The sequence below is a fragment of the Talpa occidentalis genome, unplaced genomic scaffold, assembly GCF_014898055.3.
Source record: "Talpa occidentalis isolate TD23 unplaced genomic scaffold, MPIMG_talOcc4v2.1 talOcc4.14, whole genome shotgun sequence".
Taxonomy (NCBI): domain Eukaryota; kingdom Metazoa; phylum Chordata; class Mammalia; order Eulipotyphla; family Talpidae; genus Talpa; species Talpa occidentalis.
This window is the reverse complement of record NW_023601433.1, coordinates 26954573-27013924: the sequence shown is the minus strand read 5'-3', so window position 1 is coordinate 27013924 and position 59352 is coordinate 26954573. Positions and strand designations below refer to the sequence as shown.

Genomic DNA, 59352 nt, shown 5'->3' with positions numbered 1-59352 from the left:
AAAAAAATACCAAACTCTACACACACACACACACACACACACACACACACACAGTCCAACATATTCAATCCCTTTGCATAGGCAGAAGAACATAACACCTCCCAGGTCCCTATCCTGTGCACTAGAACTTTATACCCAAGGACAGGGTCAGTGTCCCCCATATAGACATCATGGGGTGACCCAACAGAACTAGAGCACAGCTGCCTCATGCTTGTCCATACACTGTGAGGTGAGGTGTGTTATTGCATCCCCATTGTAACCACCTCATTGTGAGCAGGTGTCCCTCGTCCTGCAGAATCTGTATCCCTCTCCTATATGAGACCGACCTAGTGTGTGTCCTCTGTTCCCTGCACAGAGTTAATAAAGCAGCTTGGGAGGGCAGGTGAGGCCTGAGGAGGATCAGGCTGGGCTGGTGTTACTGAGGTGAGGGGAGCTGGGGCACAGGTAGCAGAGTCACCTGATTATGATCCTTCCCAGTCAGTCCACAGCACACAGAGGGCAGCAGAGACTCTAAGGGATCCATGAGCACACCAGAGTTTTGCTGGCTGGAGACCCAGGACCTGCAGAGAGAGAAGTTGCAGCAGCACTCCAGGGGGCTCATCCAGGAAGCAGCTTAGGGCCCTCCCCCCCGAGACAGGAGACATTGGGCTTGTCTCATGTCCTGATGGGAGGCGAAGGAGGAAACCTCATCACCTGTCAGAGATTTGTCACCTGTCAAGGTAAGAGAGAAGGATGGAGCCAGAAATGGTCAATTGCAGGGGAGGGTCAGGGTCCTTGTGGGCCATTAGTCCTGCCCACCTGATTGATCGCTGAGTGTTTGGTGGTGTAGCCTTCACCTGCAGTGTCCCCAAGGAGAGGGAGGGTGTGACCATGGAGAAGACAGTGTCGTGGGTTGAATTGGGTGGTTAAGATTTCTGGTTTTCCTGGTCTTTATAAGTTGGGGTCATCTGGAGACAGGCACCATAAGGGAGATGCCATAGAAGAAGGCAGTACACCAGCAGAAGCTGAAATGAGGCGCGGACCAGATTCATTTCATGGTCTCAAAAATCTGAAAGAGAACAGAAAACCATCCCTGCCAATGCCTTGATCAGATATTATCCTCAGAAATGAGTCAATGCATCTCTCTTATCAGCCCCTGGTATGTGGTTCTCTGTCACTGCAGCCCTAGAACTTACCCCAACCCCCCAAGATCTCTGCTCTCAGGTTGTTAGCAGTCACTCCTTCCAGGACCCTCTGTGTGGTGGCAGCAAGGCACAGAGTGGTTCTCTATGATCTAGGAAGACGGGTAAAGGAGAGTCCTGGAGCCCTCAGTGGCTTTTTCAGGCTTTCATTGAACTTTTTACACCATTTGTAGTGCAGCACACAGGTACACAGCAGGCAGGGTGCCGGGGGCCAGGAAGCTGGCAGGCATCCCAGCCCCCTGTGAGTCTTCACTCTTTCTGGGCTTTCTGGCCTTCTTTGGCAGGCTCTTCTCTGCTACTCTCTGCTTCTCTGCTGCTGCTGCTGCTGCTGTTGCTGTTTTGTCTTCTTATTCTACTACTCATTCTCTCTGGCATCCCCGTGATGCCACCCTTATAATCCCAGTCTCTCAGCCCACGTGTACCCACTTATGCATGACCACACCCTTCTCCAGGTGCTCACCATCAGGCATGCGTGTAGGACAGCAGGGATCTATCATTAATGCTAATGTTGGGAGGGTGGAAAATCCTGATAATTTTCACTCACCCTATACTCTGTCTCTGTCATCACCAGCCCTGGGGCTGAACCTGCTGCCATGTTCTCCCCTCCCCTCAGTGTCTGACCCTCCTCCTAGGGACCTATCTCCAGTGCCCAGGCAGCAAACCATCCTCTGGTGCCAGTGTAGGGTAAGGAAAAATGTCAGGCTTTTTCTGCCCTCCCGCTAGCAGGATAGATGATGGATCCTTGCGGTCCTGAATGCATGCCTGATGGCGGGCACCTGGAGCAGGGTGTGGGCATAGGTAGATGGGATTCACCTGGGCTGAGACAGGGCTTTTAAGAGCAGCATCACGGGGACACCAGATGAAGCCGAGAAGAAGCCAAGAATGAACGGAAGCTGAGAGTAGAAGAGAAGCAGAGAATGCCAGAGAGCACAGATAGAGTAAGGATTTGCTGGGGGCTGAGAGGACTGCCAGTCTCCCGGCCCCCCAGCACCCCTGCTTGCCATATGCCTGGCAAATCTAAATAAAAGGCCTGCAAAACCCACCGAAGACTCTCTAGGACTCCTTTACCTGGTCTGCTGGATCAGAAATCCTGCTGTAGGGTAAAGAAAAATGTCAGGCTTTTCTGCCCTTCCGTCATCAGGAGAGATGATGGATCCTTGTGGTCCTGAATGCATGCCTGATGGCGGGCACCTGGAATAGGGTGTGGGCGTAGGTAGATGGGATTCACCTGGGCTGAGACGGGGCTTTTAAGGGCGGCATCACAGGGACGCCAGTATAAGCCGAAAGAGAAACTGAGAGAGAAGCAAGAGAAGCAGATGCTGAGAGAAGGCCAGAGAGCCGAGATAGAATGAAGACTTGCTGGGGGCTGGGAGGCCTGCCAGCCTTCTGGCCCCCCAGCACCCTTACCTGCTCTGTACCGGGTTGTAGGGGCAGGAATGACCACAGTGCAGGTTTTCGGATCCAGCAGACCGGGTAAAGGAGGACTCAGAGTCCTCAGTAGGTTTTTTGCAGGTCTTTTATTGGGATTACCATGTGTACGGCAGGCAGGGGTGCTGGGGGGCCGGGAGGCTGGCAGCTCTCCCAGCCCCCAGCAAGTCTTCACTCTATCTGGGCTCTCCGGGGTTCTCTGCTTCTCTCTCGGCTTCTGCTATTTCTTTCTTGGCTTCTCTTTCGGCTTCTGCTGCTGCTGGCATCCCCGTGAGGCCGTCCTTAAAAAGCACAGTCTTAGCCCAGGTGAATCCCATCTATCTATGCCCACACCCTACTCCAGGTGCCCGCCATCAGGCATGCATTCAGGACCGCAAGGATCCATCATCTATCCTGATGGCAGGAGGGAAGAAAAGTCTGACATTTTTCCTTACCCTATACGGATAAATCTCAATAAAAAGACCTGCAAAAAGCTACTAAGGACTCTGATTCCTCCTTTACCCAGTCTGCTGGATCCTAGAAAACCTGCTCAGTGTCCAGTCCTGCCCCTACACCTGCACTGTGTCCTTCCTGTCCCTACAGCCAGAATACTATGTTCCAGGCTTGCTCCTTCTGGGGTCACAGTGGGGAGCAATGCCCATGGTCCAGGGTCCTCTCCCGTCCCATAGAACATTCTGCCATTCCCATGGGAGTTGTGTGAAGCATCATCACTAGTTCCCAGGGTCCTGTACATAGTCTCAACCTCACAGAAGTGAGTCTCCATGTGACTGAGGTGTCAGAGAGATGACCTGTGCTGAAGAATTGGCAGGGGGGACAGGTCCTGTGAGAATATTTAGTAAAGTGTCTCACTGGGTCTTTATCTTGTCGATGGATCCATGGAAATGGATAATTTTGTGTTAATGAGGTGATCACTTGTCCAGGGATGATGAGTGAGGGGAGATGACATAATCCATGGGTGTGAGGGGGAGACAGGAATTTGGTATGGGAAGTGGCCTCTTTGATGTAAGACCCTAGCCTATTCTGCCTGCTGGTTTCACTAAGCATTACCTCCCCTCCCCCTGCCATAATTTCATTATTATAAGTGGCTTCCTTGTTTTCTTCATTTTCTATACTGAAGGTCTTCTAAGTTCTTAGATTTGCTCATTTATTGTTTCTACAAAGTTCTGAATTTTTAGATATTTTTTTCTTCAAAGAATAGTTCCAGCTACATCTCCCACCCACAACTCTTCTCTCCTTATACCTCCAATTATGCACACTCAGCTGAATCACATTTATAACTCTGAGAACCTGGTAATTTATTGCATTTTCTGCTTTATTTTGAGCATTTTCTACTGGTGTGTCATCAATTTCTCTGTCTTTTCATTTATAACATCTAATGCTGTTACCACTGCCATTGTATTATTGAATCTCAGATACTGAACTTTTATTTCTAGGAATTCAGTTTGGATCCTTTCAAATGAAACTTTTATGTCCCCACTTCACATTCTCCCTCTCTCCATCCCCTCATGAATATGGAATATAATCCAATAATGACCTTCTATGATGCTCTCCAAATTCTATCATCTGGGCAACTTCAGGGCCAGTCTGTGTAAGTGACAGTTGCATGTGTTAGAGCTAATATGCCCTGATTCTTTGCAGGACATGTTAATAGACACCAGGTGTGGTGAATTTCCTTGTTAGGTCCTGGGTGCTTTGAATTCCCTCTGTGCTTTTGTTTGAGATTTTTTTAATTCAGTAAAGCAGCTCTGACACAGGAAATTCTTTCTACTTGCCTTTACATTTTCTAGGTGGCACCAGAGCAGTCTTTGGTTTGGGTGGATCCCAACATTAGGCAAATTCTCTAATTAGTAAAACTGACTTAGGGGTGTTGCCCTATACTGGGGAACAGCTCCTGTTCACACACTAAGGAAATCCAAGGGATTTTGTGGGTGTGAGCTCTGAGGGCATCATTCTATCGTCTTTGGGTGATTCTTCCTCCTCCTCTTACAGTTTCCTTCTACACTTGTCTCACCAGGGCTCTTAGGAACCTTTCCAAACTCCAGAGTAGTCTCTGAGCTGTTCTCTGGCCTCTCAGGCCCATTTGACACAGAGTCCATGTTGCCAGGTTTTGGGTGATGGGCTGGAAGGAATGCGGCAGGTACTGCAGACACCCCCAAATGTGGTTGTAACTGAGCAGCTGGGAGACCCTGCAGGGACCTCCTGACAGAGGTGGGTTCTGGGACCTGGCATCAGGGCATCATTGGCGCCAAGTCTCTCAGAGAGGAGGCATCAGCTGGGAAGGAACTTCTCTCAGTCCATGGCTTCCAAGAGGGTGCAGCTGTGAGCTGCCAGGAGCCTTGAGCGGTGGGTGTGTGTTTGTGGGGTGTGTGTGTGTGTGCGTGTTTGTGCGCGTGCACTTGCGTGCGCATATCAGGACCTAAAAGGGTCTAGGTTCATTCTTCAGTGTCCAGTTCATTGGTTGTCTCTAATCTAATTTCAGAGGAGCACTGGAGCAAAAGACTTCAGCAAGTAAAGTGAACTGTGAGGTTCGGGGGATTCATTCAGAACATTTGGCGAAAGCTCCCATTCACCACACTAAGGAAATCCAAGGACTGTGACAACTTGTTATATACATATCACAAGGTGTGATAGATGTCCTGTGCACATCTAGGCATCAAATCTTTTTTTTTTTAAGATTTTTTTTAATATTTATTTATACAAGCACTGGGTACAGTCAGAAGCGCGGGAGGGTGAGAGGATTCACCAGAGCCAGAGCGGGGAACAGAACATGCAGACGGACAGGCCAGCAGGAGAATCGAACCGGAGCTGCAGAGGCTGTAGGCAGCTTCACAGCCCAGTGCTCAACCGCTGCGCCACCAGAGGAGGCCCTAGGCATCAAAACTTATTCACACTTTGCTTCTGCCTCTTCTCTATAAAAGTCTTTCCTCAGTTCGCTTTGGGGGAGTGTCTTGATTTTAATTTTGTGCTAATCATTCAAATGAAATTATTCTCACAAACTGAGTATTTCTTAACTGACACAATTTATCTTTTAACACACTGGACAATTGTTAGTCTCTTTGTCCTCTCGGTTCCTCCACTCAGACACTTGAAAGGGAGCCTGACCCTGCGCCCTAATTCACTGTTGACACACAGGCTGCGGATCTTGCCTGGGAATTGGGGAAAAGGAGCCTGGAGACACAGATCTGGGTTCCGGTCAGAGCTGCTCATGGCTGTGTCTCCATCCCCCTGGGGCTGCAGGAGAGTTGAGCCAACAGAGAAGGGGTTTGTGTCTCACTTCCCCATGGCCCCGTGTCACTGTGGATGAGCACTGCTGCTGTCCCACACCCCACAGTAATAGTCGGCCTCATCCTCGGCCTGGGTCCCGCTGATGGTCAGGGTGGCCGTGTTCCCAGAGTTGGAGCCGGAGAACCGGTCAGGGATCCCTGAGGGCCGCTTGTTGTTATCATAAATAACAGTCACAGGGGCCTGGCCTGGCTTCTGTTGCAACCAGTCAGCATATTTACCACCAATATTGTTTCCCTGACACGTCATCCTGGCCGTCTCTCCCAGAGACACCGACACTGAGGAAGGCTGAGTCAGCTCATAGGAGACCACAGAGCCTGCAAGGGAGAAACAGAGATGGGGGTTTAATATGTAGGACCCATGCGCAGAGGACCTCCCCTTGCCTGGTTTGGATTCAGATCCATTAGTGTCTATTCCCCTGAGTGCCCCTTCCCTCAGTGTCCCATAAGCCAGGCTGATACATGGCAATTTTGAGACGTGAATAAACACCACCCTTCCCCTAATCTCGATGACTCAGACCATAAGGCTCACACCAAACGATGGGCATAGCGAAGGCTAACCACCCACGCCCCCTTCCTGCACAGGGTCATGAGCTTCCTGGCCCACAGGCAGCCCTTGCTGAGCTCAGAGTCAGGGCTAGGCTGGTCCCTGAGCCTTGGGGCTGGGATGCAGTGAGTCTGGGTTCAGACCTGTGCAATGAGCCAGGAGGCCCAGGAGGAGAGTGGTCCAGGCCATGGTGGTGTCCCTCATCCTGCTCCCTGAAGATGAAGCTGGGCAGGTTCCCCCCAGGCCTGTCTTTATCCCCTTGCTGGAGAGAGCTGCTGGGTATGCAAATCAGCCAGGCCCAGGCTGCTGCTTGGGGAGGTTTGTGGTTTCAGAGAAGACTCAGCCCCCAGGGACACGGGGAAGGAAGGGGTATTTTTAAGAGTCCCCACCCTCAGCTTTGGGATCCTTCTTCTCTGCTTGTCTCACGCTCTGGTTGAATCTCCTCCCTAGACTCTGTCCTGACCTCTGAGCTGGGCAGCTCCTCCCCAGGTAGCACTCAGTGTGGAGTCTATCTGTGTTTTCTGAGGGTGCAATTAGGGGGCTTAGTGGAGGCAGGTCCCACCCCAGGGAGCAGTACCTGAGCAGCAGAAAAGAATAAACCTTCTTCCTTGCACAAGACACATGGAGTCATTGAGGTTATATATTTTCCTCAGGATTGTGTCCTGAGGCCAGTGATAGGAGCTGTGCCTCAGTATCCCCTGTGTGCTAAGTTCAGACAGGTATCACGTGCTCCCAGGAAATGCTTGGTGACATCTGTGCAAGCTCAAGAGCAATTGAAATGAATGTTCACTCTAATTGTGTTTACTTGCCTGTGAAAATGTATTAAGTGATAAAACATCTCAGTTCATAATCAAGGGAACAAAAGTGCATTGAACAACAACTTGATGCCACGTTCTCATCCAGGAATATGGAGCAGTTTGTTTGGCAGGACAGGGACAACTCAAAGCAAAGGGAGGGAGGGAGACTATGTGATCACAGAAAAGTCAGGGGTGAGGACAGTGACATCATTTTATCTGGACTGGGCTGTGTGTGTGTTTGGGGGTCCAGGACTGATGTGTCTGAACCTGTGTCAGTGAAACCAGCAATTCTGCAAGATTCAATCAGAAGTCCATGGAGTCTGAATTGGTGCATGATTGTCAAGGAAGACACTACAGGAAAATACCACCTGTTTACTCTGGTATTCGCTCATGGTTACCAACCTTCCTGTCCCAATCTCCAGGGTGCTTTAAAAATCCTGACACATAGGGCTCTTTCCTGCCTCCTGGTGGCCACTCTGCACTGGCTACAGGAGACACAGGAGAATCAGGAGTTAGATGAGGATTCAGAAGCAGCATCTCAGGTGGTGACTCCCTGATCATGAGATGCTGACCCAGGGGTGAAATATTCTTGCATAGTTGGTACAAAGTTTTCAGATCACCCATGAAAATCTGAGCACGTCCATTTAGAGGAGGGAGGTTCAGGGCCCACCTGAGACACACCTGCAAGAACTATCCTTTCACAGGTTTGGCACTGGGGAGAACAGGATTCAGGGAATGGCTCTTCATGGTGCCAGCTGTGTGTGCAGTGCCATATGGGGCCTCAGTGGTGACTGCACCCCAGACAGACAGGTGAACCTCCCCAGCAAGTGTTTGTTGTTGCTTTTTTTCTATTTATTTTTAATTTTCTTACATTGTTATTGATTTTTGCACAGTATTTGATTTCTCCCCTCAAGTGTAGTCCCATAAATATCCCACCACCACATACCTGTGAATTGTCACCATGATCCCATGTGCTCTTCCCACTGTTTGATCCCTTTTCCTCCCACTCTTCTGCTTTAAGCCTCAGATCTCTAGTTGCCTACATTTTTCCCATGTTTTCTTCTGAAACCATTTTTTATAGATTCAGGTAGTATATTCAGGTCTTTTTCCCATTTCGTGTTGGTTTTTGTACATGGAATGAGGCAGTAGTCTAGTTTCATTCTCTTACATGTAGCAGTCCAGTTTTACCAGCTCTATTTATTGAAGAGTTTATCCTTGTTCCAGGACATATTCCCTGTTCCTTTGCCATAGATTAGTTAACCATAAACATGTGGCTTTATGTCTGGGTTTTCAATTTGATTCCATTGGTCTGAGTGTCTGTTTTTATTTCATGCTTTTTGTATTATTGTGCCTTTGCAGCATAATTTGAAGTCTGGGAAAATAATACTTCCTTCTTCCTTTTCTTAGTCAGGAGATCTTTGGCTATTTGAGTCTTTTGTGATTATATATGATTTTCATCAATATTTGTTCTATTTCTTTGAAGAATGCAATGGAGATTTTTATTGGAATGGCATTGAATCTGTAAATTGCTTTTGGTAGTGACACCATTTTCATAATAATTCTGCTGATCCAAGAGCAGGGAATACCTTTCTATTTCTTTGTGTCTTCTTCCATTTTATTAATCAAAATTTTGTAGTTTTCTTTGTATAGGTCTATACCCTCCATTGTGAGGTTTAGTCCTAGGTTTTTAAGTTTTTTTGGTACTGGTCTGAATGGGATGGTTTTATTTACTTCTTTAGATGTATTGTTTACATGGAAGAAGGCTACTGACCTTTGTGTGTTGGTTTTGTAACCTAATTTACTAAACTTGTTTATCATTTTAATTAGTTTTCCTATAGAGTGTTTAGGGTTCTCTCTATATTAACATCTCATCTGTAAATAGTGAGAGTTTTACTTCCTGTTTCCCTGTTAGAATTCCTTCTACATCTTTCTCTCACATAAATGCTCTAGCTAGGACTTCTAGTATATATTGAAAAGCAGTGGTGAGAGTCCATCCAACAAGTACTTGTGAACCCCACTTCAGTCTTGCACACATTGCTTCTGGGCTATGTGGCATGAACATGACACTGTCCATGCTCTCAGGAGATTTCATAGTGTGGATGGAGCAGAATAGTAGACAGAGCTGGTTTTCACACTCAGCAGATGGTCCTCATGAATTTCCCTATGTGTAGCTCCATCTATGTCCCAAGCTAGACACTGTTCACCGGTTCCTATAGAATGCATCAACCACATGGCCAGTTCTGGCAGAATTGTTATAAGCATAACTTGACTGGGATTTTTCTATTGAACTTTACCTTGAATTAGAGAGAAATACTGGATTTATACAGAAAGTGTCCTCTTGAATGATAATGTGATAGCTGGAGCTACAGCAGCCACTCTGAGGTCCTATGTTAAAAAAGGACAGCAAGCCCTCCATAGTGGGGCTGCAGAACCAGAGTCTAAGAAGATCTGGCTTCTCATGGAAACGGTGGGTATATGGACAACAATCATCTCACTCCAGTGTTATTACAGGGAAAAAAACCTCTTGTCTGTTCATGCCTCGGGTTGTATTGTATTGACGTTGCATATGAAAGAGATGTCATTTCCTGACCATTGGAAAAATGATTCACAAAAATTAATCAATTAATAAAAATAATAGGAGGAAGACATTTTCAGTTAATTAATTAACAAATGGCAAGTGCTGGGTGGTGACAGGTTACAGAAGATTTTTCTGGAGAGGAGACTTTGGAGCTGCTGTCAGAATAGAAAGATGGCATAAGTAGTTGGAAGTATCTTCAAAGAAATTTGATTCATTTCCCTGTGCCGATGAAAGTATGGTCATTTATGGTTGGACACTTAGACACCAAAACTTATCTAACTCCCTGTCTTTATATTTCCTCTCTTCACAAAAGGGGCCCTGAGCTCGGCTCTTGGCCACACCCCTGCACCTGCACAGCCAGCATGCAGGGGGGACGTGCTCCCTTCAATGTGATGGAGAGAAACTGGGCAGCATCTGGGACTGGGGTGTTGGGACGGGGAGTCCTGTGTAGACTTGCTGGTCTGAGGCAGCAGAACCCAAATGCCACCAATGGGCGGGAGCAGGGGCCAATCTTGTGGGTTCCAGGGTGGAAGAGTCTTCTCAGGCTACAGGAGCTCAGCATGAGGTCAGACAGCCCAAGCACGTGCTCCTATGACTGACCTTCAGCTAAATCCAAACAGGTGGGAACAAAGCACCCATACACAAAACCAAAATTAATTGGAAAATATCTCTCTCTCTCTGGACTGATATGTGTCTGACTAAAGAAACTGCCAGGAATGTTACCTTTCTCAGTCCTAGCTTTCCTCCTTTCTTCCTTCACCTCCATAAAACTTATCTTAGCCCCAGGATTGGGCAGACAGATTTGAACCTTGAGTCCTCTGTGTCCTTGCCTGTCAGCTCATAATAAACTCCTTCTATTGTCAAATGTCAGTCATAATATTGGCTTCTATATATGTTGGATTGGAGACTATTGGTCTGTAACAGGGAAAGTTCTGGCTTTTCTGAGGATGAAAGCTGGTGAGACACTCAGATAACTATGATTCAAAGTCACTTCAGTTCCACTGTGACAGATTCTTATAGTTCTTTGCAGCAATGATCATTGTGTCTTCCCAGGGGAATCTGCAGGTGACACATCAGGTTCTCTGGCAGCAGAACAGCATAGAGGTCCTCTAGCACCAGCCTTGTTTTACACAAGTGGGTTCAGACCAGCCCCCTGGCCACTTCTGTAGGGAACTGGGGCCTGAAGTTGGGATGTCACCTTTCCCTCTCCTCTGCACCATCTTGCAGCCAGGTGTGGACAAAAAAGCTGCCTGTGCATCAGACCTGGGCCATCTCTCTGAGGTCCAACAGTAACACAGAGGAAGGAATGTGTACCTGACAGAAGAGGGCAGGGTTGAGAGAGAGTGAGAAATACTCCCAAGATCACCTTTGGAGGTAGTGAGAATAGTAAATTCTGGGAAGTTGAAGGCTCAAAATAGCACCCTTTTCTGAGTGTAACGGAATCAGATGAATGAGGAATGGAAATGGGAACATGTCCAAGCCTGAGGCCCTCTGATGAAGGGGCTGTGGGGACCCTGCAGCACTGGGGCAGCTCAGGTGCCCAGGGGGCAGTTAGCTCCCTGCTGACTTTGGGTGGATCAGACACCCCCGGATATATTAATCCAAGTTAGAAAAACTACCGTGGCCCTTTCATGATGTTGACCCTAGAAGCTCTGAATTCTTGCTTAGATTCCCAGAGATTTGGTATAAAAACATCTTGTAAATTACCTGCCTATTTCCCGCAGCTGATAAGAGGATGAAGATCTAATAATCTACTGTCAGTGTCAGCGAAATTCTGAGCCATGGCTGATCCCTCCCTCCCCATGTGCTGAACTTCCCACCAATTAGACTTTAGTTCCAGTGTTTGTCCAGAGAATACTTGCAGGAAGTTTCTTTTTTTCTTATTAAAAATGTCCACATTTGCATTTGTTGATTATCCAAGTGACTTAAGGTAAAGTTTCTAAAGCAGCAGCTACACTGACATGAACAAACGAAGCCCGTGGTGCAGTTTAACTCAGGGCCCGGAAAAGTGTTTCACTGGAGATTGAATCAGGTCCCAGCGGCCTTGACATCACATCAGATCACCTGGGTGAAGAGCCTCATAGCTGTATAGACCAATAGTTGAAGAAGGAAAAAAAAAAGGTGATTTTTTGAAACAAAATGTAAAAAATGAATTTCTCTCTCTCTGGGAAATGTTTTCTTCAATTTTTCACAAATGTGTAAATGCATATCTCCTTTTACTTCTAGCAGTTTTATTTTTTTTTTAAGATTTATTTATTTATTTATACAAGCACTGGGTACAGTCAGAAGCGTGGGAGGGTGAGAGAATTCACCAGAGCCAGAGCGGGGAGCAGAGCAGGCAGAGGGACCTAAGTACACTGCTGAGGGGAGCAGCGGACAGCAGGAGAGGTCTGCGCCATGTGGGACCCTCCTCTGGTGGCCGGGGAGCAGCCGGGGATCAAACCAGCACTACAGAGGCTGCGGGCAGCTTCGCAACCCAGCGCTCAACCGCTGTGCCACCGGGGAAGCCTTCAAATACTTTTGATTTATCAATTAAAGTGTATATAATCCTACAGTTTGCGATATCTTTACTGAGCCATGCACTCATCTCTACAGTTAACATTACAAAAAGTTAACACTGCAAAAAGTTAACACTAAAAAGAAACCTAACCCCTCCTCCATTTCCTATCTGTAATACCCTAGTCTTAACCACTTCTTTCATCACATAGCATTTCCTAGCTGCAGTTCCACTGGAGTATGGAGCAGGATTTCATTCCACTTCATGGCTGAGTAATATTCTATGTTATGGACATACAACAAAGTTGACCCTTTCATTCATTGATGGATATTTGGTTTATTTCCATCATTTGACCATTAGGAATAATAATTTTGCAATGAACATTCTTGTACACCTTTTCTATGGGTATATATTTTCATTTTTCCTGGGTTTACACCATGAACAGAATTACTGGATCCTTTGATATCTTTAGAATTAGTGTTTTGAGTACTTAACAGATTGTTTATCATGATGGCTGTGCCGTTGACACTCTGATAGTGTAAAATGTTTGAATTCTTCTGCATTCATGTTACCACTTGTTATTTTCTGACTTTTCAGTTATCCACGCTAGTGTGTACAAAATAGGATCTGAATTCCATTTCTTTTTTTAATATTGTCAAAGCATATTTTATTAGGAAACAGAAAGAGAAAAATAAACAAGTGCATAGTCACAGGCAGGCAGGAGAACTGCTGAAATAGCATTTTCTTAATGATGAATAATGGTGCAGACATCACAAGCTTATGGCTATTTTTATATTTCCCCCAAAAGTGATCTCGTTAGATTCTCGGCTTCTATAACTTCATCATTATTATTGTCACCATTGTAAGTTTTATCAATATTGTCATGAATCTTATGTGAAATGTGTAATGTGCCTATAATTTCTCATTTTAGGTTGTCTTTTCATTTCCTATGTATTATTTGTTGAAGGATAAAAGTTTTACATTTTAAGAAAGTCACTCCCCTCCTGCCTACCTTCCAACATGAAGGGCAATGGTCTTCATCTGCCTCCCTTGTACATCCCTTCGGTCACTTCTTCAGTCTATCTCTGTCTTTCTATCTGAGGCCACTGTGTCATTTTATTCCAAATGATAAACCCTGCAAGCACAGGGTAGGTGTGCATGTGTGTGATGCATGTGGGGCTTTGACATATGTCCCCACAGTCCTCTGCCTCCATCTCCTACAGGGAAGGCCTGTAGGAAACCCCCCACCATAGGAGCCCTTGACTGGCCTTATTTGGGACACAGTTACTGTAAATTCTCAGTCACAACTGGTCACTGGAGTGGGGAGGGTAGAACAGTCTATGAGCCCCACAACTCTGCCATCCTTGTGTCAGAGGTCACTGCAGAACTGAGCCCAGATGTCCATCTCAGTTCCTGCTCTGCTCCCTGTCCACCCCTCCCAAGATACCAAGACCACTCTCATCCAGCCACTTCAGAGTCACCCTGGCCCAGGCAGCTACCAGACCCCCTCAGAGCTGTGCCCTTGTGGGACCAATCAACAGGGGTCCAGGGCTGATCCCCTCTGACCCAGTTCAGGTAGGTACCTGGACGAGGGTCACTCAGTCACTATATCTACTGTGGAGAATCAACGATTCCAGTGACCTGTTCCCCACACAAATCAAGTGCCATTGAGATGGTCTCCCCACGAGGTTGAGACACGGTAACGATACATATCATTATGTATCCCACATAATCATCCCACATCATCATCCACTTTCCCCTTCCCTGCTGCTGGGCTCCCAGTGATGTGTCCTGCTCAGTTCCTAGAAAGGCCTTGGGCAGATGTGGAGCCATTTTGGGCACCACAAGCTGAGAATTACCACAGAAGAGACCCCAGTGTGCCCCTATTTGTCCTGCTGCAGACCTCCTCACAGGCACCTCAGTGCCCAACTGGACCCCAGTCTGCACCCTCCATGGGGTAAGAATTTTCTTTCCATCCTCCCCTGAGGATGAATGTTTTCTGCTGAAACTCATTCCTGACAGGAATCTTGCTCCCTCCACAGGGACCAGGAAGCAGGACACTCCCTGCAGATAATTCTGTGAGCAGAGCCTGTTCTGTGGGATCAGGGTGGTGACCCCTGCGGACATGGTCATCGGCCCTGCCACTCTCTCAGGGTCAGGATCCTTCCTGTCTCTCCCATCATCACCCCAGACCTGAGGGGAGGACATGGATGCTGTGTTTTCACAACTACCTTCATGACCTGTGTCCCTCTCCATCCTGCTATCTGGGGAGGAGGTCACAGGGTTTGAAGGAGAAGAGTAAAGATCTCAGGGTCCTGCATTGGATGGGGAGTAGCTCCCCCAGAGTCCTGTGGGAAAGAGGGGAGGTGGGAGAGAGGTTTTGGCCTCACTTCTCCTTTGTCTGTGTCACTGTGGCTTAACCTACTTGGCCACTGATTGTATGCCTCTCACCACAGTAATAATCAGCCTCATCTCTGGCTGGATGTTGGAGATGGTCAAGTAGTGGTCAGCCCCTGAGTTGGAGCCTGAGAAGCAATTGGAGATCCCATCTCCCTTGACATGGCTTCCATCACTCTTCACATACATCAGATATCACGGGGCCCTCCCTGGCAGCTGTTGATACCATTAAATGGTGTAGGAGCTGTGCTCCCTGCTCAGGGAGCAGGTGAGCTTGGCTGAGGCTCCCAGGGAGGCAGATGCAAAAGGGGCCTGGGTCAGCACAGGCACAGCACAAAGACCTGGAAAAGAAAATGCAAGAACCATGCTGAATGACACACCTCATGACTATTCTTGGAGGGGCACATGCTGGGGGCCCAGATGACTGGGCTGCTCTGACCTGATTAGACCATGTGGGGCAGGAGGTAGAAGGACACCCAGGCCATGGTGGAGGCTTCCAGGAGCTCTGGCCTGAGGCTGCCCAGCTGCACTGGACTCTCCAGGCTCCTGTCTTATCCTCCCTGCCTGCAGCTCCAGGAGGCGGGGCAGCCAATGCAAATCTCTCTCCAGTCCCCTGGGTGTGTGTCTCTCAGTCTTGTCTGAGCCCTGAGCCTAAGGGCCTCAAGCTGGTGATTTCCTGAGTTAAGAGGAAGGTCCAGGTGTGAGTTTCATTGTGGGAGCTGATTTTACAGCTCAAGTGTCTTCAGAGGGAACATCAGTCATGACCAGTGCACTTGAGCACAGCCCAGTGTCTTGGACTAATTAGGTCTCCAAAATAGACCCACAGCGCCCCCTGGTGCCAGGATGAATGTCATCCTGCATGTGCTGACAGTCACCAGCATGACTGCTTCTGACCCTGATGGAGACCAGGCCCTGGGTGAGTGTGACATGGGCCCCTCACCAGACACTCGGAATAACCCACTGCAGCCTCTCTTCCCATTTACTAAATGGGGAAACAGGGAGAGGGCAAGTGATTTCTCAAAATAATGAAGACAGTGATGATGGATTAGAATTCCCAACCTCAGATCACTTTATTCACCCCTGCTGCCCTGCCTTCACTGGGCCTCATGTCTTCCCCTTTCCCTGATCCCAGGTCTCCCGGGCCCCTCCTGTCAGGACCCAACTTCTGTATTCAGGGGTCTGTCCTCCCTGCATCTATGCAGTGAACACTCAGATGCTCACAGGGCTGGAATCTGATTCCCTGTCAAATCCGAGTCTCTCTGTACACCCTCCAACTGCTCCCTCTGGGACAGAAAACACACACTCTGTGGGTGGGACTTGGGGACCTGAGATGCCTGGTCAGGCTCCAGGTGTCAGGCTCTTTTCCTGACAAGTTAGAACCAGGACTCCTTTTCCCACTTGGTGGTGGTTACCCAAGGTGAAGGGGCACAGGAGTGAAGGAATGCATCAAGGAGGGCAATTTGACAGTCATGAATATACTCTACCACTTGGTGATGGATGCAGTGTGGGGCATAGATTTATCAAATTGTGACATCATACCTGAAAAATCATATGCTATTGTAAACCTGTGGTAAATCACAAAATTTTTAAAAACAGGGGAAAATAATCTTTTTGTAAATCGTATTCAGTGCTAGAATATTTCCTATAAAAGTAAATATATGAACTCAACAATAAATGGATCAATAACTCAGAAAAATATAATAAAGATAATTGGAGGTAAGGCAGGGTCACATGCCTTAGTCCTGCTCCCCAATAATAGTGTCAAGCAGCACCCTCCAGCCTTTCCACCCTGATGCCTCCCTGCCTTCCACTTCACCCCTCAGAGTCTCCCCCTTGGAGCGCTGCTGGTCACTCCTACAGGCCAGTTCTCAAACCTTTCTTTCTGGGTCTCATTACAACACGGATGGTAACTCATTTGTACTAAGGAAGAATTGATCTTCATGAAAGTAATTATGCTTGTGAATTTTGTAGAGGAAAGCAAGTCATCAAAGTTCAATAAAATATGACTCATGATCAGCCTTGCCTTCTAGATCTATATAAAAATATAAATTTATGATATAAATAATTTTATAGAAAGTTCTTCCCACTGAAATGGATAATTGTTCCAATATTTATTTAAAAATTCACATGAACTCTTATCATCCATTATAACAACAACAATAATAAATTTGTTTGAAGGATCAGATTCATCTTTAAATTTTTTTTGTATTTATTATCTTTTCTTTAAGAAAAAAGTAGTATAGATACATAAAATTCCCTTGCTTCTGAGTGACAGTATATTCTGGGTTTGGGTGGAAAGTGGGGCTGCCATTCCTGCCCATGAGGTTTCGGGGTCATGGAACCTTCCAGTGACACCTGGTGACTGTGAGTGTAACTGCAGAGACAGTTACCCTGAGGAAGTCTCATCATCTAAACATTTCTGTCCAATATGGTGGCCACAAACCACATGTAGTTGTTGAGTATATGTGGTTAGTTCCTGTAGAGACGTGCTTTAGATCTGAAGATTTTGAAACCCACCAGATTTCAAAGTTGTAGTATAAAATGAGGGGATGGGTAACTTTGGATGTTTCATGGGGAAACAATTTTAATTATATTCTTTCTCTTCTCCTCTCTTTATTGCACACTAATTGTATTAAAGTTCACTTTTTTAAAAAAAAAAAAAAGTCTGTTTTTTTTAAAAAAGATTTATTTATTTATGCATACAAGAAATGGGATACAGGCCAAAGGTGTGGGGGGTGAAAGCATGCACCAGAGACAGAGTGGGGAACAGAACAGGCAAACTGACTGAAATACACTGCTGAGGGGAGAAGCAGGAGAGTCAGGAGAGGTCTGCTGCACCATGTGGGCAGCTCCCAGGCTGGAGATCGAACTCGAGCTGTCGTGGCTGTGGATTGCCTCATAGGTTGCATCTTAACCCCTTATGCCACCAGGAAGACCCTAAAGTTCACCTCTATTGAAGGTCTTACACACTAAAAATCCCAAAAAACATAATGATGTTTTAGAGTTAATCCAAGTTGAAGATCCAGTAACTCCTATTATATCTTGGTTTTCCAACTGAGTGGCTACAGTTCCCACTCTAAGGGTGAGCCAGGAGAATGGGGATCACAAGGCTTTTCAAGAATGCCAGGGCTCCCTTCATAAATTCATTTCTCCAAGTATTTTGAAAAGTATGTCTTCTGTACTGTCCCATATGGGTGAGTAGATCTGAAATAACAAATTCACTTTAACATTCCAGTCCCCTAAAACTTGAAGTCCCTTCCTCTATACAAACTAAGACAGAATTGATGTTTCTAATTCACTCACTGTGGGCCACATTTTTTGGTCCATGGTTTAGCCAACCAAACTAACTGTTGAAGCTCTTTTTAACACCCCAACTGCATGTAACAGAAATGCACCATAATTTTTATCTGTGAGCCACTGTCAAGAAATTCAGCCTGATCCAACTTTGTGTCTCCCCCTAATATTATCCCACACCCTTAGTATGGTTTCCACACAAGTTTTTGGAATTTTTTGTCTGTATTAATTAGAAAAATTAAGTAGTTTTTTTGAAGTATGGCTAAGCCCCTTGTGGATACACTCTGTACCTCACCTTTAGAGACCTGCTGGGACTTGAGTCTAATTCTAGATCTAGAAGTAAAGGGTAGTTGGGGGTGGCCCTGAGGAGAGTGAGCTTGGTCTTTCATGGCAACTACTTCAGGTGGTCATTACCCTTTCCTCAAGCCATACAGGGTTAATCCACCTGAGGTGGAAAGACCTATGCCTTGGGCATGTGTATGTGTGTGTGTGTGTGTGTGTGTGTGTGTGTGTGTGTGTACTTACACTGGGAGAAGGGAAATCTCTTCCACTGACAAAGAAGACTCATCATAATTGAGTGGTCCATTGTCCACAGCTTCATCAATGTCTTGCCATACAACCCTGTCAAGGTACCATTTGAAAATAATAAAAACCAAGCTCCCACTCCTGGCCCAGCAACTTTGGGAGACTTGAATAGAAAAGGAATCTATAAGGTTGTGTTGGGAGCCTGGCCATAACACAGACCACCATAAACAGAAAAAAATACACCCCAGCTCCAGGAATGCAGAAGCTGGGCCAGAACATATTTCTATCAAAGCCAGCACTGGAAACCAAACATCCCAGCAGATAGTTGGTACAAACTTGTGCCACAAGTTAGAAAGCCACATAAAAATAAAAGAGAGTCTCAAATTCTCTTTAGCATGCAGAACTCTCCTGTCTTGCCTCCTGTCTTGCCTCTTGCTCCCTTGCAGGGTATTTCAATAAATCTGCCTTTTCTCTCCTCTGCCTTTTCTGTCTTTTCTCTTCTCTGCCTTTTCTCTTCTCTTCTCTGCCTTTTCAAATCTGCCTTTTCTCTTATCTTCTCTGCTCTGTCTCTGGTAAATTCTTTCACTCCTGTGCCTCACCCCAATATTTCTTCCCACCACAATCTCTATCCCAATTATTCTTTACCTATCAGTCTCCACTTTAAGAATGATACCCAGCAAGGTTGGGAGTTGAACTTGAGTTGTAATTCACCTAATAGGTGACTGAGGTTCTGCATTTGATTTTCAGCAGTTTCAGTTCAGCTGCTACATGAATTTTGGTTTTCCTTCAGGGCATCCCTAGAAGCTCTTAGGTAATTTATGCAGCCATTGAACTGGGAATTTGAATCATTAAACTCACCTTTTTTTCCGCACTACTTTGTCGAGTATACCAGGAGCAAGCAACCAATGTCATATTCATACTGTTTCAAAAATATTCAAAAGTATGATCTACAGAGTCACTTACCTCCTTGTTTCTAAGTGGTTGAGTAGAAGACTCCAATGCAGATATTTTGCTTATCTCTATAAAGAGTTCATGAGATGGACAATCAATATTTTCTTTACTAATTGAAATACTCATGACCATCATTAAATATAATCAGATTAGGGAGCCAATTCCAGTAATCTCAGAATCAATCCAGAAAATGCATCACTGAAATTCACACAGAGAAGTTCTGTTCCACTAAAGTGACTCTGGGTGCCAAGTTTCTCTATATATTTGCTGTGTGTGTGTGTGTGTGTGTGTGCGCGCGCGCGTGCGCACGAGTGCGTGCATACATAGTATGTGATGGAGGCTTAAAGTGATGGGATGGAGGCATTACAAGACCAGACACTGGAAGTGAGGATAGAAATGATTAACACCACCATTAAACCAGCTACAGAAATAAAAAAAATCCTTATGCAAGACCAGGCTATGGGGACAGGGGAATTATCAGTCTTTACACAGGTCAGCTATAGAAAATACTTATAGGCAGGACCAGAGGTGGGGATATGGATATTGAGGGCCATTTTAGAGAATCACCTGTCCTTACAAATTAACCCAACCACAACTTAGAAATGGCTAGTTTAACAATAATTAAAATTTTCATAAAAGAATGAACACTTACCCCTCAAAAAGAATCCCCCCTCCAAAGAACACTGTATCAGAACAACTCCTGCTCTGGCAAAGGGCAGCTTTTTCTGCCCACTCATGGCTGTGCAAGTGTCTTCCTCTTTCCTTTTTTAAAATAAACCTGCCCTTTTTTTGGCTATAGTCTTTGTCTGTTTCTGTGCAAATGTCTTCATCTTCTGGGTAAACCTACCATGTACCAATGAAAGGGGAACTCTGCCAAAACCTTTCTCAGAAGTAACCCAAGGACTCTAGTCACCGAACCCCAACATCTCATCAGAACATCATCATTAACTTATAACAATGCACAGAACTATGTGCAGGGGGGAAATATTTATTCAAGATGAGGATAAACTAGGAAGAAGAGAGTGTATAGAAGGGGGTGCCAGGAAGCGACTTCTCCAGTTCAACCCCTGCCTCTTTTTCATTTGATGTACATTAAGGTGTGGAGATATTGGAGCAACAGTATGCCCTGTGGGGTGTGAACCCCAAACCCACCTCCATGCCAATAAGATACCAGGCATCTGTGACTACAACTCCCATCATTCCATGGATCCACCATAACCCTTGGAAAGGGATTGCTGGGAATGAAGGGTGGAGTTAAGTAGCCATGCTTGATAGAAAAGGGAGGACATGAGGGCTAGAGGGGACTTGGTCTTGTTTGCCTTCAATGTGCAACTAGCGTCGCAGTTCAGGCAGTGTTACCAGTAGGACGTAGTAACAAACTGTTCTCTGTATATCTTTCTTTCAGTCTCTGTGCTCCACTCTTTTCATTTCTCTTGCAAATAAACCTTTTATTAACCTTTTTATGGGTGCCTGTCCTTGAGTATTGTTCTGAAATTTTTACATGCGCAGGTGATGATTTATGCCCAGGCCATCTCATTTCCCCTTAGGGTTGCACAGTGACACAAATAGGCAGGGTTTTCTTGAGAAAGGAGGGTCCATAGAGACAAGCACATGTCAGAAACAAAGAACTCATTTTTTTAAAGTTATATGTTAAGTTCCAAAATGGGCAATATGCATACCTCAGACAGGGTAGATTATGAGGAGATTGACTTCTCGTCAGGAATTGGCTCTCACTCAATCCTTGTTTCCTGAGGTGAGAAATCCCATCTTCTGACATCTGCAAGCTAGAGAGCCTGGACAGTGGGTGTTTTCATTCATTCAAGTCCGAAACCTAAAAACCAGGGGTCACATGATGTGAATTTCAGTATGAGCAAGTGGAGGACAGGAAAGCAGATCATGGTAGAGATAACCCAAGATCTATGGCCTTGAATTCCCCAAAACCCTTGTCCCCTTCACCTTTCTCAGAGGGAAGGAACCACCAGGAAATCTAATTCCTATTCTGCCCACATACTCTCCCTTGGTGCTTGACTCTAGATTCTTCTGCATCCTAGGTTGGCTGAATTGAACTGAAGTACTGGCCCTCTGATCTGACTTTCTGAGTCAGGGCAGACTGAGCCCATATGGCAAAGCCCATGGGGGTGTCCCTGCCCTTTAACAATAGGATCCATGGCGGCTCCTGACTGAAGACCTGTGACAGTTCCATGCTCTGAGGGATGTGATGAAGACTAGAGCTTAAGGCCGTCTGAGGAGCTCCAATCACTCATTTTCTAGTGATGACAGGCAAAGCTGGGTGTGTCTCACTTCTCTTAATATCTCCCTGGTTCTTCTCAGTAAGCCTCTATGTCTCGTGTGTGTGCAGTGGGCTGACGCTGTGACCTGAGACTGAGACCTGGCTCATTCCTTGGTCATTATAGAAAGGATCACTGGGGTACAATGAAATTGTGACTTTATTTATGAATTACACTCAGGGTACTGAGAAGGAAGCAGCCCCTGGAACTGAATCAGGCCAAGATTAACCACACCAGTAACCTTCTCCAAATCAATGTCCTCGCTACCCCTCTTAGCACCAGATGGTATCACATAATTACCAGGGAAGACTGTTGAGTGGACTTGAAAATCTCTGCTTTGTTCCTTTTCTTTTTTTCCCATTTTTCTTTCCAGTTCAACATCAGGTTCCCCTGTTTCCTTCTAATCCCTGTAATCCTCCATCCCTTTTCCATTGATCTCATCCTGAATGAAATGTGTCCTCCCCTACAGGGGGCTTCAAACTGCCCTTCAGAATCATCTTACCTGTCCCAGGAGGTGTTTCCTCATTAGTTTGTGACCCTGAGGAAATTCTCAATTCACAATGAAGAAACATTGGGAAAAAATTCAAATCAAGTAGGATATTTTCATAAAGACAACATATGAGAGGAGGCTATATATATGTGTGTGTGTGTGTGTGTGTGTGTGTGTGTGTGTGTGTGTGTGTGTGTAAATATATATGGTGTAATAAAATATATGGCAGGAAGGAATGGGAGCTCAATAGATTTGAATAACCCAAGGGAGATCAGGAAGTGAACTCATGGTTTGGAGGATGTGGAGGGAGGGGCTGGAGTGAGGTAGGGCTGTCCTAACAACACCAGCACTGGGAACTCTCATTTCACATGAGAGTCTGTCACATGGGACATTTGATGTGCTCACTGCAATCTCTAAAAGGAAATTGCAAAAACTCCTTCAAGGCAGATACCCAAGGAAAGGCTTTGCTGCCTCCCTGCTTTCTTGAAAACATCAAGATACTTCTTCAACAGATCCCAGACATTCCAGAACAGTCATGATAGTTACTGAAACAAGGATTACAGAAAATACCAAACTTTCTCTACAGAGACATACTGTGGGCAGAACAGACTGGGAGCAGCATCACACTAACACATGGCTGGGACACAGGACATGTTCCAGGTCTCCAGCAGCAGAGACCTGGTTTTATTGCAGAGAATGCCTGAGCTCCATGCCAAGCATCTCCTATCACTGATGAAATGGAAGTGTAGTACATTCTAGGATCATGTCACAAACATGGAAAAAAAAACTACCACTTCACCCAGAAAATAAGATAGCATCTTTGTGGTTTGCTCCATGAGAGCAGAGAAGCTAAGAGAAAACTGAATTGTCAAGGCCACATGCATGAAGCCCCATCTGCACAGGGTAGGGGTAGCATCTTCAGTGCAATAGGAGGCTGTGAGCACAGGGAATGTTCTGGTCTCACTTCCCCGTGAACTTGCACCACTGTGGTATTACCTCTCCTGTATAAGCCACAGTAATACTCAGCCTCATCCTCAGGCTTGAGACCAGAGATGGTTAAGGTGGCCGTGTTGCCTGACTTGGAGCCAGAGAAGCGATCAGGGATCCCAGAAGGACAAGAACTACTTTCATAAATCAAGAGTTTGGGGGTGATGCCAGGGAGCTGTTGATACCAGTATACAGTATAGGAACCATACCTGATGTCATTGCTGGTGCCAGCACGGGAAATGGTGACTGATTGTCCCAGCGCCCCAGACACTGAGTGGGGCTGAGTCAGAGCAAACTGGGCCCAGGATCCTGGAAATGAAAAAAGCAAACTCAAGTGAAGTCAATGGTGGGCCCAGGTGAGCCTGAGGAGAAGAAAAAATGTCAGCATAGATGTCCCCTCTGTTCCCCTGGAGGCCTCACCTGTGACCTGAGTCATGAGGGCTAGGAGGAACACAGTCCAAGACATGATGGAGACAAGCCAAGATCTCTGCCTTCTGATGACCTAACCAGTGCATGGCTCCCCAGATTTCTATTATCCCCTCCCCTGCCTCAGAAGAGGGAGAGGCCTCCATGCAAATCTGCTTCTTCTACCTGCCCCTGCTCATTTCCCCTTTGACTTCCTCTGCATTCTGGATTCTTCTGTATCATGGACTGGAGAACTTACTTAGGGTCACTACTCATTGCCCTGTATTTTCAGAGTAATGTTAGACTGAGCCCATGTCAATGTCCAGGAAACAGAATCACTCATGGCTGCCCCTGTTCTTGTTGCTGGGACACGGGGCACATGGAGGGAGGATCTTAAACTCTGAGGCTGAGCTGAGGACAGGGTTCAAGACCGACTGGGGGAAAATAGTCACTCTCTCCAAAGATGAACTGCAAATCTGGGGACTCTTCAAACATCTCAGGTTGCCCTAAATAAGCTACATCTTCTGTCGCATTCCTGAGCAGTGACTCAAGTCCTAGACTTCAGTCAGAGTCCTGTATTTATTCTATGTCTTTATATTACAGACTTTCTTGGAAACAGCAGATTTGAGATCCTGTCTCTGATGCTCTTTAGGGGCCGTATGTCAAGTAGCTACTGGAGTTTCATCAGGCCAGGGTAAACTGCACCCATGACCTTCTCTAGATCCAGGCTCTCACTGGCCTCTGCGACCTTAGATGGTGAGACATGAGTCCCAGGAGACAGGTGAGTGGAGCTAGAAATCTCTGCTGTGCTCATGCTCCTGCTTCCTTTCTTCTCTTCCCAGCTTAACACCAGCCCCCTTCAGTCCATTTCATACTCTGCTCCACTCTCCCTTAACCTTCCCCCAAACAAAGGAAACTCCTTCACACCAGGGGCCTGAACACTCACATTCCCATCAATACCTGTCCCGGGTATGTCACTTTACAGAGTTAAGTGTCCTGGGATAAGAAATAAAATCAAACCAAGCAGGAATATCATATGAGGAAAATAGGATGAGAAGACAGGTTGAGTCCTAAAAAAGTTAAAAGGTGATATATTTCCTGAAGGAGATGGAGCTCAACAGGCTCTAGAAGGACCAATGAGAGCAGGAGTTGGAGGATTTGGGGAAAGTACGCTGGTGTCAGGATTGTTCTAAAATCTCTAGTTCTGGAAACTTCTACTTGGGACAAGTCTGCCTGCCCCACTGCCCCACTCATGCTCTTCAATTTGCCCCTTTTGTACATGGAAAGAACCCCTTCTGAGCTGTGTGTCTCCCTGTGGTAAAATCTCTACAACTACAGAGAGATGCTTGACCTACTAGGTTTTGTAGACAGGGATTGGTTTGGTGAAAAAGACTATTTAATCCTGGCTGACTTATCCTGACCCAAATAAAAATGTCCTCTCAGGAAATGGCATGTGAATGTTCTGAGAAACTATTTTGGTGTCACTGGTCATATTTTGTGACAGACATTTCCAACACCATGAGAGAGTTTCCTTCCTGGCCTGGGGTGTGAGAAGCTTAAGTTGATCTCTGGGGTAGAAGGAGGAGAGTTATAAGAGAAAGACACAGTTTTAAATTTTTTACTATTATCCTGTCCTGCTGCCCTATAGATGGGTGTGTGGCTTCCATGTGGATCTGTTTCCATAGCTTCCTTTTCTCAGTTCCTCTAAATGGTCCTGGATTCCAGGGGTTCCTGGACCTCTGGACAGCACAGCTTAGTAGAGACACTAAAACTCTTTGACATGTCCATTGTGAGGGGTGGGATTTGAATTGTTTTTCTATGATTTACACAGGATTAGAAGATTGCATATGTGATGTCTGATGTTAGTGGAGTCCTGTCCACTCAAGGCCTCTCTGCCAGGATCAGGCCATGTGTGTGTGACCACTTCCCACAGGAACTCCGTGGGCTGCCCTTTCCTCGGGGTTTCTCTCCTGCTAGGAAGGGAGGCTGTCCGACTACTAGAGACTTGCTGTTACTAATCCCTGCTGGTGGGATCTACCAGGTACAGACTTCTCACCTCCCCCACATTTTTCTGAAGTATCGGTAGCATGGGTCCCACAGAAAATAGGTCACTCCAGGTCATTCACCCACAGACCACACCAGGAGTCAGGAGCTCATGTGGGAAGACGTGGGGGCCACAAGATACCAGCCAGCAGCCACGGCTCTGTCCCTGACTCAGCCTCCCTCATCTGCATTTTCCGTGGCTGAACAAGCGACTTTCCCTTTCTCAGCTCAAATCCTCAGCTGAGAAGTGAAGAATGACAGGTACACCCCGTGGCACATGGCTGTGGCAAGAGGAGTGGCAGAAGCACAGCTTTGACAAAAGGGAATGTTGCTCTGAACTTTACATGATCCCAGGATTCATGATGATTTGTGAGTGTGGTTAGACATGCTTTTATTGCTTTGGTTTCCTCCTTCTCATCCTCTCCCCCGGTCATGATGCAACTGACCTTCCAATACTGGTAACTGAAATCCAGATTCGTTCTGAATATATTTCTTCAAGTTATTTTCCTTATACAGTTTGTAAAACTTTTTAACCTTCCCTTTTTACAAATATCCATGATTGAGTTGATTTAATTTTCAAATTAAAACTAGTATTATTGATTTGAGGTCCCATTTAAGGCGAGTTAACACACATGCCTCTTTCACCCATTTACACAGTGAGAAACTGAACCAGAATTCTGGAGCAGATTTTGGACTGAATTGTACAAGGCACATTGGGAAATCGCTGGTGTCACCCCAAATACGATCTCAACAACAGTTGGACAAGTGAGGATCAAACGAAGGAAGAAGTCAAAAGATTTTGCAGTGTGACACCTATTCCAACAAAAACCAGTTTGAATTCAATATCTATAGGCTGGAATAATGAGTCCCTGCCATTCAAAATGTAATTATTGTGGACAGGGAGGTGGCTATAGCTAAGTGGTTCATATGTTGTCTACGCTCAGAGGAAGGCAGCGCAGGGACTAAGCTCTTCCTCTCTGAAGAAGGCACTGGGCAGAGGCAAAGGCTGGAGCCCATTACTTATATTTCTTTACCAGGCTTCTTAGTCATTAAACAGGCCTGAAAACACTGGCTTGACCCCAGGCAGCAGATTTTGCAGGCTGTTTCACACTCAAGCCTCGGCCAATGGCTTTGTTCTAATGCTTACTGGAGCAGGGAGGCATCCAGTATGTTCAACTGCGAGGGAACATTCTGAGTTTCCTTTTTCTCCTTCACACCGGGATTCAAATCAGCGAGGGGCCAGCAAGGGACACCACAGAGACAGGAAGAGCTCCAGCAATACCCCCTCATTCTGCATGGTAGGCGCGTGATTCCTAGTGTTCACAGAAAGACTGGAACCCACAGTGCCTTTTCCTTTTCATCCTCAGTAGTCTCACAAGAGCCTATGCCTTGGGGATGAAATGAACGTGTGAGCCATTGCTTCTTTTTACCATCGCATGTCCCTGTGGGGCAAGAAGGGCACCACAGTCAAGGGACAGCCCCAAACAGTGAGCAGCAACCCTTCAAGGTATGTGTGAATGCAAATTGTGGTACCATAGGCATTTGGAGGGTTGTCAAGGAAGCTGGACAGGCCTCCCAGCCTGCTAACGATCGACTGGTCTTTAACGCATTTTCTTTTTCTGCCAGCAATGCACAGAGGGATTCGGGCAATGGATAAAGGAGAGTCCTGGAGCCCTTGTGGATTTTTCAGGCCTTAATGCTCTTTTTACCCCACTGGGGCAAGCCCTCAGACTGCAGTGGTGTGTGTGTGTGGGTCAGGGTTGTCAAGGAAGCTCAGGCCTCCCAGCCGCCGGGATCTTTACGCTTCTTTTTCTCTGGGTCCTTTTGTGGTCCTGTAGCATGCAGCTCATACCATTGTAGCCACTCACCATAGCCGTCTCTGTGATGTTGCTCTGATAGCCTCAGCCTCCAGGCTCAGGTGGGCCCACTTACACATGCTCACACCTTACTCCAGGTGTCCACCACCAGGAATGCGTGCCCCGTGCCCAAGCTCCCAAGCACCTTCTGCACTCATGGCCACCACTGATAGCCACAGAAGCCAATGGCATAAAAGCCTGACTTTTCACTTACCCTAAAATAGAAAAAGAGCCAGGAAAATCCAAAGGGATGTGGAAGAGACAGAGATGATAACCCCATACTGACAGACATGTTGGCATTTTTCTCCCAAGGACTTTACACCAGCAATTTAAAGTCAGACCAGAAGCAAGGGAAGCCTTCTTGACTTAATGGAGAAAAAAAAAATCTCAATTAGAAATAGAATATACAAGGAATTTCAAATAAATCTACTGTATGTTGTTGATAACAAAATGAGATAGGAAGCATGACCTCCAGTCATAGCAAAAAGAGAAAAAGAAAATTCAGGGCCTCCCCTGGTGGTGCAGCGGTTGAGCGCTGGGCTGCTAAGCTGCCCGCAGCCTCTGCAGCGCTGGTTCGATCCCTGGCCGCTGGCGAGAGTCCCACATGGCATGCAGACCTCTCCTGTCTCTCCCACTGCTCCCCTCAGCAGTGTGTTTCATCAGTCTGCCTGTTCTGTTCCCCGCTCTGGCTCTGGTGAATTCTCTCACCCTCCCGCGCTTCTGACTGTACCCGATGCTTGTATAAATAAATAAATAAATCTTTGGGAAAAAGAAGAAAAAGAAAATTCAAAAATCAAAAAGGATCAGTGACCTTTACCTTGAGTGGAACCACTTCAAGTGACCTCATTCACATAAAGTGAGAGATGCCGAAACAGAGACCACAGAGGAACAGAGAGAACCCCACAGAGCCAGGCACTTAGTAAATCCTAACCCCTAAACAAAAGAAACATGAAGAAAATCATTTCAGGGGCCATTTCACCAAGTTCATGGTTGTGCGGATCCCTTTCCAGACTTCTTGTTGGCTTCGGTGACTCTGAGTTCATAGGCAAAATATCAAGCAAAGAATTGTGTTAACTGAGAATCCTCTGTTGATTTGACTATGGGCATGAGGGAATGAGGGAAATGAAATTTAGAATAAGTGGAAGTTGTTATATAAGAGGGTGGATGTCCGGATGCCCCCCTATCATTATACCACCCAGAAGGGACTGAGGTAACAGCCCGTGTTCCAGCCCCTCCTCTGACCACATGTGTCCCGGCAGAGCATAAATCACATCTCTGGGAGCAGGGGAGTTGGAGAGGGCGTCTCCGGATACTTGGGTGTTATGAGAGTCCCGTGTGCTTTGGAAGTGTTGAATCCTGAGACCATGTGCCCCCGGTGATCCTCCATCTAAGGCTCCTCCAAGAGAAACTGTGGGCTCATCTTTGAGGAGTCTGAGGACAGTGGACCAACCTGAAAAAGTTGTGAGAGTGTGTCCTGAATTCTTACTCATACTTGCTGCACCGTGTTAGGTTATCTTGATATGACCCACGCACCAACGTCATGATCAACCAATAAACATCTTTGTTCTCCCAGAGAAGTGTTCAAAGACATCTCCCAGAGAGCAGGCTGAGCTAGGAAGCAGCAAATGGAGTCCTAAATGTGAACATTCATGCTAGAGACTGGGTTCCTGATTCACATTCAGCAAGCCCAGTGCCTGGTCTAGGATCCCTTCACTTCTGCTCTTCACTGTGGGACAGGAGAGGATTAAGGATGATGTGAATGACGAAGTCCATACTGCAGGAAGCCTCCAAGAACAGGATGGAGAAGTCTGTTCAGAGCAGGGATGAAGCCTGGAGTGGAGAGCAGGTTTGTGTCTCACTTCCCATGAACTTGCACCACTGTGGTAAGCAACACTAGTGCTAGGTGAACAACAGTGATACTCAGCCTCATCCTCAGGCTTGAGACCAGAGATGGTCAAGGTGGCCGTGTTGCCTGACTTGGAGCCAGAGAAGCGATCAGGGATCCCTGAGGGCCGGGAACTGACATCATAAATCAGGAGCTTGGGTGTCTTCCCAGGGAGCTGCTGGTACCAGGACACATAGTTATATCTCCCAATGTCGTTGCTGGTCCCAGCACAGGAGATGGTGACTGACTGTCCCAGAGCCCCAGGCACTGAGGAAGGCTGAGTCAGAGCAGACTGGGCCCAGGAACCTGAAAAGAAGAAAAATACACTCAGGTGATTTTTGTCTGGGTCCAGGTGAGCCTCAGCAAGAGATAAAGGGTCAGCCATGATGTGTTCAGTGTCCTTCCCTGGAGGCCTCACCTGTGGCCTGAGTGAGGAGGGTGAGGAGAAGCACAGTCCAGGCCATGGTGGAGACAAGCCAACGTCTCTGTCTTCTGATGCCCCAACCCTGGGCCTGGCTCCACAGATGTCTCTTATCCTCTTCCCCTGCCTAAGATGTGGGAGGGGCCTCTGTGCAAATCTGTTTCCTGCCTCTTCCATTCAAGTCCTAGGTCACAGATACATTTTCAACTTTCCAGAGTTTTCTTCCATGTCACCATATCCACAGGTAAGGTAAACCAACCTCCCCAAACCTGGACACTTAAGTCAGAGAATCTTTTGGAAAATATATCTCCCTCTCTCTTTAAAATTTGTGAAACTATTCTTTCTCTCTTTTTTCTATACCCTTGGGTTAAAACTGATTGTAGATGACTGGATCAAGAAGATGTGGTACATATATACCATGGAATATTACTCAGCATTCAAAAAAAATAATCACATGCAATTTGCAGCAACATGGATGGAGCTGGAAGGGATCATGCTCAGCGAAATAAGCCAGAAAGAAAAAGAAAAATACCGGATGGTCTCACTCATAGCAGGAATCTAGAAAACCTAAATAAGGGACCAGGAAAATGAATAACTATAAGAAAGTGAAAATCAAAATCAACAAAAAACTATGAACCAGAGACACTTTTTGGGGGGTGGGGGGTGGGAGGGGAGGGATTGGGGTCAGAATGGGGGGTAGCAATTGTATGGGGGAATATAAAAATAAAATTTATTATTAAAAAAAAACCTGAAAGTTCAAATGGAAAATGCTATTATAAAGTTCAAATTCTATTTGAAATGTAGAGAGCATGCAACACCATTTCTCTTCTGAATGTAGCTACAAGCTTTAGAACATGCAGGGAGCAGTTATTTGAGTCCCTAGAAAAGGGAATCATAGATGGCTCTTGGGAGAGGCACCTGCCTTTGATAACAGCAAAACAACAGTGAGTTTCTTATAATAGCAGTGAGTTTCTTGTAATAGCAAAACAACAGTGAGTTTCTCCAGTTTCCTTCTGTCTCCCGTGGTCTTACTCAACACATCACAGTAGATTGGGGATATGCCAGTCCCGTTTCTTCCTAGAAAGGGCTCAAATAGAAGCAGCTCTTGGCATTTCATCCAGTTCAGGATAAACCACAGCAATGATGGTCCCCAAACCCAGGCCCTTGCTGCCCTCTGGTGGTCACTGATGGTGCAGCCCAAGTCCCGTGGATGCAGCGGAGTAGTAGCTGGAAATCCCTGCCCTGTCCTCTCTCCAGCTCCCTGTTCTTCCCTCCCTGGTGTAACAGTCCTCAGGCCTCCTGGGCCCTCCAAAGCACTCTCACTTTTCCTTTAGCTTTCCTAGCAACTAAAGACAAATCAGAAAAGAAGACAAATTATATGAGTCCTGCAATTAGCCCACCTTAACAAAGAGCACAAGAAAATTTCTTTGAAATGGACAATAATATAAAACTCCTAACCAAAAGAAGCACACTGTATGCAATAAAATTTTAAGTGTCAAACTACTCGGTTGTAAAATTACTATGGTAAAAGAAAGACATTATATGGTGATCACATATACACCTAGAAGACAACTTCAAGTTATAAATAAATAAAACTGATAGACTGAAACGAGAGATGGTCAAATCTGCAAGTATGTGAGATCTTCATTCTGCTCTCAGTCACTGATAGCACAATTATACAGATTAATATTAATGGAAAGTATTGAACACCACCATGACCCAAGGGAACCAAATTAACATTTACAGAAAATTCCATTAAAAATCACAGCATAATACATGATCTTATTGCTCATAAGGAATAGTCACCAAATTAGGATAAATCCTGAATAGTCATCAAATTAGGATAAATCCTGAATAATAAAGTTAATGTAAAAATTTTATAAAGATCATAGTCTTACAAACTATACTCTCAGAACATTATGGAATTCAGCTGGAAGACATAGAAAAAATACCTGGAATTTTCCAAATTCCTTGTGTTTTCAGTTGAAGTGCATCTAAAAAAAAAAAAAAAAAAGCCGAAAAGACTTAATTCTAACCCTCCATTCAGGAAATGAGACCTTGCTTGGAAAAGTGTCTGCAGTGTAATCAAATTAAGATAGAGTGACATTTCATAAGGGTGGACCCTAATCCAATAAGACCAGTGTCCTAAGAAGAAGAGAAGGTCAACAAATAAGCAGAGACAGAATGCTACAGGGAGTGCAAGGCTGAGATTGAACAGTGACAGTTAAAAGTCAAGAAACCTTTAAAGGCTTCCTGACAATCACCTTACTAGGAAGAAGCAAGGATACTTCCCCCTTTTTAACAGAGAGAGTGGAACAGCACTAATAGTTTGATATTTGATTTCTTAACCTGCAGAATTGGGAGACCACGCATTTCTGACATTTTAAGCGCAGTTTGCATCCATTGATATAACAGGTCTAAGACAACAGTTCAAGTTAGGAATTAACTGAAGTACATTTAAATATTTTGTGATTCAAAGAGGATGGATAGGAGGCATCAGAAATTGCTTTTAATAACGAAAAGTGCAAACACACATATTAAAATACATGAGGTTCTGTAAAATCAGTGCTGACAGGGAAATTTATTGCCCTGAGTGTTCCATACCAAAAACACAGGAAGCAAATGACAGAGATAAGTGCAAACTAAACAGAAGGAAGGAAATAATACAAACAAGAGCACTCACCCATGGAATAGAAACCAGAAAACAAGTAAAGTCAGAAAAGTCTGAAGCTGCTTCCTTGAACATATCCCTAAAATTGTGAAAACCCTAGTCAGAGTGACCGTGAGAAAAGGGGAGGAGACACAAATTATCATGTGATTAAAAAAAAATGAAGGGCAGGACATTTCCTCTGCTCCATACACATTACGATGCTAAATATATCCCCCCCCCTCTTTTTTCCCCTCGGGGAAGATTATAAAGCTCTCTCACCATCATCAACTCAGGTTGACTCCTGCTTTTTCACATTGAATGTGTCTACCTGTTGTCCCTTAAGAATAAAACCCCAGCTTGGAAGAAAACTCAAAAACATGCAAAAATTTGCAGGGAAAAATCTCCCAAATTCTCACCAAATGAACACATGGTTTATATGTCCTTCAGGTTTCCGTCATGGATGGAAAACTTGGCAATAATGTTCATTGTTCTCTATTCAGAACTAACAGAATAGCTGGCATTTGGTAGATTTGGGTTACTATTATTTGAAATAACGAATGATGAGTCAATTGATGAGAAATTAAATAAAGATATGTGATTCTACAAGTAGGGACATAATCTATATGCAAGCCTTTGAATTGCATTTTGCACATAAATATTACAGATGCTGTTGTGTTGCATTTCTTGGCTGTTCAAAACGAAAGGCCTATGGTTGCAAATAATACACTTCCCTCCCCCCACATCACTGCTGTCCCATCTGTCTCCATCTGACATCAGCACCAGCCCTGTTCATTACCAAGTCAAATTTCATGAATCCTCACTAACTCTTCTTTCCCTGCTTCCCACTAGTCCAACAAATAATCAGTCAACTCAACTGCGGAACCACCTCGCCCTTCTCCATGGCTCTACTTGATGCAGGACCCATGATGTTGTGCCCAGACAAGAACCACAGTGCCTAAGCACTCTGTGTGCATCCATTTCATTCAAGCAGCTTGTACCACAAAATATTCTGAGAGTTTTTAAAGTATCAAATACCTTATGGAGCATCCTCACTCAAATTAACTTTCTTTTCATGTAAGTAACTTATTGTCATTCATCTTACCTCCTTAACTAGACCTTTTGTTACAGAGCAACCTTCAGTCATCATGTGATCTGTCTGTGACCCACAACTCTCCAGTCTACCTCCTCACAGTGCCAGGAGACCATTCCCCAGTCACTCTGTTCCGTAAATTGTTCGTATTTTCTCGACCACAGTGCCTTTGCACAAGCTTTTGTTCTGGATGAAATTCTTGTTTTCTTAAAACGTTGTATGTCTGGTCTGTTGAAGACTCAGTAATGTGCCCTAACATCCCACTCAGTGATGTTTGATGTTGGATGAATCAGGTAGCAAGCTCAGTTTGGGGACCGAAGGACCCCAAACCACATCCAGGTATATTCGAGAGTAATTTTCACATTTGTTTTTGAATAGTGGACCTTCAGATCAAAATAAATTTTAATGCAGTTTCTTCCAAACCAACATACCATTAAATGTCACTGTGGAGAGGAGAGGAGCTAAGAGACAACAGAATTCTCAAAGCCACGTGCATGAAACTCCATCTGCACAGGGTAGGGCTTGTGGTTGCATCTTCAGTGCAACAGGGAGGCTGTGAGCACAGGGCAGATTCTTGTCTCACTTCCCTATGAACTTACACCACTGTGGTAAGCACCACCAGTTTTAACTGAACAAAGGTGATACTCAGCCTCATCCTCAGGCTTGAGACCAGAGATGGTCAAGGTGGCCGTGTTGCCTGACTTGGAGCCAAAGAAACGATCAGGGATCCCTGAGGGCCTGGAACTGACATCATAAATCAGGAGCTTAGGTGTCTTGCCAGGGAGCTGCTGGAGCCAGGACACACGATTATAACGCCCAATGTCATTTCTGGTCCCAGCACAGGAGATGGTGACTGACTGTCCCAGAGCCCCAGGCACTGAGGAAGGCTGAGTCAGAGCAGACTGGGCCCAGGCGCCTGAAAAGAAGAAAAACACACTCGGGTGATTTCTGTCTGGGTCCAGGTGAGCCTCAGCAAGAGATAAAGGGTCAGCCATGATATGTTCATTTTCCCTTCCCTGGAGGCCTCACCCTTGGCCTGAGTGAAGAGAGCGAGGAGGAGAACAGCCCAAGGCATGGTGGAAAAAGCCAAGGTCTCTGTCTTCTGATGCCCCAACCCTGGGCCTGGCTCCACAGATGTCTCTTATCCTCTTCCCCTGCCTAAGATGTGGGAGGGGCCTCTGTGCAAATCTGTTTCCTGCCTTCCCCTTTCAAGTCCTAGGCACAGATACATTTACAACTTTCCAGAGTTTTCTTCCATGTCACCATATCCACAGGTAAGGTAAACAACCTCCCCAAACCTGGACACTTAAGTCAGAGAATCTTTTGGAAAATATATCTCCCTCTCTCTTTAAAACTTGTAAAACTATTCTTTCTCTCTTTTTTCTATTCCCTTGGGTTAAAACTGATTGAAAGTTCAAATGGAAAATGCTATTATAAAGTTCAAATTCTATTTGAAATGTAGAGAGCATGCAACACCATTTCTCTTCTGAATGTAGCTACAAGCTTTAGAACATGCAGGGAGCAGTTATTTGAGTCCCTAGAAAAGGAAATCATAGTTGGCTCTTGGGAGAGGCACCTGCCTTTGATAATAGCAAAAACAACAGTGAGTTTCTTGTAATAGCAAAACAACAGTGAGTTTCTCCAGTTTCCTTCTGTCTCCCGTGGTCTTACTCAACACATCACAGTAGATTGGGGATATGCCAGTCCCGTTTCTTCCTAGAAAGGACTCAAAGAGAAGCAGCTCTTGGCATTTCATCCAGTTCAGGATAAACCACAGCAATGATGGTCCCCAAACCCAGGCCCTTGCTGCCCTCTGGTGGCCACTGATGGTGCAGCCCAAGTCCCGTGGATGGAGCGCAGTAGTAGCTGAAATCCCTGCCCTGTCCTCTCTCCAGCTCCCTGTTCTTCCCTCCCAGGTGTAACAGTCCTCAGGCCTCCTGGGCCCTCCAAAGCACTCTCACTTTTCCTTTAGCTTTCCTAGCAACTAAAGACAAATCAGAAAAGAAGACAAATTATATGAGTCCTGCAATTAGCCCACCTTAACAAAGAGCACAAGAAAATTTCTTTGAAATGGACAATAATATCATAAAACTCCTAACCAAAAGAAGCACACTGTATGCAATAAAATTTTAAGTGTTAAGCTACTCGGTTGTAAAATTACTATGGTAAAAGAAAGACATTTGATGGTGATCACATATACACCTAGAAGACAACTTCAAGTTATAAATAAATAAAACTGATAGACTGAAACGAGAGATGGTCAAATCTGCAAGTATGTGAGATCTTCATTCTGCTCTCAGTCACTGATAGCACAATTATACAGATTTATATTAATGGAAAGTATTGAACACCACCATGACCCAAGCGAACCAAATTAACATTTACAGAAAATTCCATTAAAACTCACAGCATAATACATGATCTTATTGCTCATAAGGAATAGTCACCAAATTAGGATAAATCCTGAATAACAAAGTTAATGTAAAAATTTTATAAAGATCATAGTCTTACAAACTATACTCTCAGAACATTATGGAATTCAGCTGGAAGACATAGAAAAAATACCTGGAATTTTCCAAATTCCTTGTGTTTTCAGTTGAAGTGCATCTCAAAAAAAAAGGAAAAAAAAGCCAAAAAGACTTAATTCTAACCCTCCATTCAGGAAATGAGACCTTGCTTGGAAAAGTGTCTGCAGTGTAATCAAATTAAGATAGAGTGACATTTCATAAGGGTGGACCCTAATCCAATAAGACCAGTGTCCTAAGAAGAAGAGAAGGTCAACAAATAAGCAGAGACAGAATGCTACAGGGAGTGCAAGGCTGAGATTGAACAGTGACAGTTAAAAGTCAAGAAACCTTTAAAGGCTTCCTGACAATCACCTTACTAGGAAGAAGCAAGGATACTTCCCCTTTTTAACAGAGAGAGTGGAACAGCACTAATAGTTTGATATTTGATTTCTTAACCTGCAGAATTGGGAGACCACGCATTTCTGACATTTTAAGCGCAGTTTGCATCCATTGATATAACAGGTCTAAGACAACAGTTCAAGTTAGGAATTAACTGAAGTACATTTAAATATTTTGTGATTCAAAGAGGATGGATAGGAGGCATCAGAAATTGCTTTTAATAACGAAAAGTGCAAACACACATATTAAAATACATGAGGTTCTGTAAAATCAGTGCTGACAGGGAAATTTATTGCCCTGAGTGTTCCATACCAAAAACACAGTAAGCAAATGACAGAGATAAGTGCAAAGTAAACAGAAGGAAGGAAATAATACAAACAAGAGCACTCACCCATGGAATAGAACCAGAAAACAAGTAAAGTCAGAAAAGTCTGAAGCTGCTTCCTTGAACATATCCCTAAAATTGTGAAAACCCTAGTCAGAGTGACCGTGAGAAAAGGGGAGGAGACACAAATTATCATGAAAAAAAAAAAAAATGAAGGGCAGGACATTTCCTCTGCTTCATACACATTACGATGCTAAATATATCCCCCCTTTTTTCCCCTCGGGGAAGATTATAAAGCTCTCTCACCATCATCAACTCAGGTTGACTCCTGCTTTTTCACATTGAATGTGTCTACCTGTTGTCCCTTAAGAATAAAACCCCAGCTTGGAGGAAAACTCAAAAACATGCAAAAATTTGCAGGGAAAATCTCCCAAATTCTCACCAAATAAACACATGGTTTATATGTCTGTCAGGTTTCCATCATGGATGGAAAACTTGGCAATGATGTTCATTGTTCTCTATTCAGTCCTAACAAAATAGCTGGCATTTGGTAGATTTGGGTTACTATTATTTGAAATAATGAATGATGAGTCAATTGATGAGAAACTAAATAAAGATATGTGATTCTACAAGTAGGGACATAATCTATATGCAAGCCTTTGAATTGCATTTTGCACATAAATATTACAGATGTTGTTGTGTTGCATTTCTTGGCTGTTCAAAACAAAAGACCTATGATTGCAAATAATACATCTTCTCTCATCACTGCTATCCCATCACTGCTATCCCATCTGTCTCTATCTGACATCAGCACCAACCCTGTTAATTACCAAGTCAAATTTCACGAATCCTCACTAAATCTTCTTTCCCTGCTTCCCACTAGTCCAACAAATAATCAGTCAGCTCAATTGCAGAACCACCTCGCCCTTCTCCATGGCTCTACTGATGCAGGACCCGTGATGTTCTGCCCAGACAAGAACCACAGCGCCTAAGCACTCTGTGTGCATCCATTTCATTCAAGCAGCTTGTACCACAAAATATTCTGAGAGTTTTTAAAGTATCAAATACCTTATGGAGCATCCTCATTCAAATTAACTTTCTTTTCATGTAAGTAACTTATTGTCATTCATCTTACCTCCTTAACTAGACCTTTCAGTCATCATGTGATCTGTCTGTGGCCCACAACTCTCCAGTCTACCTCCTCACAGTGCCAGGAGACCATTCCCCAGTCACTCTGTTCCGTAAATTGTTCATATTGTCTCGACCACAGTGCCTTTGCACAAGCTTTTGTTCTGGATGAAATTCTTGTTTTCCTAAAACGTTGTATGTCTGGTCTGTTGAAACTCAGTAATGTGCCCTAACATCCCACTCAGTGATGTTTGATGTTGGATGAATCAGGTAGCAAGCTCAGTTTGGGGACCGAAGGACCCCAAACCACATCCAGGTATATTCGAGAGTAATTTTCACATTTGTTTTTGAATAGTGGACCTTCAGATCAAAATAAATTTTGATGCAGTTTCTTCCAAACCAACATACCATTAAATGTCACTGTGGAGAGGAGAGGAGCTAAGAGACAACAGAATTCTCAAAGCCACGTGCATGAAACTCCATCTGCACAGGGTAGGGCTTGTGGTTGCATCTTCAGTGCAACAGGGAGGCTGTGAGCACAGGGCAGGTTCTTGTCTCACTTCCCTGTGAACTTACACCACTGTGGTAAGTACCACCACTCCTGTATGAGCTACAGTAATACTCAGCCTCATCCTCAGGCTTGAGACCAGAGATGGTCAAGGTGGCCGTGTTGCCTGACTTGGAGCCAGAGAAGTGATCAGGGATCCCTGAGGCCGGGAACTGACATCATAAATCAGGAGCTTGGGTGTCTTGCCAGGGAGCTGTTGGTACCAGGACACATGATTATAACCCCCAATGTCATTGCTGGTCCCAGCACAGGAGATGGTGACTGACTGTCCCAGAGCCCCAGACACTGAGGAAGGCTGAGTCAGAGCAGACTGGGCCCAGGAACCTGAAAAGAGGAAAAACACACTCAGGTGATTTCTGTCTGTGTCCAGGTGAGCCTCAGCAAGAGATAAAGGGTCAGCCGTGATGTCTTCAGCGTCCCTTCCCTGGAGACCTCACCTGTGGCTTGAGTGAGGAGGGTGAGGAGGAGCACAGTCCATGCCATGATGGAGACAACTCAAGATCTCTTGCATCTGACACCCAACCCTGAGACTGTCTCCCCCAGACCTCTCTTATGCCTCCCCTGCCTAAGAGGAGGGAGAGTCCTCTTTGCAAATCTGGTTCCTGCTCCTTACATTCAAGTGCTAGTTTACAGATATGGTCATTCGAACTTTCCAGAATTTTCTTCCATGTCACCACTTCCACAGGCAAGATAAACCACTATCCCCAAACCTGACACAATGTCACAACACCTTTATGATAATGTATCTCCCTCTCTCTTTAAAATGTCTAAGACCATTGTTTAATTCTCTTTTTTTATTCCTTTGGATTAAAACTGATTTAAATTTCAAATAAAAAGTACAGCTATAAGATTCAGGTTCCATGTGGAATGTAGAAAATATGCAACATCATTTCTCTTCTGAATGCAGCTAAAAGCCTTAGAGCATGAAGGGAGCAGTTATTTGAGTCCCTTGTAAAGGGACTCATAGACGGCTCTGAGGAGAGACACCTGCCCTTGAAGTTACAGCAAACCAGCAATTCATTTCAGCTTTTTCCTTTTGCATTCCATGGAATATCTGAGTTCTACTTCTTCCTATGAATAGTTCAGAGGAAAACAGTTCCTAGGACTTCATGCAGTTCTGGATAAATCACAGTAACTAAGGTCCCTAAACACAGGCCTTTGCTGCCCCCCTGGTGGCCACAGATGGTGAACCCCAAGACTCCTGGATGCAGTTCAGTGGAAGCTGGAAATCCCTCACCGTCCTCTCTCAGCTCCTGGTCCTTCCCTACCACTTGCAACAGAACTTCTTTCTACCTCTTAATCACAGCAAAATTAAAGTGTTTACTGTTTCACAAGAATAATCATCAAATTAAGATGTATCTTGAATAACAAATGAATTCTATTTTTTATAACCATGATAATCTAACAAAATATACTCTCAGACCATTATGGAATTAAGGTGGAAGAAAAATGAGCCTTTTGGAAAACAGCCTTTACTAGGAAGGAGTCAGCAAGCTGTGGGGAGTACTTCATGAAAGGGATCATAGATGGAAAGGGAGGATCCCACATACCACAGATGCAACTAAAATTATTTCCTGCTCAGCTTCTCTGGAGATGGGATCACCTGGAGGGATGATAAAGGAAAAGGTCCATGTACTTTATCGTCATCCCTCAGCAAGATTTTCACCTTCTGAAGCTGCTCCTCTTTTCTATTTATTATTTATTTATTATATTTATGTATTTATTTCTATTTATTTATTTGTTTTCATGCATCATTGCTCATGTTTACACAGCATTGGTTTCTCTGGCAAGGCGTTCTCCCTGAAGTTCTACTACAACATCTCACTGTGGCCATCACCACAGTCCCTTATACTCTTCCCCCACCTAGTTTGACAGATGCCCCAAAAAGACCACTGGATCAAAAAGTTGTGAGATACATACACAATAGAATACTATGCTGTGATTAAAAAAAAGGGGGGGGAACTCTTGCCATTTGTGGCAACATGAATGGAGCTACAAGGAAATATGATAAGTGAACTAAAAAGAAAAAAAAGAAACATCAATTGATTTCATTTATATGTAGAAATGAGAGACACTGAACAAAAGGTCAAGAGAAGACAAATATACAAGCTCATCATAGATCTGCAGCAACAGCCTCTTTTCCTAAAAACAATGTGCAGAAGAGTAAGCACCAAGAAAGGCCGCACTGACTCAGCAGCACAGATGCTGAGTGAACAAGGAGACATCACGCTGGACAACTGAGTCCAGGCTGGGCTGCACAGAGTGGGAGACCAGAGCATGTAAAGTGAGGATATACTGAAAACTGGGAAAACTGGCCCCAACATCTTGTCTCTATTAGTGTAGTTGAAGAATTAGGAAATATGCATATTCTGTAACTAGGATAAAGAGACCAAAAAAAAGTTGTTTTTTTCCAAATCAATAAACCTTGGATGTTTTGCTTTGGGGTGTCAGGGGATGACAATGGAGCTGCTGTGGGAACCACATTCCAAGGCCATGTGTGTTAAGGTCCCTCTGCACAGGCTGGGGCAGCATCTTCAGAACAGGGAGGGAGCCTGTGAGCACAGGGTAGGTTCTGGCCTCTCTTCCCCATGAACCTGCACACTGTGGAAAGTGCCAGGCCTCCTAAATAAAGGACAGTGATGAGCAGCCTCCGCCTTAGGTGGAGCCAATGAGGGTCAGAGAGACTCGACATCAGAGAAGTGATCAGAGACCCCTGGGCCAGAGTCCTGAAAACAGAGATAAGGAGACTGGGCTCAACCCAGTATTATCGGCACCAGGATACGCCGCAGGTGTGATGCCCGATGACACTCCAGCAGGGAAATGGTGATCCAGTGTCCCAGAACCTGGAAACTGAGGGAGACTCAGAAAGCTGGAAAGAGGAAAACAAATTCTTGTGGGTTCGTGCTGGGCCCAGGTGAGCCAGCGGTGGAAGACATGGAGGGTCAGGACAGATGTCCCTGGGGTCCCTTCCCTGGGGGCCTTGCTTGTGCCCCGAGTGACTGGGGAGTGGAGAATGCAAGATCATGATGAACATACCCTAAGATCTCTGGGTTTGACTTCCCCAAACCTCTCTTACCTGTGCTCCTATGTCACAAGAGAGGATCCTCCACAAAAATCTGTTCCTGTATTTGTCTCTTCTCACCCCACTCTGACTTGTTCCTGCACTCTAGTTCCTCTGCACCCTAGATGGCAGTGCTGCACTGAAGTGCTGGCCCCTGAGCTGCATTTTCTGAGTCAGGACAGACTGAGCCTGTGGCAGTGCCAGAGCCCATGAGGGTGTCCCTGTGCTTCCACCACAGACTCATGGCAGCTCCTGACTGAGGATCTGGAACAATTCCATGCACTGAGGAGTGTGGAAAAGACAGGGCTCAAGGCTGTCTGATGAGCTCCAATCACTCATTTTCCGATGCTGAAACCCAAAGGTGGTTACTTCTCATTTCCCTTCACCTCTCCCTCTTTCTTCTCAAAAGCCTCTATGTCCCACGTGTGTGCAGTGGGCTGACACTGTGACCTGAGACTGAGATCTGGTTCATTTCCTAGTCCTAATAAAAAGAACTATTGGGGTACAACAGAAGTGTCTCTATTTCTGAATTACACTAGGGGCGATCAGAGGGAAGTAGCTCCTAGAACTGAATCAGGCCATGCTGAACCACACCAGTAACCTTCCCCCAATCGAGGCCCTTGCTGCCCCCTGCGGGCAGCATATGGTATGACACAAAGTGCCAGACAAGGCTGCTGAGTGTAGTTGAAAATCTCAACTTTGTTCATTCTTTTTCATTCCCATTTCTCCTCCAGTTCAATACAAGGTCCCCTGTTTCCTTCCAATCCCTATAGTCCTCTATCCCTTTTCCCTAGGTCTCTCCTGAGTGAATGTGTCCTGCCACATGGTGAGCTAAGACTCTGCCCTTCAATCAACCTGTCCCAGTAGGTGTTTCCTCTTTAGTTTATAGATGAGGGATTCTCTAGTCAGCCATAAAGAAACATTGAATGGAAATTAAATCATGTCAAGTAAAAAGTAAAAAGTTTCATTAAAAAAAGTTGCGAGACTGGGCCTCCCCTGGTGGTGCAGCAGTTGAGCACTGGGCTGCGAAGCTGCCCGCAGCCTCTGCAGCGCCAGTTCGATCCCTGGCCACCAGCAAGGATCCCACATGGCACGACAGACCTCTCCTGCTGCCCGCTGCTCCCCTCAACAGTGTACTTTGTCAGTCTGCCTGTTCTGTTCCCTGCTCTAGCTCTGGTGAATTCACTAACCCTCCCATGCTTCTGACTGTACCCAGTGCTTGTATAAATAAATAAATAAATCTTTAAAAAAAAAAAAAAGTTGTGAGACTAAAGAAGTCTGTTTTTCAAAATGGTGAAATAAAATATTTGGCAGAAGGAGAGGGAGCTCAGTAGGTTTGAATGACCCAGTGGGGAGCAGCAGGTAAAATCCTGTTTTGGAGGCTATGGAGGGAGGGGCTGGAGTGAGGTGGGGTAGTTCTAACACCCCAGCCCTGGGGCCCTCATTTCAAGACTGTCTGTCCAATGCGACATTTGATGTGCTCATGCAACCAATTGTTATGTTTGTGGACACTTTCAAGATCCCTCTTTGGTTTCTTTACCTTACGATTTGTTACCAAATGTCAGCTGAAGAACATTGTTCCCAGAGCTTAGTTCACATTTCATTCTTGGTCCTTGTCCCCACCACACAAACCCAGAGTAGGAATAAACTCACTTTGGTCAATGTGGATGAAATTGAATGAAAATATAATCATGTCTGCTGCATATTAACTCCCAACCAGTTATATTGCTGCTGAATTCCTGTGTCATAATTGTATACAATATACCAAAGAATGAGTGATAGAGAAAACCATAAATGTGGAAGCAAGAATGAATCATGACAAGTATTAACTGCCTTTGGCCTCAAGAAGTCCAATCCCAAGTCCACAATGTTCCAGCCTGAAGTAACACTTACAAAAAAAAAAAAAAAGATTTATTTTTATTTATTTATGCATACAAGGGTGTAAACCAGAGATGTGTGGGGAGGGGGGGAGGATTCACCAGAGACAGAGTGGGGTGCAGTGGGTGGGAGAAGAGAGGTCTGCTCTCCGTGTGAGTTAGCTCCCTACCCGGGGATTGACTCATGCTGCAGTGGTTGCCCATAGCTTGTTAATGCTGAGACTTAATCTCATGTGCCATCATGGAGGCCCTGAAGCACTGCTTTTTAATCTCACTGCCAGTATTTGACCAGTAAGATCAATGACTGGAGGATCATGTTCACTCATCCTCTAGCTACTGTGTTTCATCATACATATTTTAAAATAATTCTCATTACCTCTTAAAGGAATCTGTGGACCAGCCTTCAAGGCAGAGACTAAGGAGAGGCCCTGATCTCTCCCCACTTTCTTGAAAACTTCAAGATTCTTGAAAAGATTCCTGGTAATGTAAGAATAGCCATGGATAGTTACTGCAACAGGGGTTTCAGAAAATGTTAGGCTTTCTGAACAGAGACTCACATCCTATGGGCAGAACAGACTGGGAGCAGCATTACACTGACACGTGGCTGAGACGCAGGACATGTTCCAGCGTCTCAGCAGCAGAGACGCAGCTCCACTCAGGAGAATAGCTCAAGTTCCATGCCACGTGTCTCCTGCCACTGAAGAAATGGAAAGTGTAGTATACTCTTTTTTTTGTCCCTTTAGATTCATTTATTTATTTATACAAACACTGGGTACAGTCAGAAGTGCAGGAGGGTAATAGAATTCTCCAGAGCCAGAGCGGAGAGCAGAACAGGCAGACTGACGAAGTACACTGCTGAGGGGAGCTGCGGGTGGCAGGAGAGGCCTGCGCACCATGAGGGACCCTCACCCGGTGGCTGGGGATCGAACCGGTGCTGCAGAGGTTGCGGGCAGATTCGCAACACAGCGCTCAACAGCTGTGCCACCGGGGAGGCCCGAAAGTGTAGTATATTCTAAGATTAGTCACTATTGTGGAGAAAAATTATCATTGCAGTCAGAAAATAAGACAGAATCTCTGTGGATTGCATTATGGAAATTAAGGGAGCAAATAGAACTTTTGTCTCAAGCCCCCCTTGTTCATGGGATTGTGCTTGGCATCCAAAGTTGCTGCTGTTCAAGTTAAATGTAGAGCCAGGCTGGGGCCTCTCACCAGGACAAAAGTCTTGGTATGAGGAACATACTGGGAAACCAGTATCTGCTGAAAACAGCAGGTAGACACTATGGCCAGATTAGCATAACCAGCTAGACCACCTTGACAGAAAGTTAAGTGTAAACAGGGACTAGAGATAGGATGTTTAGATCAGCAGCAACAATGGACCCCCCCCAAGCAAGAGCTCCTACTCACTCTCCCAAGCATGTGCCAGACTATTATGTAGCCCCAATCCACATCCCCGCCAATGACATTACTCCACATAATTGCCCACCTTCCCTGAATCTGATACCGAACAAATGAGAGACTGGCCTGGATATTGGCACTGTATCTCCAGACAAGTAGCCCCTCTCAGCCTCTCTCTCTCATACTACTTGGACTGTGAGTTATTTTTCTTCATTCCAGCAGCTGCCAAGGTTGCTGCCCCCATGAGGCAACACACATGGGTGATGCCCCATCTGCACAGGGTGGGGGAAGCATCTTCTGTGCAACAGGGAGGCTGTGAGCAAAGGGTAGGTTCTTGTATCACTTCTGCGTGAACTTGCACCAATGTGGTAAGCACCACCACTCCTGCGTGAGCCACAGTAATACTCAGCCTCATCCTCAGGCTTGAAACCAGAGATGGTCAAGGTGGCCGTGTTGCCTGACTTGGAGCCAGAGAAGCGATCAGGGATCCCTGAGGGCCGGGAACTGGCATCATAAATCAGGAGCTTGTATGGTGAGTCTGGGAGCCACTGGTACCAGGACACAAGGTTATAACCCCCAATGTCATTGCTGGTCCCAGCACAGGAGATGGTGACTGACTGTCCCGGAGCCCCAGACACTGAGGAAGGCTGAGTCAGAGCAGACTGGGCCCAGGAACCTGAAAAGAGGAAAAACACACTCAGGTGAGTTCAGTCTGAGCCCAGGTGAGCCTGAGTTGGAGATAAAGGGTCAGCCATGATGTGTTCAGCATCCCTTCCCTGGAGGCCTCACCTGTGGCCTGAGTGAGGAGGGTGAGGAGAAGCACAGTCTAGGCCATGCTGGAGACAAGCCAAGGTCTCTGCCTTCTGATGCCCCAACTGGGCCTGGCTCCCCCAGATGTCTCTTATCCCCTCCCCCTGCCTAAGACAAGGGAGGGGCCTCTATGCAAATCTACTTCCTTAGTGCTAGATTCAAGTCCAAGGTCACAGATGTGTTCATTTCAACTTTCTTGCATTTTCTTCCATGTCACCACTTCCACAGTTAAAATAAACCAACCTCCCCAAACCTGGATATGAAGTTGTTGGGGGGAAAAGGATGTCCTAAAGCTAATTGCATACAGGCTTTGTGGACTCCACCCCCCACTCCAGACTAAAGCAAAAGACACTGGAAACTCCAAATCCCATCACCACCAAAGGGAAGGTTGCTGGAACATGAAGGTGGGGTTAAGCAGCCAGGTCTGGTAAAACCAGACACGTGGGCTTTGGAGAAGATCCCCCATTTTGGCTCCTGGCCAGCTCTGAGAGTGCCTTTGGGTTTCCAGGTTGGCGGATCGGGTAGGACGCATTAAAGACTTTATTTCCCTATTTTCTCCCTGAGTTGTACATTTTCCTTAATTCCCTTTCCCTTGTAAATAAACCTTTTATCAACCTTGTGTGTGTGCCTGTAGTGGAGTATTCATAAGTCCTTTTAAGCGCACGGGTGAGGACCCACAGCCAGGCAACCCGTTTTATATCTGGGTTGCTCCGTAACAAAGTCACAGAACCTTTCACAAATATATCTCCTCCTCTTTTTAAAATTTGTAAGACTATTCTTTAATTCTCTCTTTTTTTCTATTGCCTGGGGTTAAAACTGATTTATTTTTCAAATGAAAAGTACTACTTTATGGTTCGGGTTCCATCTGGGATGTAGAGAGCATGCAACGCCATTTACCCTTTGAAAGCAGCTATAAGCCGAGAGCATACAGGGATCAGCTATTACAAAGGAAATCTGAAAAGGCCCTTGAAGAGAAACCTGCATTTAAAGGGACAACAAACCAGCAAACAGTTTCCTGTTTTCCCTTTTGTATTCCATCGTCTAAATTCGAAATAACACAGCTGGTCTGGAGCATCTGATTCCTTCTTCTTCCTAGTTAAATCTCAGAGGTAAACATTCATGGGACATCATCCACTTCAGGATAAACCACAGCAACGAAGGCCCCAGAAACCCAGTCCCTTGCTGCCCCCTGGTGGCCACTGAGGGTGCATCCCAAATCCCGTGGATGCAGCAGAATTTTAGCAGGAAATCCCTGCCCTGTCCTCTCTCAGCTCCTGCTCTTCCCTCACATTTGTAAGAGAAATCTGCCTCCTAGTGGCCTCCACGTAGTTCTCCCTTTTCCTTCAGCTTTTTGAAACAACTAAACAAAATGTGGAAAAGAAAACCAATTATATGATTGCTGCTATTAGCCCATCTTGAAAATAAGAACATGGGAATTATCTACAGAAACCACACAGTATACCAGAAACTAGTAAACTAAACAAAGCTATAATGTTTGCAAAGTATTGTAAAAATCAAACTACTGTGTCATAAAATTGCCAGAGTAATAGAGACATATAATATTGTTTTCAAGGTTCAAATCATCATACCTAAGAAGACAACTTCAAGCTATGAAGATAAAACTGATAGACAAAATGAGAGATGGAAAAATCTACAAATACATGATAAAATTTCATCATTATGATGGAGGAAAGGAGATACAGGTCAAGAAACTCATACAAGGAGGTAAGGGTAGAAGGGATTAGCGTAATCCATTAACCCAGTTACAGAAACCAAGACTCTTACTCATCAACACCCAGATCAGGAGGTGCAACACCCAGAAACTATCAGACTGCCATAGAGGCACAAACAATCCACCCACAAATATTAGCCCCTCCCTAAGAGTGATAAAAACCTAACGCAGCCCTCATAACGGGGCAGCACTCTGTCTGCTCACCTGTGACTATGCAGGTGCTTCCTTTCACCAACTCTCTCCCTCTGCAGGGCAGCAGCCTTCCTGCCTGCCCATGACCTGTACCATGCTGGGACTTCTCCTCACTGACCTCCCTCAGTGGAGGCCACTGTCCTCAAGGCTGCCCGCCTGCAACCACACAGGCCTCTCTCAGCAAACCTGTCCCTTTCGGGGCAGTTCTCTCTGCCCGCTTGTATTTGTGCAATTGTTTTTTATTCTTCCGTCCCTTTCCCTAATAAACCTGCTCTTTAAATATAACTAATGTCTCTGTCTCATGGAGAAACTCTCCTGAAGAAACTCACCGCGTGCTGCTGAAAGGGAAGCTCTGGTGAAACCTTTCCCAGAGTGAACCCAAGGACCCCGCACTAACTCCAAAAAAACTCTACCAGGGGCCTTCCCGGTGGCGCAGCGGTTGAGCATTGAGCTGTGAAGCTGCTTGGGCCTCTGCAGCGCCAGTTCGGTCCCCGGCTGGCAAGGGTCCCACATGGTGCACAGACCTCTCCTGCCGTGCCCGCTGCTCCCCTCAGCAGTGTACTTCGTTAGTCTGTTCTGCTCCCCGCTCTGGCTCTGGTGAATTCTCTCACCCTCCTGTACTTCTGATTGTATCCAGTGCTTGTATAAATAAATAAATAAATCTTTAAAAACAAAAACAAAAAACGCCATCAATTACACTCAGTCACTGAAGCACAATTATACAAAAATTAATATGAAATGAAAGTACTCAGCACCACCATGATCCAAGCTATCTTAAGTGACATTGATAGAAAATGCCATTAAAAATCATAGCAAAATGCATGCTTTCATGGTTTCACAAGAATAATCATCAAATTGAGATGTATCTTGAATAATAACATGAATTCCATTTTTTGTAACCATGATAATCTTACGAAATTAAGCTGGCAGTCAATGGAAAAAATACCTGAAAATTTTCCCTACTCCTGGTGTTTTTAGTTGAATTGTATCTCAAAAAATAGGCATAATTCTAAATCCCAATTAGGAAATGAGACCTTATTTGGAAAAAGTTTCTTTGCAGTGAAATCAAATCAAGATGATGTAAGACTTCATTAGGGTGGACCTTAATCCACCATGACCAGTGTCCTAAAAGAAGAAAAGAAGAAACACAACCAATCAGGAAAGAGATACCACAGGAGTCCAAAGAAGAGATTGAACAGTGACAGCTATAAGTTAAGAAATTTGTAAGACTTGCCAGAAATCACCTGATTAAGAAGAAGCAAGGATTCTTCCCCCTTTTTAATAGAGGGAGCATAACACTGCAGATAGGTTGATATTTGACTTGTACCTGCAGAATTGGGAGACGATACATTGCTATTACTGTAAGGACAGTTGTGCATTTGACATGAAAGTTCTAAGACACTAATGCAACTTAGGAATTAAATGAGGTACATTTAAATATATCATTATTAAATGGGATGGCCAAGGGACTTCAGAAATTGTTTTTAGTGGGAGGAAGCAAAAACACAACATATTAAAATTTATTGGATTCCATAAATTCAGTGCTGAAATTGATAGCATTGAAAGTTCCATAACAAATTTATAGCATTGACGATTCCATAGCAACAAGGTAGGAAGCTAATGACAATGATAAGCACAAAGCAAACAGAAGGAAGAAAATCCTACAAATAAAAATAAGAGCACTCATCAATGAAACTGAAACCAGAAACAAGTAGTCAGTAAAAACTAAAACTGCTTTTCAACATATCAATAAAATTGTGAAAACCCTAGTCAGATTGACAATGAGAAAAAGGGGGAGAAACAAATTATCATCTAGGAAATGAAGGGCAGGACATTTCCTCTGTTCCATAAACATTAAGATGCTAAATATATCCCCCCCTTTTTTTCCACTCCAGGAAGATTATAAAACTCTCAGTATCATCCAATTCAGGTTGACCCATGCTTTTTGAAATTGAATATGTCTACCCACTGAACCCTAAGAATAAAACTCCAAAATGGAAGAAAAATTAAAAATATACAAAACTTTTCAGGGGAAAATCTGCCAAATTCTCACCAACTTATAACATCTGGTCTATTTGAGATCATTCTGAGAAATGGTTGGCGTGTCGGTCATGTATCCAGCAAGGGTGTAAGCCATGAAAATAATGTTTATTGTTCAATGTCCAATCCTAACTGAATGGATGGCATTTGAAGATTTTGGCTACTATTACTTAAAATAATGACTGATGAATCAATTGATGAGAAACTAAATAAACATGTGATTATAGAGTTAGGGTCAAAATATATATCCAAGCCTGTGAATTGCATTTTGCACATAAATATTACAGACATTGTTGTGATGTTTTCTGTGATTTCTCAGAAATAAAAAAAAAAAGATGAATGGTCCCCCACAAATCATTTTCTCCCTCATATCTATTGCTATCCAATCTGACTCCATTTCAATGACAGTTCCAACCATATTAATGCCCAAGTGAAAATGGGCATTATCTTTATTCTTTCTCTGTCTCCCACAGCTAGTCCAATGCATAAGCAGTCAACTCAATCATGAAACCATCTCTTCCTTCTCTGTTGGGTACAAGGGCATGTGTTCTTGGGGCAACAGTCCTGAGCCACACCACCACCACCCCAAATGATCTGAGACAGCAACAGTTGCTCAGTCATGAGGCATAGAAAAAGGATTTCTCCCCACTGTGTCCATCAAGCTGGAACATTGCACTCAGCACAGGCTTGCAGCTTCTTGATAGTGTTGCAATTGTTGGCACTTCCTGATACCTCCAAGATGCTGTTAGGAATGCCTCAACTTTGTCCTCCCCTCCTCTGTGCTCAAGATTGTATAAATAAATGCACTGCACTAGGATTGAAGTTTCTGTCTGCTTTGCCACAGCCCACCTGGTCCCAGCTTTCACTAATGCATCTGCCTGTCCTTAACCTCCTACTGTCCGCTCTCAGATTCTGAATGACTAGGCTGGTCTGCGGCACTACTCCACAGCTTCTATCAGTGCAAGACCCTTGATGTTGTCCCCAGACAAGAAGCACACCACCTAACCACTCAATGTGCATCTGTTTCTTTCAAACAGCTTGTTCACCAAAAAATATTCAGAGAGTTTTTAAAGCATCAAATACCGATGGAACATCCTCAAATAAATTCTCTTTACATTTAAGGAACTAATTTTCATTCATCTAATCTCCTTATCTGGACTTTTCAGTCATCATGTGATCTGTCTGTGGCCCACAATCCCCACTCTACTTCCTCACTGCCCAGGTAGAGCATTCCCAAGTCACTCTGTTCCTTAAATCATCCATATGTTCTCTACCACAGTGCCTTTGCACATGCGCTCGATGAAATTCTGGTTTTCCTCCATTGTATGTATGGTCTGTTGATACTCAGTATATACCCTAATATTGCACGCAGCAATGTTTGCTTGTTAAGGGAATCAAAGGGCAAGCTCAGGTTGGAAAGCTGAGCTATGGCATTTGTCCCAAAGACTCCAAACAACATTCAGTGATGTTAAAGAGTAATTTTCACATTGGTTTTATAACAGGGTGGTCCCCAAAAAAGGGGAGTCCCGGGATCCCTAGCCCATGCAAGGGATGATGGAGCTAAACTGGGAGAAGAAGAAGCTGGAGAACAGACTGAAGAAGGAAGGAAAAAGGATAGAGAATCAGAAGGAGACCTGGAGGAGGCACATGGCACAGAGAGGCACGTGAAGAAGCTGCACTTGCTTCATGGACCTGGACTGGTTGAAACAGATGTGGGTGACAGTTCCATGTGGAGGTTAAAAATAGCAGTGTTTATCTTGATTTTGATTTTGCTTTTTTGCTCCCAGACTTGTCTGGCTGTTTCTGACCCTTTTCTATGGATTCCGCTGGGAGATGCTTTAGACTTGTGGCAGGCTTTTGGTCTTGCATGGTCCAACCTTGTTTGGCAGAACTTTTACCCACAAGGGAATAGATAACTTCAGGTGGTTGATTTGGAAACTATCTTTGTCTTTTCTGTATTTCACACTAAGTGTATTAAAGTTCCTTTTCATCAAAGATTTTTGTATGTTTTATTTATCTGTAGATGTCGGGACCTATTTAGACCAGGCAGATTTGGGTTTCTGCAGTGCCCTCTCCCTGTCCTGTAACAGATAGGGTAACAAGGCAGGACCACCCTGATTCAGTTTCTGAAAGGAGTACAGTAAAATCAAAATAAGCTTTCATGCAGTTTCTCCCTGAGTCTTCTCCCACCCCACCTGTAAATGTCATATTTGTGTTATTTCTCTCTCTCTCTCTCTCTCTCTCTCAATCTTCACTCCATCCTTCATTTTCTCTACCAACACCCCTCACTCCACTCACCCCACTTTAGAGCAGAGGAGGGGAACAGAGTCTGATCTTCCCCCAAGTATCCCTTCCTGGAAAAAGATTCCTGATGCCAAGAAGACAGAGGAGTTACCCTCCCTGCATCTCAATGACAAGGAGAGGAGGGGATCCCAATCTAGCAGAGAAAAGCTAATCCCTCCATTCCCAGGGACAGAAGACAGGGATGGGACCTCTCAATCTCCCCTTAGGGTGGGCCCCCACAATCTGTTCTAGTCTCTGCTTTGGCCTGAGATGAGCCTGGGGTGCTTATATACATGCAGAGAAGACACTGAGTGGAGACAATGGGCTTGACAGCTTTCCCCATTGGAGTGACTAAGGAGAAAAGCTCTTAGAACCTACTGCAAGCCAAGCATCTTGATGGTAGCCTGCAGACATTGCAGTCCCCCAACCAGGCTTACACGTCAGTGTCATCATTCAGTCAGTTGCAATATGTTGCCTTGGCCTAAGTGTCTGAAGAAAACAGCCCTCACAGAGCTCCCTAGATGATGAGTAAACACACCATTGGAGTGCAGCTTCTTGAACACAGAAGAGCATGAGGGTGTAGGATGTGATTTCAGTACAGAGTCAGGAGAGGAAAGCGAGTATGGCAAAACCATGGCTGGTCACATAATATCACATAAATGCTCTTTGGGTTCAGATAAGCATCAGCTAACCAAGTGGTACAAGAGGGTGGACACTGAAAGGTAGGACTTACTTCTGTTTCTTGCTGTTCCCTCAGCAACATTTGCAGGGCTTTTCACAAGAGCTTTCAACTATGGATTAAAAATCTGTTTTTAATAGACTGTGTAGGACCACCCCATGGTGACCCTTCAAAATATGGCCTTCAATTTGAGAACCAGGTGTAATTTGTTTCTAACCAACAAATATGGCAAAGGTGAGCAAACCTCTCCCCCATGATTAGGTGACATTAAATGGCCCAGGTGACAGGGTGGTTTCCTAAGATGACATTATGTGATATGAGACTCCCTCTCAGCACAGGAGCAGAAAGGACAGTAGAAACCACAGTGACTCACTGCGAGTACATAGCCCAGTGCTGAGAGAAAATCTCAGGCTGTGGCCCCAGTGTCCCGTGAATGTGGAGTGCTATGGGTAAATGCTCTGGCTGTCCCAGGACAGTGTTCATCAGTCTTTATCTCAAGCAAGTCCAGAGGTGGTCAAAGAGGTCCTGCTGCATACCTGGACCCTGGGACTTGAGCTGGGACTCCTGAGGGCACAGAACTGACAACACCATCAGAAAATCACATCCCACATTCTTGTGCTGACATTGTGGGACCAGGAGGTAGGATTATAAATCTTGTGTGGCTGTTGCTCCCAGTGCAGACAATGTGACATCTGTCTCATGTCTCAGGTGACACATGTAGATACTTTGTAAAGGTCCCACTGATGGCCGTACAGTCAAGCAGCCTTATGTAAAATGTACAGGGACAACCAGACAGAAGCCCCTTGGTCACCTGGTTAATTTACATATAGACATCCACCCTACAAGCAGGGGCAGCTGCTGCCAGCCTCACAAAAACAAGGGGCAGGGCCCAAGTTGTTATTCTGTGTCCAGGAGCCGCGGCCCATCCCCATGTGCTATGATGCGGCTATTGATGAGCCACTGATGTGTGACACTGACCAGCTGGGGGACACAGTGAGAAGGTAATGGCAGTTGACTTGGGAAATTAAGAAGGTGACTAGTAAAAGATTTGAAAAAATAATTAATGTTAAATTATGAGGAGATTGACTCCTCATCAGGAAATGGCTCCCACCAGATCCTTGTTTCCTGAGTTAGGAAATCCCATCATCTGCCATCTGCAAGCTAGGGAGCCTGGACAGAGGGCGTTTTCATTAATTTCCAGTCCAAGTTCCTGAGAATCAGGGGACATGTGATGTGAATTTCAGCACTGGGCAAGAATGAGGTGAAATGATCCAGCTACTGCAGTGAGACAAGGAGAAACAATGAATTTCTCCTTCCCCTGCCTTGTCTAAGTCAGACCCTCCCAGGCCGGATGCCATCCATGCAGTTGACTTTACTGAGTCCACTGGTACAAACGCGAGTCTCGGGCAGGACACTGGCACAGACGCAGAACAATCATGGTGAGTCCGGACACTGCAGGCCCACTCTAGCTGACATCACAGTGACCATTCCTCCTGAGGCACTGGGGATGGTTCCGGGCCAGATCACATTATGTTCAGATATAAAACTGGGAAAGTTCTGGTGGAATGGAAAGAGTTGGTCATGGCCTGGTGCCTCTGGGGCTGAAACCTACCTTCATTCAGATGTTTGACTCTTCTTGGTCAAACTGCATGTCTACATGTGAACGTGTCATTATGATAAATTGTAACAGGTGCTCCAGCAAGAAGTGGAATTGGCTCATGATGAGTAACAAAAATGTTGGGGACTCCTGAGGAAGGGGGGCATGTCCACCAGCTATCTCATCCCTTGGAGAAAAAGGGATCCTTTTGGGAAACAGCCCTTCCTAGTGGGAAAGGAATACAGGATGGAAAGGGAAGATTCCACACACCGCAGATGCAACTAAAATTCTTTCCTGTTCAGTATCTCTGGATATGGGGTCACCTTGAGGGATATTAACATAAAATGTCCATGTAGTTAATCCTCAGATCTCAGCAACAATTTCACCTTCCTCAGCATCTCTTCTCTTAGCAGCAATGTGCAGAAGAGTAAGCACCAAGAAAGGCCGCACTGACTCAGCAGGGCAGACTTGAGTGAAGGAGACATTGTTCTGGACAACTGAGTCCAGGCTGGGCTGCACAGGCACAGGAGACTAGAACATGTAAAGTGAGGATATACTTGAAAACTGAGGAAAATGGCCCCAACTTGTCTCCCTGTCCGTTCTAGTGTAGTTGAGTTGGGAAAGTTACATATTCTGTAACTTGGACACAGAGAACAAGAAAAGCTCTTTTACTGCAAAGCAATAGAACAGAGGATGTTTTGCTTTGGGGTGTTAGGGGAGAATGATGGACCTGCTTTGGGAACCATGTTCTCAAGACATTTGTGTGATGTCCCCTCTGCACAGGCTCTGAAGTATCTTCAGGGAGCCTGTGAGCAAGGGAAGATTCTGGCCTCACTTCCCCCGAACTTGCACACTGTGGAAGTGCCAGGCTTCTAAATGAGGGACAGTGATGATCAGTCTCTTCCTCAGGTGGAGCCACTGAGGGTCAGGGATGATCATTACCAGAGAAGTGATCAGGGATCCCTGGGGGAAGAGTCCCGACAGCAGAGATAAGGAGACTGGGCTCAACCCAGGCCCCGATACACCACTGGTGTGATACCCCATGTCACTTCCAACAAGGGAAATGGTCACTGAGTGTTCCAGAGCATGGACACTGCCCAAGGGATTCCAACAGGAGCGACTGGGACCGGGAAGCTGGAAAGAGGGAAACAAACTCAGGGATGCTCAGTTCTGGGACCAGTTGATCCTGGGGTGGAAGAGAAATTGTCAGCACTCATGCCCTGGGTCACTTCCTGGGGGCCTCGCTTGTCCCCTGAGTGAAGAGGGAGTGGAGAGAGGAGCACAGATCATGATGGATATAACCCAGGAGATGGGCCTGACTTCCCCAAACTTTCCTATCACCTACCCCTGTCTCAGAGGGGAGGGCCTTCACACAAATTGCTTCCTGTACCTGTTTCTGCTCATCCCACTCTAACTTGTTCCTATACGCTAGTTCTTCTGCATCCGAGAATGGCAGAGCTCAACTGACATGCTGTCCCTCTGAGCTGTACTACTGAGTCAGGACAGACTGAGCCTGTGGCAGTGTTAAAGCCCCTGGGGCTGTCCCTGTCCTTCCACCACAGACTCATGGCGGCTCCTGACTGAGGATCTGGGACTATTCCTTGTTCTGAGGAGTGTGGAAAAGACAGGGTTCAAGGCTGTCTAAGGAGCTCCAATCACTCGTTTTCCGATGATGAAACCCAAAGGTGGCTACTTTTCATTTCTCTTCAGCTTTCCCTCATTCTTCTCAAAAGCCTCTGTGTCCTAAGCAGGAGCAGTGACAGACACTGTCCAGAGACTGAGACCTGGTTCATTTATCATAAAGAAAGAACCGTTGGGGTACAGAAGAATTGTGACCCTATTTCTGAATAATGCAAGGGTGCTCTGAGAGAAGCAGCTCCAAAACTGAATCAGGCCCATTGACAAAACCAATAATGTCCCCAAATCTAGGCCTTTGCTTCCCCCAGTAACCAGGGGGTATAACACAATCACCAGGGAAGACAGACTAGTGGAGTTGAAATCTGTTTTATTCTTTCTTCTTTCATCACTTTTTGCTTTCCAGTTCCTGTTTCCATCGAATCCCTTTTCCCTTTATCTTTTCCTGATTGAAATGTGTCCTGCCATACTGGGGGTTTCGATACAACTTCATGATCATTCTACCTGTCCCAGTAGGTGTTTCTTCCCGAGTGTGTGGCCCTGAGGGTTTCTCAAGTCAGTAATGAAGAAACAATGGATGGGAAATAAAATGAAGTTGGAATGTTCCATTAAAAAAAATAAATAAATAAAGTTATGAAGAGGAGACCTAGGAAGATTGAATCCTTAAATGGTAAAAGAATATATACTGCCAAATAAGAGGGAGCTCGCTCAGATTTAAATGACCCAATGGGGAGCAGGAGGTGAACTCCAGGTTTGGAGGATGTAGAGGGAGGGGCTGGAGTGAGGGGGGCTGTCCTAACTACACCAGCCCTAGGAACCCTCATTTCAAGTCTGTCTGTCACATGGGACATTTGATGTGCTGATGCACCCAACAAGTTATACTGCAGTATATTCCTGTTATAATTATATGTAATATACCAATGAATGGGAAATAGAGAAAAACACAAATTTTTAGCAAGAATGAAACATGGTAAGTGTTAGCTGCTTTTGGCCTGAAGAAGTCCAATCCTGGCCCTCCCTGGTGGCTCAGGGGTTAAAGTCTCAGTGCTGTCAAGCTATTGCCAGCCACTCCCATACTAACCCACAGCACAGCAGACCTCTGCTTGTCTCCCCCTCTACTCACTTCATCAGTGTATTTCAGTAGATCCACCTGTTATGCTCCCTATACTTTCTCTAGCGAATCCTCTCAACCGCCCACCCCCGCACCTCTGGCCTACACTCCAGTCCTTGTATGCATAAATTAATAAAAATATTTTAAAAATTAAAAAAGGAAGTCCCATCTCAACCCACAGATGTTCCACCCTGAAGTGTCATATGTTAATCTCGCTGCCAATACGGGACCTGCACCTCCCTGTGCCAAGCTGAAGGCTCCACAGTCAACAGGAACAAAGACTGTGGAGGATCCCACTCACTCATGCTCTAGCTATAATTTTCTTCCCACTGCTCACTGTTAAGAACCATACTAGTCACCTTTAAGAAAAACTGGAACCTTTTCAAGGCAGAGACACATGAGAGGATTTGCACTCTCCAAGCTCTCTGAAAAATAAAGATACTTGGACAGATTCCCAGACATTCTAGAACAGTCATGTGTAGTTACAGAAACAGGGTTGCAGAAAATGATATTCTTTGTCTACAAAAACTCACATCCTGTTGTCACAAAAGACCGACAGCAGCACCACACTAACACGTGGCTGGGACAAGGGACATGTTCCAGAGTCTCCAGCAGCAGAGAACCGACTCCACGGAGGAGAACAGCCTGAGCTCTATGCCATGAACTCCTGTCACTAAAGAAATGGAAAGTGGAGGACATTCTAGGATCAATCATAAATGTAGAGAAAAAAAATCATTGCACCCTGAAAATAAGACAGCATCATTGTGGATTGCACTAAGGAGAAGAGAGGAGCTAAGAGTGAACTGAATTGTCAAGGCCACGTGCATGAAGCCCCATCTGCACAGGGTGGGGGAAGCCTCTTCTGTGCAACAGGGACGCTGGGAGCACAGGGCAGGTTCTTGTCTCACTTCCCCGTGAACTTACACCACTGTGGTAAGTATAACCACTCCTGAATGAGCTACAGTAATACTCAGCCTCATCCTCAGGCTTGAGACCAGAGATGGTCAAAGTGGCCGTGTTGCCTGACTTGGAGCCAGAGAAGCGATCAGGGATCCCTGAGGGCCGGTAACTGACAACATAAATCAGGAGCTTGGGTGTCTTGCCAGGGAGCTGCTGGTACCAGGATACATCGTTATACTGCCCAATGTCATTGCTGGTCCCAGCACAGGAGATGGTGACTGACTGTCCCAGAGCCCCAGACACTGAGGAAGGCTGAGTCAGAGCAGACTGGGCCCAGGAACCTGAAAAGAGGAAAAACATACACAAGTGAGTTCAGCCTGAGCCCAGGTGAGCTGAGCAGAGATAAGGGTCAGCTGTGATGTGTTCAGTGTCCCTTCCCTGGAGGTCTCACCTGTGGCCTGAGTGAGGAGGGTGAGGAGAAGCACAGTCCAGGCCATGGTGGAGACAAGCCAAGGTCTCTGTCTTCTGATGCCCCAACCTGGGCCTGGCTCCCCCAGATGTCTCTTATCCCCAGCCCTGCCTAAGAGGAGGAAGAGGGTCTCTATGCAAATCTGCTTCCTGCTTCTTAGATTCAAGGGTCAGGTCACAGATGAGATCATTTGAACTTTCTTGCCTTTTCTTCCATTTCGCTTCCACAGGCAAGATAAACCAACCTCCCCAAACCTGAACAAGACGTCACAACACCTTTGTGATACTCTCTCTCCCTCTCTCTTAAAATTTCTAAGACTATTGTTTAATTTGCTCTTTTTTTTTTATTCCCTGGGATTAAATCTGATGCAAATTTCAAAAAAAAAGTACAATTATAAGGTTTGGTTCATGTGGAATGTAAACAGCATGCAACACCATTTCTCCTCTGAATGCAGCTAAAAGCATAGAGCATGCAGGGAGCAGTTATTTGAGTCCCTTGTAAAGGGAATCATAGAAAGTTCTAGGGAGAGAGACCTGCATTTGAAGTTATAGCCAACCAGCAATTAGTTTCACCCTTTTCTTGTTGCATTCCATGGTCTGAGCTCAAAATAACTCAGCAGATTTGGGACATCTGAGACTGCTTCTTCCTAGGAAAAGCTCAGAGGTAAAGAGTTCCTGTGACTTCATGCAGTTCTGGATAAATCACAGCAATGAAGGTTCGTCCACACAGGCCCTTGCTGCCCGATGGTGGCCGCAGATGGTGCAGCCCAAGACCCATGGATGCAGAGCCTGGGAGCTGGAAATTCCTGCCCTGTCCTCTCAGCTCCTGGCCCTTCCCTGCAGTTGTAACAGACTCTACTTGCTAGAGCGCTCCAAGTCATTCTCTCTTTTCCACTAGCTTTTGAAACAAACAAGTAAACAAAAAGTACAAAGGAAAGTTTGTTTTCTGCAATTAGCCCACCTGAAAAAGAAGCACACAGGAAATATCTATGGAAAGGGCAAAGTATACTAGAAAACTGGTAAAAAAAAAAAAGTTATAATGTAAACAATCATA

The 59352-nt window shown here is 45.2% G+C and overlaps 2 pseudogenes and 4 gene segments (V, D, J or C); all 6 read right to left on the bottom strand.

The window, feature by feature from the left end:
• Positions 1–5900: 5900 nt before the first annotated feature.
• LOC119244058 (immunoglobulin lambda variable 3-9-like) lies at positions 5901–6626 on the bottom strand. The segment is given in 2 exon segments: positions 5901–6208; positions 6581–6626. Coding segments are annotated over 2 exon segments (354 nt in total).
• Positions 6627–29255: 22629 nt separating this feature from the next.
• LOC119244057 (immunoglobulin lambda variable 2-11-like) lies at positions 29256–29894 on the bottom strand. The segment is given in 3 exon segments: positions 29256–29353; positions 29422–29736; positions 29849–29894. Coding segments are annotated over 3 exon segments (459 nt in total).
• Positions 29895–34178: 4284 nt separating this feature from the next.
• LOC119244056 (immunoglobulin lambda variable 2-18-like) lies at positions 34179–34666 on the bottom strand. The segment is given in 2 exon segments: positions 34179–34507; positions 34621–34666. Coding segments are annotated over 2 exon segments (375 nt in total).
• Positions 34667–38463: 3797 nt separating this feature from the next.
• On the bottom strand, positions 38464–39001 carry LOC119244055 (immunoglobulin lambda variable 2-14-like; annotated as a pseudogene).
• A 3140-nt stretch (positions 39002–42141) lies between these two features.
• Positions 42142–45686, bottom strand: LOC119244053 (immunoglobulin lambda variable 2-23-like; annotated as a pseudogene).
• A 9329-nt stretch (positions 45687–55015) lies between these two features.
• Positions 55016–58327, bottom strand: LOC119244052 (immunoglobulin lambda variable 2-18-like). The segment is given in 3 exon segments: positions 55016–55147; positions 57855–58171; positions 58282–58327. Coding segments are annotated over 3 exon segments (495 nt in total).
• Between the last annotated feature and the right edge of the window lie 1025 nt (positions 58328–59352).